At 44.9% G+C, this 72089-nt stretch overlaps 3 protein-coding genes across 3 annotated transcripts in view; 2 read left to right on the plus strand and 1 right to left on the minus strand.

Annotated features, from left to right (window-relative positions):
* LOC311139377 (cytochrome b5 reductase 4-like) overlaps positions 1 to 3818 on the plus strand; it is a 30160-nt gene extending 26342 nt beyond the window's left edge. The window contains exons 13-15 of the mRNA XM_084174246.1: positions 1 to 50; positions 1249 to 1410; positions 1651 to 3818. The exon at positions 1 to 50 is cut by the window's left edge and continues 37 nt beyond it. Coding sequence (XP_084030372.1) covers positions 1 to 50; positions 1249 to 1410; positions 1651 to 1705 — 267 coding nt within the window. The 3' untranslated portion in view covers positions 1706 to 3818. The remainder of the gene's footprint in view (positions 51 to 1248; positions 1411 to 1650) is intronic.
* A 7685-nt stretch (positions 3819 to 11503) lies between these two features.
* On the plus strand, positions 11504 to 16118 carry LOC311139378 (melanocortin-2 receptor accessory protein 2A-like; the record flags this gene model as incomplete). The annotated part of the gene is made up of 3 exons (XM_084174247.1): positions 11504 to 11627; positions 12307 to 12406; positions 15581 to 16118. 3 exons carry the CDS (start codon positions 11504 to 11506, stop codon positions 16116 to 16118), a joined length of 762 nt encoding a protein of 253 aa, XP_084030373.1.
* A 3139-nt stretch (positions 16119 to 19257) lies between these two features.
* LOC311139909 (centrosomal protein of 162 kDa-like) lies at positions 19258 to 46357 on the minus strand (the record flags this gene model as incomplete). Its single annotated transcript, XM_084174906.1, has 29 exons — positions 19258 to 19799; positions 19959 to 20093; positions 20257 to 20355; positions 20460 to 20601; positions 26059 to 26567; positions 26706 to 26912; positions 29183 to 29422; positions 29533 to 29631; positions 29794 to 29957; positions 30175 to 30301; positions 30431 to 30530; positions 32080 to 32192; positions 32824 to 32973; positions 33790 to 33972; positions 34370 to 34557; positions 35300 to 35546; positions 35934 to 36156; positions 36269 to 36353; positions 36575 to 36790; positions 37004 to 37126; positions 40068 to 40098; positions 40486 to 40538; positions 40885 to 40961; positions 41281 to 41476; positions 41687 to 41845; positions 43055 to 43357; positions 45331 to 45441; positions 45915 to 46077; positions 46298 to 46357. The coding sequence occupies 29 exons, from the start codon at positions 46355 to 46357 to the stop codon at positions 19587 to 19589; spliced, it is 4716 nt and encodes a 1571-aa protein (XP_084031032.1). The 3' UTR covers positions 19258 to 19586.
* Positions 46358 to 72089: the final 25732 nt, after the last annotated feature.

A 72089-nucleotide genomic window follows, 5' to 3' on the forward strand; every position in this document is an offset into this window, starting at 1 on the left:
GACATCCTGTGGCACTCTGAACTTGACAGCCTCGCTGCTAAAGATGAGAGGTGTGTGTGTGTGCGGTTGCACTGTGTGTTCGTATTGAGGGTGGTCATTATGAGGCTGGCTGCGTTAGATGTCAGTAAGACTGACCCTCTGTGGTGAATCTGATCATTAGCGCGTGTGTGTGTGTGTGTGTGTGTGTGTGTGTTCTTGCCCGCTCCAGATGTCTATGATTGCATGTCTTCATGGTGTGTGAATACTCCCCAACATAACCTTTGATCACATCATTACCATATTGACTACATTACCTGTGAAGCAGCATTAACACATGCATGGACTGTACATCTAGTCTTGCCGCTAGGCAGAGAATGTTCTCTCTCTTGATCTCTATGGTTACTCAGAGTGTACAGTATGTTCTGATGACCCATCTGTCAATTCGTAAGGCAGAAGATGCATTTTCGTTTCTTACATTCTATGGTTCCAGGTGGAGGAGGTTCTGTCAGAGCCGTGTGATAGGTTCTATTCTGCTCTATTCTATGGTTCCAGGTTCCAGGTGGAGTATGTTCTGTCAGAACCATGCGATAGGTTCTATTCTGCTCTATTCTATGGTTCCGGGTTTCAGGTGGAGTATGTTCTGTCAGAACTGTGTGATAGGTTCTTTTTTGCTCTATTCTATGGTTCCAGATGGAGTATGTTCTGTCAGAACTGTGTGATAGGTTCTATTCTGCTCTATTCTATGGTTCCAGGTGGAGGATGTTCTGTCAGAACTGTGTGATAGGTTCTATTCTGCTCTATTCTATGGTTCCAGGTTTCAGGTGGAGTATGTTCTGTCAGAACCATGCGATAGGTTCTTTTCTGCTCTATTCTATGGTTCCAGGTGGAGTATGTTCTGTCAGAACTGTGTGATAGGTTCTTTTCTGCTCTATTCTATGGTTCCAGGTGGAGTATGTTCTGTCAGAGCCGTGTGATAGGTTCTATTCTGCTCTATTCTATGGTTCCAGGTGGAGGATGTTCTGTCAGAACTGTGTGATCGGTTCTATTCTGCTCTATTCTATGGTTCCAGGTTTCAGGTGGAGTATGTTCTGTCAGAACCATGCGATAGGTTCTTTTCTGCTCTATTCTATGGTTCCAGGTGGAGTATGTTCTGTCAGAACTGTGTGATAGGTTCTATTCTGCTTTATTCTATGGTTCCAGGTTCCAGGTGTAGTATGTTCTGTCAGAGCCGTGTGATAGGTTCTATTGTGCTCTATTCTATGGTTCCAGGTTCCAGGTGGAGTATGTTCTGTCAGAGCCATGTGATGGGTGGACAGGCAGGAAGGGGCGAGTTGAGGCCTCCATGCTGACTGACTTCCTGGTTAGGCCTGAGGGCTCAAAGGTCTTTGTGTGTGTGTGTGGCCCCTCAGCCTTCACCGAGCTGACTGTGGGGTGAGTGACACTCCACACCCCTATACACACTCCAGTTAGGCATTTACATTTCTAAATGTAGAACCCATGCAGTATGTTTTTATGTTAATGTTGATGTAGTAGATTCAAACCATTTCAGGTTATGCAGTGCAAGGAAGTTAACTTGTATAACATTGGTTAACTTTGGATTACTTTTCCCACCTTTAGGCTTTGTCTGAGTCCCCCTCTCACCTCTCTCAATCTCCCTCCTCTCTTTCTCAGGTTGATGAGACAGTATTGTTTCAGTGACGAGGAGATTCATGCGTTCCAGGGCTGATTATGGAGTGTCAGACCTGACATATCTCAACCTCACAGCCTGAGGTGTCAACGGGACATTGTGTGAAAGCGACGTGTGTGTGTGAGAGAGAGAAGACACAGGGTGTGAGAGAGTGTGTGAGAGAAAATAGATGTTGTTAGGCCACCGGCCAATGTGTTTTTTGGAACAATGTCTTTCTATGCACTGTAGACTGAACTGATGGACCTGACTCCTGTGGTTAGCAGCGATGCCAGAGACCCACAGAGGCTCTTTGAGGCTGGAAGGAAAGCAGCTCTGTCTCTCTCTCTGTCTCTGTCTCTCGCTCTCTGTGTGTGTGTCTGCCTCACTCTCTCTGTCTCTCTCTCTGGTGCTTTGAAACACAGATGGACAGTCATTCTCTCTGGTCGCTAAGGACGTGACCGCTGGGCTCTCTGAGCTGGTGAATGACACACAAAGGATGAATGGCCAATTACCCAGCAGCACTGAAACCTCAGGTCAACATCTTCAGCTCACTGTCTGTCTCTCTCTGTACCAGAGTTCTTTGAACAGTCCGGTCCTTGTACACTCCTCTGCTCTGACCACAGAGAGAGAGGTCTGGGGTTGTTTATGAGACGTCACTACCATGTCTTACAACATCTCAATCTATCTCCCAGTCCACTCACACCCGCTACATTGTGATGTTATCTTTGCTGTCGGTCCTCCCAAAAAGCAGGACTTTGTGAGCGTTTCATTAGCTCTGATCATTACATCTTCCTTTTGTTTAAGAAGTAATGAGAATTTCCAACCTGCTGTTGGCATATTAGACATCTTCCTACAGAGAGTTATTATTCTTCAGCTAGTTGCTATGGCTGTGCTGCTGCTGTTGCCTCTGGTCTGTTCTGGTCTGTTCTGCAGCCTGTGGTTCTGTTTGAGAGAGACTGATGGTTAAGCAGACCAGTCTTCAGAATCAGTACATTTACTCTCTCTTTCTTTCTCTCTCTCACAGGTTGATGTTGTAGTACTCACAGTAGGTGATGCATACCAATGGGAATACATTACGCAATACATTACACACCTACGTAAATGTATTTAATTAATTAAATTATATTTGTATTAAATGTATTTATTTAATTAATTCATGAATACCTAAAGCCCACAGTGATCTGATTTAAGTGCTTGGCGTTTGATGCAGTTAAATTATTCTAAAATGCGTCAGAGAACCCTTTATTCTCTCTCACTCTTGTGAAATACATGAGGTTGGTAAGACACCAACTAGATGTGCTGCTAAGTAATGCAGCTCACAATCATCCAGTTTTTTCCTTGTGGAACATCAAACTGCCAGACAGAACTATGTCAATCCTGCAGAGTTTGTCTAAGCTATGAGTGCTCACTCTGGTAAGATGTAGCTCATCTATTAACCTAATGAGAGAGGCTCTTATCTGGATGTTTCCAGCTGCAGTCAGTCCATCTGCCTCTTTACATGTATCCTTTCAGACATCATTACTGAATCAATCTGGGTGAAAATGGAACGAAATGTCCATGAAATTCAAGTTGTGTTTTCATGAAGTCTAGGACATGTCGTTTGGAGGAAGAGTATTTTATATTGGACATTGGTATATAGAAAGGATGTCCATGCGATCTTCGCCTTTTTACAATTATGTCTCTAATTTGTACTCTGTAGGAAGGTGGAAGGTACCATTTATAAACCTTACCCTGCGTGGTATTTACTTTTTAATAACATGAAAGTACATCATGTCATGGTACATTTGTTCCTTTTTCACACAAAATGAATTGCAGCATTTCTTACCACTGAACATAAGTATTTCAAAGATCACACCTGTCAACGTAACACACATGGCCATGCTACGTGCAATACTATAACAGTTACACTTCTATGGATGAAGACTACTTGATGAAAGTACCAGTTTATTTTTGACAGGCGAAACAATGACTGAAATGTCTTGGGTTCTGGTTATAAAGAAATACAGGAGCTGATTATTTAGATTGAGCTTCACTTGGTTTTGTAGCTCATCTAATCTTGATCTAACCAGATATATTTTAATGCATATCCAGCTTTGTACATCATGCACATTATAACTTAACATGTCAATCATATGAGCTGTCCTGAAGCAAATTAAAAGATGCACTAAACGTTTTTGTTGTGTTAAGATTTGGAGACCTGGTTGTATTGTGTTCAGTTGTTTCTGGCTGAAATGTACTACAGTAAATTCATTAATTAAATCCTTCACCTTAGGGAAGAGGCAATTCAAATGTGCAGGGGAATGATTTCACAACCACACCAGGAAGTAGAGGATTTTAAAGACTTACACTGAAAGACACATATGCAAAGCTTTAATTATCCAATACACCCTGCGGTCTCTCTCATTCACTCACTGTGTCTCTGTTTGTCTCTGTCCCCCCATCTGCCCTCAGGACCCTCTACACACACACACACACACACAGTTATCTTAGTAAATCTCATCATGTTGGTGGCCAGCCCTTCCCTATAGGTATAGGTTCCCACTAGGCAATACGATGAAATTGCATGTCTTGGCAGATGAAAATCAAAGGTCACCATAGATGAAAAACACTGTGATTCTCAATGAGCTTTACGGTGTCTACCTTCAGGAGGGGGTGTAGAGCGCGAGTCTGACAATGGGAGTGTAAAGCTTTCGCATTGGGAATTCTCTTTAGATAAACGAGTCAGAATATAAGTGGACTGACTAGTTAGCATCATTGCAGGGGAAACTGGCTTCGTAGGGTGAGGGCATGTTCAACGTTGTAAATAGGGTACTTTCAAGGGAAATAATGGAGAGGTGAGGTCACATTGATATCTAAATCTGTTGTTATCATGGCATTACAGATGCTTTTCAGTGAATTTGATTTGACTGATATGACACATGTAGTGCAAACAGCATGTTGTTCCAGACAGGCGAGAAAGCCCCTATCCAGTCTAGCAGCAGCAGCTCTATGATTGACTGTGAAAGCTGAGGGGAGTTGTGTAGGAGGTGAGGAGAGTACCAGTACCTGACACACTGAGAGTGGTGCTTGAGACTGGAGTGGCACTCACTATCTGTCACCTGCTGCATAGCTTGATCTGGCTTGGGCATTACAAGCCTCCATTCACTGTACAGTCGTGGTCAAAGGTTTTGAGAATGACACAAATACTAATTTTCACAAAGTCTGCTGCCTCAGTTTTGATGATGGCAATTTGCATATACTCCAGGATGTCATGAAGAGTGATCAGATGAATTGCAATTAATTGCAAAGTCCCTCTTTGCCATGAAAATGAACTTAATCCCCCAAAAAACATTTCCACTGCATTTCAGCCCCGCCACAAAAGGACCAGCTGACATCATGTCAGTGATTCTCTCGTTAACACAGGTGAGAGTGTTGACGAGGACAAGGCTGGAGATCACTCTGTCATGCTGATTGAGTTAGAATAACGGACTGGAAGCTTTAAAAGGAGGGAGGTGCTTGAAATCATTGTTCTTCCTGTGTTAACCGTGGTTACCTGCAAGGAAACACGTGCCGTCATCATTACTTTGCACAAAAAGGGCTTCACAGGCAAGGATATTGCTGCTAGTAAGATTGCACCTAAATCAACCATTTTTCAGATCATCAAGAACTTCAAGGAGAGAGGTTCAATTGTTGTGAAGAAGGCGTCAGGGCGCCCAAGAAAGTCCAGCAAGCGCCAGGACCATCTCCTAAAGTTGATTCAGCTGCGGGATCGGTGGTGGCAGCAGGCAGGTGTGAGTGCATCTGCACGCACAGTGAGGCGAAGACTTTTGGAGGATGGCCTGGTGTCAAGAAGGGCAGCAAAGAAGCCACTTCTCTCCAGGAAAAACATCAGGGACAGACTGATATTCTGCAAAAGGTACAGGGATTGGACTGCTGAGGACTGGGGTAAAGTCATTTTCTCTGATGAATCCCCTTTCCGATTGTTTGGGGCATCCGGAAAACACCATCAGTCCTGTGTCATGCCAACAGTAAAGCATCCTAAGACCATTCATGTGTGGGGTTGCTTCACAGCCAAGGGAGTGGGCTCACTCACAATTTTGCCTAAGAACACAGCCATGAATAAAGAATGGTACCAACACATCCTCAGAGAGCAACTTCTCCCAACCATCCAATAACAGTTTGGTGACGACCAATGCCTTTTCCAGCATGATGGAGCACCTTGCCATAAGGCAAAAGTGATAACTAAGTGGCTCGGGGAACAAACAATCGAAATGTTGGGTCCATGGCCAGGAAACTCCCCAGACCTTAATCCCATTGAGAAACAAAAACCCACAAATTCTGACAAACTCCAAGCATTGATTATGCAAGAATGGGCTGCCATCAATCAGGATGTGGCCCAGAAGTTAATTGACAGCATGCCAGGGCGGATTGCAGAGGTCTTGAAAAATAAGGGTCAACACTGCAAATATTGACTCTTTGCATAAAGTTAATGTAATTGTCAATAAAAGCCTTTGACACTTATGGAATGCTTGTAATTATACTTCAGTATACCATAATAACATCTGACAAAAATATCTCATAACACTGAAGCAGCGAACTTTGTGAAGACCAATACTTGTGTCTCTTCTCAAAACGTTTGACCACGACTGTAGTGTAGGTGATAAAAAAGACAAATGAGTGTGTTGATTCATATCCTATATATCCTATATATCCTATATTTTTGTTGTTCTATGTGCTTCACATCCTTTTTATTTAATTTGACTAATTCATATTTTTTTAGAACTAATTTACATTTCATTCGTTTTCATCACTGCTTCAGGCGACAACCTTGTAGGCTAATTCTCGGCTGCTGCAATGTGTAAAGCAAATAATATGTAAATATAGATTATGGTGTACTTCAATGTTGAATTATATCTAATGTTTTTCTGAGTTAGAGAGAAGTTTGTTGTTGAGCAAATCAATCAATCAATACTGGCCAATCAATCAATACTGGCCCCTTAACATTCAGCGTAGTGCTCCCCAGATCCGTCCACTCCAACGTACAGCGTGACAGTGGAGAAGACAAGAGTATCTTTAGAGAGAATCCATTAGAACAGATGCATGTTTTATTGAGCTGGTTCCGTTAATGACATGTCTGATCCACTTTGGATGAATTCATGTGAACTATTACACACAGAATGATTCATTTTAAAGTGCACGACCACCACTCCCCAGTAATGTGGAGCTTGATCCTGCTTAATTTTTCATCTAATTGCTATCCCCTCTCTGTATGAGTTCAACACAACAGCAGCCTAGCCCCAGTACACATCCTCATCTTCAAAAGAAACTGCTTTTATCAGATAGAGGAGACGAGGGGTTTACTCCTCCTGAGGCCGCCTACCACTGAGTAAGTTCTTTGATAACATGACTCCCCCTCTGGCTTAGTGCAGTTGTGACCAGAGGTAGAGGGAGAGAGGCTTTGCTGAAACACTTAAAAAGATGGGTCTAAAGCTAAAGAAGGTTTTCCTGTTGTTCTTTCTGTAGCAGAGAAACAAAGGAACCCAGAGGAACAAAATGAATCTAATTTCAACACATTATTGAATGTATTGTGTTGCAAAGAATTATTCACTTTAACTGACAGTAATTATGTTTAACTATGCTGAGTGCTTGAACATTTTTACTAAATTAAATGTTTTACTTTTGATTAATAAACCTGGTGATAAGGAAAGGTGACAGAAAGACAGGTTCACCATGATGATCCAGAAAGAAGAAATTCCATCAATCGTCAATAACCCCGTAAAGTGCCTGGAAAATGCTATGACAAGACCCTAATGACGAGACCCTAAAGGACAGCCAAAACATCAAGCGCCTACAGGTCCAGCTGAAAGAAGATCCACAAGACAGGGCTCCCCAGGAAATTCTAATCCTGGATGAACCAGCACGGTGTCCTCCCCCGAATAACCTGGCCGCTAACCCTGTACGACAGGGTTCTTCAATTCCAGTCCTGGAGGGCCGAAACACTTCTGTTTTTTAGTTCACCTGGTAGTTAATTGCACCCACCTGGTGTCCCAGGTCTGAATTAGCCCCTGATTAGAAGGAGAGGATGAAAAACAGAGGTGTTTCGGCCCTCCAGGACCGGAATTGAAGAACCCTGCTGTACGAGGTCACCCAATCAACAACAGAGGCACTAGAGAGAATTGCGAACCGAGACCTACGCAGATGGCTTGGCGTTCCCCCCAGCTTCTCATGTGTGGGCCTGTACAGTAGAATAGAAAAGCTACAACTACCAATCTCATCACTGGTAGAAGAATTCAAAGTGGCAAAGGCCAGGCTGGTGATGACCCTCAGGGACTCCAAAGACCTGAAGATACAAGGTGCCATGATTGAGGTCAGGACACAAAGAAAGTGGTCTGCCACCAAAGCCGTCAACCAGGCTGAAGCACAGTGACATTTTTGTAGTCTTTTTTTTTCTTACCCTTATTTTACCAGGTATGTTGACTGAGCACACATTCTCATTTACAGCAACGACCTGGGGAATAGTTACAGGGGGAGGGGGATGAATTAGCCAATTGGAAGCTGGGGATGATTAGGTGGCCATGACGGTATGAGGGCCAGATTGGGAATTTAGCCAGGACACAGGGGTTAACACCCATTCCTTACGATAAGTGCCATGGGATCTTTAGTGACCACAGAAAGTCAGGACACCCGTTTAACGTCCAATCCGAAAGACGGCACCCTACACAGGGCAATGTCCCCAATCACTGCCCTGGGGCATTGGGATATTATTTTAGACAAGAGGAAAGAGTGCCTCCTACTGGCCCTCCAACACCACTTCCAGTAGAATTTGGTCTTCCATCCAGGAAGCAGCCAGGACCAACCCTGCTTAGCTTCAGAAGCAAGCCAGCAGTGGGATGCAGGGTGATATGATGCTGGCGAAAAGTGGGGAACATCTGCTAATAAAGACAGGGCCTTGAAACAACACAAACCTCATGCTAGGCCAAAGCCAACACCACTGAAAGGAGGCACCTGGTGCAGCAGGAAGTAAGGCAAATGGAGGAACAGAGTAGGGCCAAAGCAGTGAGGTTGAGAGCCCAGGGAGCCTGGACAAGGTGGGAAACCGAGAGGATTCTCTCTTGGGGTGAGCTGTGGAGGATGGAGCCTACCAGAATCATGTTCCTGTTAAGATCTATCTATGACGTGCTCCCATCCCTTACTAACTTACACAGGTGGGGTCTCACTGAAAACCCAAACTTCCCTCTCTGCAACAAACCTGGCACCATGGAGAATGTTTTAACATACTGCACCGTTGCCCTCTCCCTAGGCAAATTCAATGGAGGCACGACCAAGTTTTGAGGGAACTGGCCATGATCCTCGAGAATCAACAGAGGAAAAAGAGGACTCCCACCAACAAAGGCCACCACTTCAACTTAGTCAGGCCACGAGAAGCAGAAGCAGCCAGACCCAGGACAGCATCCTGGAACAAGCCAGAATGTGGTAGATGCCAGATCGTGGTAGATGCGTGCTGACCTAGACCAACAGCTGAGCTTCCCCCCTGACATGGTTGTCAGCACTCTCTGTCCAGATATCATCATATGGGCGGAGAAGGAGAAAAAGCTGGTGACTGTGGAACTCACAGTGCCCTCAGAGAGGTGCATGGAAGCATACCAGCGCAAGAAGGGAAAGTATGAAATCCTGGCAGATAAGATGCGAGGGCAGGGACCACTACTGTCTGGGTTTACCCAGTTAAAGTCAGCTGGCATGGCTTCCCTGCAAAATCAACATGGAGACTGCTTTCCACTCTGGGCATCAAAGGAAAGGACAGAAGATCTGCGGTATAGCGCCTAGCAAGTGCTGCTGAAAAGGCATCCTGCTGGTTATGGTCGAAAAGATCTGCACCAAACTGGAAGCCATCCACAGGCGGGCAGTGATTTGGCCAATTTCTGTCGACTCACCATCTTGAGGGCGTTCCTGGATAGGAGTTGAAAAGTCCAGTGAGAGGTGGACCGGGCTGATGACGCCTGTGGATCAGCAATCAAACACTGATTGTATCAGGTACTACAAAACCCTGAATCATATCATGAGAGGGAGAGGTCAGAATGCACTGTAGGCGGCATAGTAACCAATCATCGGCACTGAAAACCATGATCCACATGTGTTCTCCTGAAGGTCATATTTAACAAGCATGGTTAACAGAGTACTCTATAACTGGTTATATAACACAAGAGATAACAGGATAATGCTGAATTCATTCTTTTTTTGTGAATCTAATTAAATTTTCAGCTCAGGGTGTACCAACCAGATCCATATCCCAGGTGCGCTGTACAATTATATGGTACTGTTGTCCTGCGGTCCAATTAGCTGTAGCAGAGACGTTGTGTGTGTGTGTGTGTGTGTGTGTGTGTGTGTGTGTTTGTTGTGGTCCCTGAGCTCTGGTTAACAAGACCTAAACACTGACCTTCAGGTCTGGAAGGATGACTCAATAGAATAGCACACCTGACCTGCTATTCACACAGCAGATCGCACAGGGTTACACGCCTACAGTAAAGCCAGATATAGTCTATAATCTGCTGGCATATTTTAACTGTAAAAGGGAACCAGTGCATTTACTAATTGTATCTTTCATGTTGCCTACAGTAACTGTGTGTTTTTTATACGTGCCTGCTTTGATTAATGTTCCCTTATTATCTTTGAGAGGTTGCTTAGGTAGGCTATTGATCATTTCAGACATAGAGCTTTCTCTTTAGTCTTGACCCTCTAGGTGATCAATTAGAGGCATGGACAAGATGCCTCAGGGTTAAGAATGTGTACTATAATGACCAGGCCAAGGCCATTATGGTTCAGCATTCAAAGTGAAAATTGCTATCTTACTGTAACTGCAATGTGAGTTCACCCACATCTTTTATGTGCACTACAATGATAGGCCTACACCAATTTTAAAGTGATTGTTCCATTTTCACCTCAAAATTAATATCTTCAAAAGCCCTTGCTTGTATAGTGTATTGTGCATCAGTTCAGTTAATCTTCACTGCCTGGGGAATATTTAATCCCTAAATATCATTTTAAACAAGATAATTGATTTCCATTTCAGCTCTGAGAAAGAAAGACAATGATGAACAAAGAGTGATGAATTAAATGTATCTTCTGAAAGTCATCACTTTCCAAACATCCACTGATTAATTAACTGTTGAACCATAGATGAAGAATAGCCTGGATTCTGCTGCTGTAATTTCACTCTCCGACTTCGTGACAATAAAACAGAGTACACTTGACCTTTGAACATGATGGACTATTGACAGTATTCCAAAACACAGGTCCAGAACATCTTTAAAGCCACTAGTGCCTTTGCATAAATATTTTCATTGATGGATAGTGTTAAGATCACTCCACATCGCAGCCCCTCTCTTCTAAAATTGTAGTCTACATATCCTACTTACCGCTCTCCATTTTACCGTCCTCCAACTCATTATTGCTCTGCGCATCCTAGCCAAGCGCGCGAGTCCGAAAGCAATCCAAGATGATGTCAATGGAGAGGCACACCTTCGTTCCGAATCCAGAGAGGGAGAGCGCGCGGTGTAAGAACACGACGGAAGCACATAGCTGCGTGTGGTGAAGTTTAGTATACCTCATATAATAACTATGTTATGCTTTTATTAAACGGAGAGTCAATTTCAGAAATCCTCGCCTACTTCGCTATATATATATTTAATTTTTTTAGATGTGAGGGAATAAACCTGTCTCACTGCGCACGCACCGCACCAACATTGTCCGGTGTCGAATGACTGAAGCTTGCGAATCTACTGATGACCACTACTCGAAATTGTTTGGCACATTACGGTGTGGCATTTAACGTTAGCCTTTTTGGTTGTTTTTCATCTCCTGCGCTCTTGGATCTTTTTGGAGATGTCCGAGTTTAACCAATCAAATATATCAGGCGGAAACGCTCCGGACCCGGACTACAAGTGGACATATGAATATTACGACGATGAGGAGCCTGTTTCGTTCGAGGGACTCAAAGCGCACCGATGTAAGTACGGGATCTCTGTTTAAAGTACTGTGCTGCCCCTCCATCCCTTTCACCCATCTACTTTCCGTTACGCATGCATTACTTTATTGTAGAAAGGAATTGTGATCAAATCATGTGTGCATGTATTTATACCTGAGAATTGCCATTGCTCATTGCATCACATTCATATTTCTGGCTAGAAGTTAAAGTTAAGTATAGTGGCAATTTAGAATGTCAGTAGAGCGGATATTCTACATAGTGACAAAGAGGTAGAGGGTGTGTGTGTGTGGTTTATGAAAGAGAGCAGGAGGGGTGGGGGGTCCGTTTTGTGTTGTCAGGGACAGCCGTAGAGTGGAAACCATGCAGAGAAATATAAGCATATCAATGCTGAGAGTGTCTGAGTAAGGGGGTTCCTTGTTTAGGCCTGTATGTGTCAGCCTTTTAACATTAGACACACACACACACAATCAATACATTTATTTTCCCTCTAGGATGACATGCACAAATCAATGTCAACTCAGTCTAGACACATAGACCATAATACATTTTCATATCTTTATCTCTCTCTCTCTCTCTCTACTCTCCATCTCATTGTGCTTAAAATAATGTTGTTTTTGTCATGCTATAGATATAATAGCCTACTATACATTGGAACTAAAACATGTATTTGACCTGTCAATCAAATCTTGTTATGTTGCAGACTCTATTGTGATAGGCTTCTGGGTGGGCCTGGCTGTCTTTGTCATCTTCATGTTCTTTGTCCTGACGCTGCTCACCAAGACAGGAGCTCCACATCCCGAGTGAGTCTCCTTATCAACCAGCCATCACGTAAATCAAGTGAATTACTTAGCAGTCCACCAACCCCCAGTGCCTCTTAACATGTACACAATTATTTTCCACTGTAGGTAAATGGCATAGACAGTGTGACTGGTCCATGTTCCAAGTTTCATGGTGCTTTTCAGCACCATGGACAGCACCATGCTTATTAGTGGTGGTTCAGCACCACGGACAGGTTCTTAGCATGCGCAATCATTTTTCACACCAGGTAAATACCATTGTCAGTGTGGCTGTTTCATATCCCAAGTTTTGTGGTACTTTGTTTTCAGCACCATGGATAGCACCAGGCGTGTTAGTGGCAGAGCCTTACACAGGCTGTGGTTAGTTCTGCTTCAGCACCACAGAGAGCACCTAGTTCAGATCATCGTTTGGAGAGCTTCAGCATTATGCTAGAGTGTCTCTTGGTTTTCCTCTCTGTAAGTGAGACAATTCTCCCTCCCAGTCTCAGTGCACTCTGATGTTTGATGACATCTTAGTAAAGTATTCTAATTATCAGCAGCCCTCTTCCCTTTTATCCATGTTTGTAGTCTCCATGGTTGTAGTCTCATTTGCACACTGTGCTCTCTCTCTCTCTCTCTCTCTCTCTCTCTCTCTCTCTCTCTCTCTCTCTCTCTCTCTCTCTCTCTCTCTCTCTCTCTCTCTCTCTCTGTCAGCGCCCTCATTTTTCTTACTATAAGCTCTGCCTCAATCCTTCTTTCTCTCTCCTTTTCAGTCAGAGATCTCTCCCTTGGTGGTCCCTCCCTCTCTTACCCCTCCATCAATGCACTGTCTCTCTCCCACTCTCTGCATCTCTCTTTATCCTTTCTCTCTCCTTTTCAGTCAGAGATCTCTTCCTTGGTGGTCCCTCTCTTCTGCCTCCCTCTGTGCCCTGTCTCTCTCCCACTCCCCTCATCTCTCTCTCTAGCCACGTGCAAACAAACTGCGGTAAACTGTATGCGTTCCGGTGGAAGTCCATTCATTTCAATGGGAGGCAAGCCGCACCGCTGCGACTCATCTGCCGGACTAGGCTGCGGTCGGTGTGTGCAGTGTGTTGCATACTTTGGAATTTTCCAACTTGTGCATTGCTTTGCCGTGCGATCTCAGAAACGGAAGCAGATTAACCACAGAAGACTGCAAATCTGTAGCTTTTTTGTGTGTTTATGGGATAGCAACAAGACATTTTTGACAGGTCAATACATTTAAAGTACAAGATCAAAGTTTATGATGTTTATAATTGTATGCAATTATGTGGTAACACTTTAGTTGACACCCAGTGTCACAACACGTTATGACACGGTCATAGCCCTGTCATAATATGTCATAACAGCTGACATAACTTGTCATAACCTGTCATAATATGGTCATACCACTGTCATGACCCATATATGTACACCTGTTGTGACATACATGGTGTTATTTTATATTATGGCTGGTTATGACACCTTCATAAGAGTGTGAAAGCCTACATTTATTCAAATTAGTTTTTTTCCCTGCCAAGAAGTTTCCTTTCATTTGAAAGTATGTCTCTTAAATCCTTTGTTTTTGTTGTAATGAATTCTTTACAGTCATGTTTTTTCATCATATTTTAAATACACTTTATGACACTGTCATGAAGCATTATGACCATCCTGTGTCACTTTACTTAGACTAAAAAAAATACACTTTATGACACTGCCAAGTAGCAATATGACCATCATAATCATATAAGCCAGAAACGCCTATCACTTACATGCCCTTACATCAGTCATCAGTCCAAAAGAGGGTGTCTTATCCTGCTCCTGAAATCTGCTCCTGCATTCATCCCAGTCATCATTAACAGGACATTGGGGTGGGTGCATGTCTGACATCAATGTGTGCGCAATTACAATGATAATTTAACATGGTCAATAAAAAATTAAATATCAATTATATAACATAAACATACTGTTGACAAGTAGGCTATAGTGAAATGGAATGTTTTGCCTTGTGTGGTAGGTTTTGTGGGTTTTGACACTCTTATGTAGGTGTCATAACCAGCCATAAAATAACACAATATACGTCACAACAGGTCTAAATAAATGTGTCATGACAGTGTTATGACCATATTATAACCGGTTATGTCAGCTGTTATCACATATTATGACATGGTTATCCCTGTGTCATAACGTGTTATGATGCTGGGTGTCAAGTAAAGTGTTACCAATTATGTTTTATGTAATATAGGCCTTTGCCATTGCTATTGCTGCTTTTATTCATAATAAAGTGTAGCCTGTTGTTACACACACACGGCATGTGGCTGAAAGATAATGATTCAAACGTCCATGTTGCGTGATGCTGATTGTGGTGATGCGGTGCATAGACTGCAACAATTGCATAGCAATTATCGTACGGCAATGTGATGATGCAGTCTGTTTGCATGCAGTGTCTGAATTCTCTTTCTCTTGGCGCTCCATCCCCTCTCTCTCTCTGCCAGTCTCCCTTTCTCAACTCTCTCTAAGCTGACTCTTTCTTTAAGCTCAATTCTCCCCTGTGAACGTTTTCTTTCACTCTATGAACCACCCTTATCCCTGTGACTGTGTGTGTGGCGGGTGCCACGGCTCTCTCATTAGCTGTCAGAGAGCTGAGCCAGTGAGTCTGTATGTATCTGATCCTCTGGAGTGGATCTCTGCCAGGCTCAGCTCTGGGATCCCTTACAGACAAACCTCAGGGCCAAGCCTGTTAACCTCCCAGGTCTGCTGATCACAGCACTCCACTGCTCCAGTCCAGCACCATGACATCCATTTACTCAGCTTTCTCTCTCCCTCCCTCTCACTTCCTCTCTATACTGAGCTGAGCTAAAGACAAAAAACAAAGACACCCGCTAAGAGGATAGAAATATGGTGTTGAGCCAATATACACAGACTTAGCGCACGGATGTGCAACACAGCTCTTTCCAAACATGCATCGATTATACAATCCAAAGATTTTTGCACCAAAATGAGAGCATGAATGAAGAGTCATACGCCCCAAAAGGGAATACATGATACCCTCTCTTACCTAACATCCATGTCTCTTTCTTCCCTCTCCCTGTCCTCCCTGATTCTGATTAAGGCAATTGATGTTTTTAACTTTTAATTGTGAGGTAGTCACACCTATTTTTCTTCTGATACACTCCTGGTCCTCAACTGTCCCCTGTCCAGAGGAGCTGAGCCCCGTAACAAGCGTGTTCATCTGACCAGCTGTGTGGAGGACCTCTGCCCCCCTGCAGACCCTGTCAACCGGCCCTGCCTCCATCGCCCCCTACTGGACTCCTCTCTCAGCCGCTCCCTCTTCCACTGCTACATCAATGAGGAACAGGCCCAGGCCCAGGGGGGGTCTAGGCCTAGAGCTGGGGCAGGAGCTGTGGGAGCACCCAGAGGAGGGCTGGTCCAGGGGCCGGGGCAAGGCAGGTCAGGCAGCCCAGAGGAGGAGGAGGGGGTGGTGGTGGGGATAGGAGTAGGGGTAGGTGTCAGCCTTGCCCTGCAAGGGGCTGCCATGCTGGGGGGGAACCGGACTGACCACAGAGAGGCAATGTTCCTGTCCCACTTCAACATCCCTAACGTTGTGAACTCCGAGCACAGCTCCGCCCTGGGGGAGAACGATCTGCTGCTGGGGGAGCCGCCAATCATCATGGAGGGGGAGTGTCGTTCCCATGGGGCCCATCACACGATTGACTGGGGGAACCGCCAATCATCCTAGAGGGGGAGTGTCACCGGCCACGCAGCGCCCTTCACAAGATGGACTGTCCTGCCCATCACACAATAGACTATGGTCCAGTTTACTTCTCACACCACCTCCGTTAGGACATTATGGATAATTATGAGGGCATCACAGGACTCACCAGCCTTATATAGAGAGAGTTGTGTCAACCACATTTATGGAGGTTCAAATAGGTTCTAATCTAACATTCTGTGTTGTGCCGGTCATGTACAGTGCAAGCTCTCCAAATTAGGCTGTGGTTCCAGCTTCTCACACCACCTCTGTTAGGACATTATGGATTATTATGGATCCTCTTACTGTAACTGTACATCCTGCCCTTTTCATTCTGTTCAGATTTGGTTCAGGCTAAAATAGTCAAAATATAATCATTTAAGTGTACATATGTGAGATGAGCTACTTTTCTAATCTTTATGTCAACGAAGTTGCCTACGCAGAGCCAGAACTTGTGACGTCACATCAACGCTAAACTGGAAGTCCAGCTTCAAGTTGATTAGAATGTATAGTGGTGGAGGCCTTGTGGGATGGAGAAAGAAGAGGTAAGGACAATTTGATGCAATAACCAAAATGCACCAGAAAGGCAAGACTCTTCTATTGGGTTTTCAATTCAACAGCAGTCTGAATGTTGTCCTTGTTCAGTACTAATCGTAGCACACCTGTTCATCACTCTAAACTGTTATATACAGTTGAAGTCGGAAGTTTACATACACCATAGCCAAATACATTAAACTCAGTTTTTCACAATTTCTGACATTTAATCCTAGTACAAATTCCCTGTCTTAGGTCAGTTAGGATCACCACTTTATTTTAAGAATGTGAAATGTCCGAATAATAGTAGAGAAAATGATTTATTTCAGCTTTTATTTCTTTCATCACATTCCCAGTGGGTCAGAAGTTTACATACACTCAATTAGTATTTGGTAGCATTGCCTTTAATAATACAATAAGTTGGGTGAATTTTGGCCCATTCCTCCTGACAGAGCTGGTGTAACTTAATCAGGTTTGTAAACCTCTTTGCTCGCACACGCTTTTCAGTTCTGCCCACAAATGTTCTATAGGATTGAGGTCAGGGCTTTGTGATGGCCACTCCAATACCTTTACTTTGTTGTCTTTAAGCCATTTTGCCACAACTTTAGAAGTATGCTTGGGACCAAGCTTTAACTTCCTGACTGATGTCTTGAGATGTTGCTTCAATATGTCCACATCATTTTCCTTCCTCATGATGCCATCTATTTTGTGAAGTGCACCAGTCCCTCCTGTGCTTCACGGTTGGGATGGTATTCTTCGGCTTGCAAGCTACCCCCTTTTTCCTCCAAACATAACGATGGTCATTATGGCCAAACAGTTCTATTTTTGTTTCATCAGACCAGAGGACATTTCTCCAAAAAGTACGATCTTTGTCCCCATGTGCAGTTGCAAACCGTAGTCTGGCTTTTTTATGGTGGTTATGGAGCAGTGGCTTCTTCCTTGCTGAGCAGACTTTCAGGTTATGTCGATATAGGACTCGTTTTACTGTGGATATAGATACTTTTGTACCTGTTTCCTCCAGCATCTTCACAAGGTCCTTTGCTGTTGTTCTGGGATTGATTTGCACTTTTCGCACCAAACTATGTTCATCTCTAGGAGACAACGTGTCTCTTTCCTGAGTGGTATGACGGCTGCGTGGTCCCATGGTGTTTATACTTGTGTACTATTGTTTGTACAGATGAACGTGGTACCTTCAGGCGTTTGGAAATTGCTCCCAAGGATGAACCAGACTTGTGGAGGTCTACAATGTTTTTTCTGAGGTCTTGGCTGATTTATTTTGATTTTCCCATGATGTCAAGCAAAGAGGCAATGAGTTTGAAGGTAGGCCTTGAAATACATCCACAGGTACACCTCCAATTGACTCAAATGATGTCAATTAGCCTATCAGAAGCTTCTAAATCCATGACATCATTTTCTGGAATTTTCCAAGCTGTTTAAAGGCACAGTTAACTTAGTGTATGTAAACTTCTGACCCACTGGAATTGTGATACAGTGAATTATAAATGAAATAATCTCTGTAAACAATTGTTGGAAAGATTACTTGTGTCATGCACAAAGCAGATGTCCTAACCGACTTGCCAAAACAATAGTTTGTTAACAAGACATTTGTGGAGTGGTTGAAAAACAAGTTTTAATGACTCCAACCTAAGTGTATGTAAACTTCCGACTTCAACTATAACTTTTTATATACCGTGTTGCTCCTGTCAATGCTTTGCCTACATGTCATATCAATGTCTCATCTGCCAAGTCTATAGAAGGTTGTGACTGAATAAAATTATTTAAAACACCAGCTGATTGTGAACATTATATAACCATTTCAAAGTAACTTGGAACCATGAATCAGAAAGTTCTCTAATTCTGAAGATAAAAACAAGTGGTGAATTGTTTCACTATTGTTTTTTTTTCATTTTTACAGGATTTAACTTTCCCTTTTGAAAAGTGATATCCCAAGTATAAATACAGTAAAGTACACACTAAAATACATCAGTGTTTTTTAGACAACTGCAAACTTCAAGGAGTAGGGCATTCAGGGAGTTGGTCTGATGTGATGTCATCGGCCTCCCCACTTGCTTGAGAACAAAAGAGGAAAGGCCCGCCCCCCCACTTGTGCTATGTCATGAGTTACCTGGACCACCTATTGAGATGTGCCTTTTGCTAAGTAAATGAGGTGAAAAGGAGACTAGAGTAGAACTTTAAAATCCCTGCTGTGTTTGATGCAGAGTTTCATTTACAATCCTCTAATTCTAAGGATTAGACCAGGGGAGAATAAACCTAACATTATTGTGTTGGGTTTACAAGAGAGCGAAAAGCCCTGCTGTGCACCTGCAGAACAAAACATTTCGCTATCATAAATAACTACAGCCACTTTCTTCTTGTCAGATGTTATGCTAATACATGTAAAGGAGCTTTGATGATATGCTAATGAGTAGCAACAACCCACAACTGGAGTCAACAGCAACAATCATCTTGGGGATAACAATAGACCAATTTCAAAATGTCTGAATTTCAATCATTTGTTAGTCACCTTTGAGATGTTTCAACTTTGTGCTTTACTGAACACTTGTTACAAATTCAAACACACAGGAAAAAAATTATACAAAAGGTCCTTTATTTTTCTAACACGCATTGAATAACTTAAAATAAATTCCAATGATCAAGTATAAAAATACAAATCTACAAAAATAAATTACCTGATTGTTCAGTACAATGATGGGTTCTCCTAAAGGGTGTGTGAGTTGGCTCTCAATTGCTTACAAATCCGCCCTCTCCTCCCCTTCATCTGCACTGAACAAAAAATACTTAACAGGTGTAAACAATAGTGGAAGCTCATCATTAGGCTGGCTTTCACCTGGTCAATTCTTTCAGATCAGACAAGGTGAGGACAGATTTGTAAGTAATTAGAAAGAGCCTATGTCCCATGGTTCAGGTCCTCCAGGTGAAGGGTACAGCAGAATCCCGGTCTGGAGCAGGGATGACCACTCCCTGTCTCTGTAGTTCTCTCAGGACGTCCAGGATAGAGTCCAGTTCCAGACGGAACACCTCCAGCTCCCGGGTCTTCCCCTGAGCCAGCCTCCTCCAACGCTCCACCTCAGACTGCTGCTCAGCCTCCACCACCAGCCGAGTCTGACCCATCACCTGCAGGATGGCACCGTGGACATATGTGTTAATGTTCAGTGTTTGGTCAGTGTGTGTTATTCAGTGTTCTTTCTGTGGGTGGTGTGTGTATTTACCTGCAGCAGCTCTTTCTTCCTCTGTGTGTGTGTGTGTGTGGGTGGATAGTGTGTGTGTGTTCACCTGCTGGAGCTCTTTCTCCCTCTGAGTGTGTCGTAGCTCCATGCTGTGGATCTTTCTCTCCAGGCTAGTGAAGTGTCTGAGCTCTGGGCTGTGGCACTCCTTGGCCTGCTTCAGCTCCTCCAACAGCTTCGTCAGCTAAAGAAAGCGTTAAAGAGATGAAACAACCATTAATGTTGAGCTATCCCCAGGAAATACTCACCTTGTGTTGTTTCCTTGCTATGACACTTCAAGTACTGTGATAACACTAGTGTGTTGATGAAGTTGAGAAGACGATAAATGTTATCTGAATCATAAGTACCTGGTTCTGTAGGGTGTCCTCCCTCAGCTTGGACACAGCCAGAGCATCCTTGGTCCCCTGCAGTTCCTTCACCTGGTCACGCAAGTGCTGCACCCTGATCTGAAGGTTCATAAAGACACACAAACCTGTTTATCCGTTATACCTGGAAGAACAACACCAATAACTATTAGTTGACATGTGATTGGTCCATTGTGAGCCTTTACCTCCTGCGTGGTCACCTGATTGGTCAGTTCGGCCACTTTAGAGGAGGAGTGGGCGAGGGCGTGGCTGGTAAGCAGGCGCTCCAGCTCCCTTTGATGGTCAGCCCTGAGAGAGGACACCTGGTCTGCTGAATGCTCCTGTACCCTGCAGGACAGGTAGATGCACCATCACATATCATCTAGCATCCTCTAACCCTAAACCTCTGGTGGTCAGTGCTCCAGAGGGGTATACTACAACGCTAGCTAGATTTACTCAGGGTTTTCTAAAGCTAGCCAGCTTTACATTCCTGCACAGGCTTCATCCGTATTACAACGGTGGATATTGCTCAGCCGCCTGCCGCTAACTATCAGTCGTGTAACTGCGCATGCAGTTTAGTAGTTCAAAGAAACTACTACTAAAGGACACCAATAAGAAGAGATTTGCTTGGGCCAAGAAACACGAGCAATGGACATTAGACCGGTGGAAATGTGTCCTTTGGTCTGGAGTCCAAATTGGAGATTTTTGGTTCCAACCGCCGTGTCTTTGTGATATGCGTTGTGGGTGAACGGATGATCTCTGCATGTGTATTTCCCATCGTAAAGCATGCAGGAGGAGGTGTGATGGTGCTTTGCTGGTGACACTGTCTGTGATTTATTTAGAGTTCAAGGCACATTAAACCAGCATGGCTTTCACAGCATTCTACAGCGTTACGCCATCCCGTCTGGTTTGGGCTTAGTGGGATTATCATTTGTTTTTCAACAGGACAATGACCCAACACACCTCCAGGCTGTGTAAGGGCTATTTGACCAAGAAAGAGAGTGATGGAGTGCTGAATCAGATGACCTGGCCTCCACAATCCCTTGACCACAACCCAATTGAGATGGTTTGGGATGAGTCGGACCGCAGAGTGAAGGAAAAGCAGCCAACAAGTGCTCAGCATATGTCGGAACTCCTTCAAGACTGTTGGAAAAGCATTCCAGGTGAAGCTGGTTGAGAGAATGCCAAGAGTGTGCAAAGCTGTCATCAAGGCAAAGGGTGGCCATTTGAAGAATCTCAAATATATTTTGATTTGTTTAACACTTTTTTTCTGTTTACTACATGATTGTGTTATTTCATAGTTTTTAAGTCTTCACTATTATTCTACATTGTAAAAATAAAGAAAAACCCTTCAATGAGTAGGTGTGTCCAAACTTTTGACTGGTAGTGTATGTTAAAGAAAAACACCACTGAACGATTCAGAACATGAATAATCATATGTCTTAGTAAAATGTAATTTATAACATAAGGAAGTGAAATTTCATCACAAAAGCTCTGGGCAGAGTGGGTTTGACACCCTACTACATGTTTTGGCAGAGCCACCTCTCCTCTTTCAATGAGATTACCTGTGATTAGTATGTAGATCCGTGTGCCCAGTCTGTTGACGCATACAGATGTTGGGACAAGGTTCTGCCAACACCAGATGGCCAGGGACGCTGTCTGTGTTCCAAATGGCACCCTATTCCCTTTATTGTGCACTGCTTTGAACAGAACTCTGGTCAAAAGCAGTGTACTACACAGGGAATAGGTTGCAATTTGGGACGCAGAGTAGTCTCACCGCTCTGTATGAAATAATGGAAATCCGTGTGTCACCTTCAGACAGTAACAAGGTTAGTGACTGCCGATCGATCATGTGATCAACCCAATCACCCTATTATGGATCAGATCAATATGTGAATCACTGGCTGGGAGCTACGTCCTCCTCTGCTACATAGGCTGAGATCCAAATGCCACCCAATTCCCTATATAGTGCACTACTTTTGACCAGATCCCTATGGGTAGTGCACTTTATAGGGAATAGTGTGGCATTTGGGACACATGCATAAAGTAGGTCATCATGGAGGATAGTCCTCCCATCATCACCCTTCACACAGCCCATCAGTCATCCTTCATCCCAGCCATAATCAGACCGTTTATTAGACAGGTAGTAGTATGGCGAGAGAGATTTCCTCCCTCTCTGGGGTGGGGACAGATGTGGTTCAGTACCAGCCCAACCACCCCTGACCTTTACCAGCACCTGGCGGGGGAGACAGGGGGAGGTGGGGGGGAGACAGTTTGTGGTTCTTTTAGGTATTTTGGGGTTGTTTTGGGTACCTGTTTGTGGTTGTGTTGGGTTCTTTAGTGTAGGGCTGGCACAATTACCATATTACCGGCTGGGCATTCGTGCGGTTGAGCCCATTTCTGCACTTATAACAACGTGAGGAAACTTTGTTGCGCCTTGCTGAAACAAGGAAGGTGTTGTAGCAAACGAGTACATATACAAAAGGTGCAGGCAAGATGCAGCAGAGGCACACAGAAATATAATCTATGGCAGCACATGCAGTCAGGAGCAGAGACATTTTTTTATAATTGCATACAGAAAAAGGTATATATATTTTTTTTGCTATTCCAACGGTTATTACGGACACTGCGGTCATTTGGCTGGCCAATTAATGCCCTACTTTTGGGTACCGGTTTGTGGTTGTTTTGGGTACTTTTGGGGTGATTAGTAGGACCCTTTTAGAAGGGGCGTCTTTATTTTATTACTTATTGTTAATGCCGTCTTTGGTGTGTTTATCAATGCACAAGCACCTTTTTTCCCCACTCCTATTGATAAAATAATTGTATTACCAATGTTTTACTGTGCATGAAGTTTCAAATGCATTCTGTTATTAATAAATGTGTAATGTGATAGGCATTTTAAACACAAAAAACAATAATTAAATATGTTATCCTCAAATGAAGGGATGATGACGTAATCTTTGCGAGAGGGAGAGAATCTGAATTCATTGGTCCTCAACTCGTGGCTCAGACACTTCATTCAGGATAAATGGAGTCGGCCATGAGTTAGCCTGCCCTGGAGCAGGGTAGTTGTGAAGGATTCGTTGCCAAAGAAATGTACCTGGCTAAAAGGTGAGACACTTTCATACTACAGGTTATCCTGAGTTGAATTCAGAGTTCACCAAAGTTAACTCGCTAACTCCTCAAACCAGGTACGTAGTATATGGCTCTGGACCCTGTAGGACAGGTAGACACATGATACACCATCACATATCATCTAACCCTAATCCTCTGGTGGTCATCACACCAGAGGACTTATTTACAACATTACGTATGTACAGCATATACCACAAAACATAAAGCATATACCACAAAACATACTCCACACAAAAGTTGGCATTTACAAAAACTAAACTTGACGTGAGAAACTGCTTACCTCCTCGCAAACTTTAGACCATGCGTACGCACAATTTCTAGTGGTTGAAGTAATGCATTGCAATGAGGCGAGTAGTATTTTATGCAAATAAGGGATATAATGACACGCTATTTCATTAAAAAAAAACTTTTTAAAAACTGGAAAGTATAATAACAACATGCAAAAACATTTCATCACATTTGCCAATGCAATTTCTTTTAGAAACCGCTTTGGGCTAATTCCAACAGTTCCAAATTATATGGAAAATAAGGGTGTTATTGTCACCATAATAGGTGAATGACTGGCGTTTTCCAGGTGGAGTTATAATGCTCGTTCACAATGCGTTCAGTTTTAGGATGGGTCTGATTTATAACGGGAAGCATGCGTATGTATGACGTATGCCAAGTTTATGAATCTCAATATTTGCATATGTATGCATTCTTTTCAGAAATGGCTTACGCAGATATTTAATGCGAAATTAACGCAACGTTTATAAATGAGGCCCCTGGACCTCGGAGGTAGTAAAGACCACCACATGGTTGCATATTACATTACATACCAGTGGAGGCTGGTGTGACTTTAAAAATCGGAGGACATGTTCAATGTAATGGCTGGATGAATGGGACGGCATCAAATGCATGTCTAGGGTGTAGGGATTAGAGGTCTATTTGGTATTGAGAACCATGTTGACATCTCTCTGAGTGCCTGAGTGTGTCGCAATTATCTTTATAAATTACCACCAGCCTCGGATTAGAGAGCCATTTCTGGGAGTTTATTTTTTGTGCATTAGCGTGGGCTGCAGTTTGCAGCAGGGCTGCCAGAGAAAAACAGCTAACCAGGTGCAGGGCTTGACATTAACTTTTTACTTGTCCAAAAGCTTAGGTCACTTGTCCCCCACAACAACAAAACAATCTGTAACACCATTTCTTACTTCATTATATGATGCAAGGAACCACTATCTTTTTTACCATAGAGAATCAGACAAAAATGTAGGCTACACTCTGCCTATTGGCTTCTTTGCATATTCAAGCCCGTCTCAAAATACAACACTGCCCCTTTAAGGCTCTCCTGGAGGACAGTTGGCCACTCTTGTTAGCCTATGAAATATTGCAACATCACAATTACAACCAAATTATTTTTATGTCTTCATAAAATAATTCCAGCCAGTGCTCGAAATTAAGGGCGTCCCATCGTCCCTGGGACGATAAAAAAGGTATTCAAAACAGACTCTGGGACAGCTCTGGGAAGATAGATCCAAAATTCATACAACCGCTGCACATACAATTTTAAAAAGCAATGAGGCTGATGAAACAGATCAGACTGTTTAGTTTAAAATGTTGATAACGTTTTTTTTCTTCATATTATAAGCTCAACAACGCGCACATGGCTGTAAACTACACAGGAATATTCCAAAATGTAATTTAGATGGAAAACAGTTCTCAAAAGTTCACTGCATGCGTGAGCGGTTTCAGGTGACTAGGATTATGCCTTTGGCTGCTGGACAATAAAAAAACATTTATATGAAAAACAAAGGAACATGAGAAAAATGCTGGTTTGAAATGGCATATTAAGTGTTTATAAAATAATACCCTCAACATTTCTATGTATTTTGGCTAGGCTAGGCTACTTTGAAACAAGGTAAAACATGCTTCATAAAACGTCCAGGTTTTAAACAATTAAGTTTATGGTTAAATAGTTTCAAAAGGCTGACCGCCTCCACTCAGATTCAAGGTGGGTGATGAGTGGTGCACAACAGACACTGTCCTTCACTATATGCTCGTGACCATTTGATCTGAACGAACTGTGGCTTGAGTATGTCGACAGAATCAAGCCTTTAGACGCTAATGTTAATCATCCTTCATTATATTTGTCAAACAAGACTGCCGTTTAGCCTATATTTATGTAATGAAATGTCTCATTAAAGTTTGGCTACATTTAATGGTACCTCCCTCATGTCAGCATTGGTTTGGACATGAGGCTGTAGCCAATATGCATATCACCTACACTTTGGCTTTTTTATTTATGTACATGAAAAATAGATTGGAATAATATTCTAATGTTGGCCTCTCTGATCCAATTCTGTTCGGAGAAATTGTTTGACATTGTGATGTGTGATTTCTTACTTACTCAAATCTATTTTCTTATTTTCCGACATAAAACATTAAATAAAAAAACTTGGCCCGGACAAGAGGAAGAGTATTAATGTTGAGCCCTGAGGTGGAATATGAATTCAGGCTGCTGTTATGGGCAGTAAGTTTCCTCCATACAGACAGTGTTTGTACACATCATTGTGAAAAAGCCTTACAGAAGTTCTATCAATGAACAATGTTCAGGCACCTGCATAACCACTGAACTATTGGAGTCCTTTGTACTGAAATAAAGCATTCAAAATGAGTGTGTGTCTTACATACCTGCGTAGCTGGGCCTGGGCCTGTGTGGCTGCAGCCTGCAGTACCACCCTCTCCTTGTCCCTCTGCAGCTCCAGCTGCTCTAGACGCAGCCTTAACACCTCGCTCTCCTGCAGCACCTCTGAGATATGGCTCCCAGAGAACGCTGTGGGCTGGTAGTCCTTCTCATCCTGAGTGGGAGGGAAGGTTGCGGTCTCTACCCCTCGTCCCACCGTGCCTCCCCTCTCCCTTGGGGTAGCCACCACCACCACCATGGGTCCTTTGGATCCGGTCGCCTGCCGTCTGGCCTCGCCAGGCCCAACACGGCCCTCCGATCTGGGGCCAGGGCCACACAGCATGGTCTTCCTCTCCCTCTGGAGTCTCTCCACGGTGCGGCTCAGCTCCTGGACGCTGCGGGTCTTGGCTGACAGCTCCTGGTTGAGTCTCTCTATCCGGACCCCCAGGGCCGTCTCTGTTTGGCGCTGGTGGCGGGACGGGCTGCGCTGGGGGGCTCTCTCTGGCTCGTTGGTAGACTGATCAATTTATTTGATTAAAATACACATACACCTGCTCCAGGTAACATGACATACATTTAAAACAATTATCCAGGATGAATTATTAAGGCTTATTTCCAAAGTGGTGCTCTTAGGTGGGCTAACAAGAAGGCCTACCTGTGCCTGTTGTGTGAGCTGCTCCTGTAGGGAGTGGACCTCAGCCTGTAGGGTTTTCTCTCTACTCTGATGGTTCTCCTTCAGGTGCTCCAGTTCCTGCTGCAGGGAGCAGACCTGGGCCTGCCAGACCCCAGGAGACCCGGTCTGGTCCTGGTGTTTCTGGGATAACCGCTGCTCCAGACTACTGATCTGCTGCTCATACTGGAGCTACACACACACACACACACACACACACACACACACACACACACACACACACACACACAATGTAAGTGAGTCTACTTCTATATTTAAGGGAATTATTTCCATTCATACAATTTATTCATCTCACAACACATTTTCTGAAAAATAAAAAGCTTTTTCCAGTGCAGTGTTGGTCTTATGAACCATTACATTAAGACTAATGACATCATACATTTGGAAATGATAACACATTTTACATTTACATTTTAGTCATTTAGCAGACGCTCTTATCCAGAGCGACTTACAGTTAGTGAGTGCATACATAATTTTTTATACTGGCCCCCCATGGGAATCAAACCCACATCCCTGGCGTTGCAAACGCCATGCTCTACCAACTGAGCTACATCCCTGCCGGTCATTCCCTCCCCTACCCTGGACGACGATGAGCCAATTGTGCGCCGCCCCATGGGTCTCCCGGTCGCGGCCGGCTACGACAGAGCCTGGATTCGAACCAGGATCTCTAGTGGCACAGCTAGCACTGCGATGCAGTGCCTTAGACCACTGCGCCACTCGCACACATATTATACAGAGGAGGAGGGAGTGAATCATTGACATCCTCAAGGTCTCCATCGTGAGCTTCTAACAGAACTTTCAATTCAAGTGTTGTGTTGTACAAGGCTGTTGGAACTTGCCCTCTCTAACCCCTCTCTAAAAAGACATGTGAAGAGTAATGAGTCATCACCATGTTCTCATATTTCCTTTTTGTGAGAGAGGACTTTCAGTGAGTGTTTTGTGTTGAGGATGAACATCTTCAAGTAGTTCTAAGAGGCAATTTGAGTCATCTGTTGTGTGTGAGGCCATTTTGTGTGTGTGTGGACACCGTTACGTGTATGAGACCGTTGTGGCAATGTGTGGAAGCTGTTGTGTTTACAGCAAGGCCATGTACACTACCAGGTCATCTGATGCAGCACTCCATCACTCTCTTTCTTGGTCAAATAGCCCTTACACAGCCTGGAGGTGTGTTGGGTCATTGTCCTGTTGAAAAACAAATGATAGTCCCACTAAGCCCAAACCAGACGGGATGGCGTATTGCTGTAGAATGCTGTGGTAGCCATGCTGGTTAAGTGTGCCTTGAATTCTAAATAAATCACAGACAATGTCACCAGCAAAGCACCCCCACACCATCACACCTCCTCCTCCATGCTTTACGGTGGGAAATACACATGCAGAGATCATCCGTTCACCCACACCGCATCTCACAAAGACACGGCAGTTGGAACCAAAAATCTCCAATTTGGACTCCAGACCAAAGAACACATTTCCACCGGTCTAATGTCCATTGCTCGTGTTTCTTGGCCCAAGCAGGTCTCTTCTTCTTATTGGTGTCCTTTAGTAGTGGTTTCTTTGCAGCAATTCGACCATGAAGGCCTGATTCACACAGTCCCCTCTGAACAGTTGATGTTGAGATGTGTCTGTTACTTGAACTCTGTGAATAATTTATTTGGGCTGCAATTTCTGAGGCTGGTAACTCTAATGAACGTATCCTCTGCAGCAGAGGTAACTCTGGGTCTTCCATTCCTGTGGCGATCCTCATGAGAGCCAGTTTCATCATAGCGCTTGATGGTTTTTGAAACTGCACTTGAAGAAACTTTCAAAGTTCTTGACATTTTCTGGATTGACTGACCTTCATGTCTTAAAGTAATGATGGACTGTCGTTTCTCCTTGCTTATTTGAGCTGTTCTTGCCATAATATGGACTTTGTCTTTTACCAAATAGGGCTATCTTCTGTATACCACCCCTACCTTGTCACAACACAACTGATTGGCTCAAACGCATTAAGAAGGAAAGAAATTCCACAAATTAACTTTTAACAAGGCACACCTGTTAACTGAAATGCATTCCAGGTGACTACCTCATGAAGCTGGTTGAGAGAATGCCAAGAGTGTGCAAAGCTGTCATTAGGCAAAGGGTGGCTATTTGAAGAATCTCAAATATAAAATATATTTTGATCTGTTTAACACTTTTGTTTACTACATGATTCCATATGTGTTATTTCATAGTTTTGTTGTCTTTACTATTATTCTACAATGTAGAAAATAGTAAAAAGAAAAGAAAAACCCTGGAATGAGTAGGTGTGTCCAAACTTTTGACTGGTACTGTATGTCAGAGTAAGTCATCATAAGCATGTGTAGAGAGTTAATTGGTACAGGACTGTGAGGCCTAGTGACAGGGAATGGGAACACAGGGTTGTATGAGTACATAACAGTGCCACACAGCTGAGAGTATGAACAGACCTTAATCCGCTGGTACTGCTGTTCCATGGCTCGGAGGCTGCGTTTGGCCTCGTCGTCACGGCTCTCTAGCTCCGCCTCCAGCCTCTGGATGCGCCGCTCCAATAGGGCCCTGGTCTGAGTGGGCGGGGAGCTCTTGGCCCCTCCATCCTCATCCACTGCAGGTGCGTTGACTGCAGCGTAGATGAGCGCTGTGAGGGAGTTCGGGTTCCTATGTCTGAGAATCTTCTCCATCTCCTTCACCTGGGAGAGAGGGGGAGGATAAATATTAGTCATGAGAGAAAGGAGAGGTATGCCGTTAATCAGGGATAGGTGCACGCACGCACACAGGAAATATTTCTCAACTGATTCACCTGTCGTTCTAGGTCCTGTATCCTCTTAGCGTCTCCAGCTCTCTCTTTAGACTTATTCTGATTGGCTCTCTTCCCCACCTCCATCTTCAGCTTTTCCACCTGATTGGAGGAACAAACTTTTCATTCAAAATACTGACCTACAGGAAATGACAGTAATACAATACACACTCTCAAATAAGGTCAAGTAAGTCTAACCTACTGTGCGAGTTGGTCTTACCTGGTCTGTGAGTTGGTCCTACCTGGTCTGTGAGTTGGTCCTACCTGCTCTGCGAGTTGGTGTGTTTCTGCGGTGGCAGCCCTCAGTCTGGCAGAGTCTCTGTCCAGCAGCTCCTGGTTCTCAGCGTACCACTGGAGCCTCTTCTTCAGAACACACACCTCCTCCTTATGCCTGTCCTCTGCCACCCGCAGCTCAAAGCTCTTATCCTCTGTCAGAGACAAGGACAATACAGACCACAGCATGTCACAGAGCTCCACTTGACTGTCAACCACAACATTTACATTTTAGTCATTTAAAACAACAATGGGATGTTTTAATGGAGGTTTAAACCACGTCTGTAAACAGGGAATATTTCATTGTCTTTTGGGAGTAGAAACAAGAGATTTGACTGCACACTCAAGCCTCCATGTCTCACACACACTAACCTGAGGTGTAGACCACCTGTGCTTTGACCAGGTCTCTCTCTTTCCTCATCATTTGAAGGTCCACCTCCAGGGCCTGTTTCTCCTGCTTCAGCCTGTGGGTCTCCTCCACCAGTCTCTGTTCAGTCCTCTACACATACACACGGTCAAAGGTGAGACTGGTCCTTCCCTTTTAAGATGAGTTGATTGATTAATCTCCAAAGCATCATCTAGGCCTTCCTTTTAGAGGTGGTTGTGTGACGTGACTCTGAACACTCACCTGTGCTGCCTGCATCTGGCCCAACAGCTGTGCGATGCGCTGAATATGGTCCACACAGCCTACATTTCCTACAGTCCTTGACGAGTTGCTCATCTGCTCCCTGGGCATAAATAAGTGTCAGTGTTAACATTCAATGACGTGGATAGGTACGTGTGTGTGTGCGTACGTACAGTTGAAGTCGGAGGTTTACATACACCTTAGCCAAATACATTTAAACTCAGTTTTTCACAATTCCTGACATTTAATCCTAGTAAAAATTCCCTGTCTTAGGTCAGTTAGGATCACCACTTTATTTTAAGAATGTGAAATGTCAGAATAATAGTAGAGAGAATGATTTATTTCAGCTTTTATCACATTCCCAGTGGGTCAGAAGTTCACATACACTCAATTAGTATTTGGTAGCATTGCCTTTAAATTGTTTAACTTGGGTCAAAGATTTCAGGTAGCCTTCCACAAGCTTCCCACAATAAGTTGGGTGAATTTTGGCCCATTCCTCCTGACAGAGCTGGTGTAACTGAGTCAGGTTTGTACGCCTCCTTGCTCGCACACATCTTTTCAGTTCTGCCCACAAATATTCTATAGGATTGAGGTCAGGTCTTTGTGATGGCCACTCCAATACCTTGACTTTGTTGTCCTTAAGCCATTTTGCCACAACTTTGGAAGTATGCTTGTCCATTTGGAAGACCCATTTGCGACCAAGCTTTAACTTCCTGACTGATGTCTTGAGATGTTGCTTCAATATATCCACATAATTTTCCTTCCTCATGATGCCATCTATTTTGTGAAGAGCACCAGTCCCTCCTGCAGCAAAGCACCCCCACAGCATGATGCTGCCACCCCGTGCTTCACGGTTAGGATGGTGTTCTTCGGCTTGCAAGGCACCCCCTTTTTCCTCCAAACATAACGATGGTCATTATGGCCAAACAGTTCTATTTTTGTTTCATCAGACCAGAGGACATTTCTCCAAAAAGTAAGATCTTTGTCCCCATGTGCAGTTGCAAACCGTAGTCTGGCTTTTTTATGGCGTTTTTGGAGCAGTGGCTTCTTCCTTGCTGAGCGGCCTTTCAAGTTATGTCGATATAGGACTCGTTTTACTGTGGATATAGATACTTTTGTACCCGTTTCCTCCAGCATCTTCACAAGGTCCTTTGCTGTTGTTCTGGGATTGATTCGCACTTTTCGCACCAAACTACGTTCATCTCTAGGAGACAGAACGTGTCTCCTTCCTGAGCGGTATGACGTCTGTGTGGTCCCATGGTGTTTATACTTGCGTACCAGAGTTTGAAGGTAGGCCTTGAAATAGATCCACAGGGACACCTCCAATTGACTCAAATGATGTCAATTAGCCTATCAGAAGCTTCTAAAGCCATGACATCATTTTCTGGAATTTTCCAAGCTGTTTAAAAGGCACAGTCAACTTAGTGTATGTAAACTTCTGACCCACTGGAATTGTGATACAGTGAAATAATCTGTCTGTAAACAATTGTTGGAAAAATTACTTGTGTCATGCACAAAGTAGATGTCCTAACCGACTTGCCAAAACTATAGTTTGTTAACAAGACATTTGTGGAGTTGTTGAAAAACGAGTTTTAATGACTCCAACCTAAGTGTATGTAGACTTCCGACTTCAACTGTATGTGTCAACTCACTTGGTAAAGGCCAGTTCGTTTAGCAGCCTCTGGTTCTCTGTGAACATGGCCTCTTCATTGAGTTTACCCTGAGCCTGAAGAGCCTTCATCTGCAGGTATAACTTCTCATTCTCCTGTTACACACACACGCCGCAAGCAAGGAGAGAGAGAATCACATTAAGTGCCTCAACTATGGGCCCATCTGGGTAAATTGTTTGATCAGAAATACCTGTTCTACGCATTTAGGCGACATAAAATAAAACTAGAAAGGAATATGATTAGAAGCTGTGAAATGAGGAAATGCATTCACCATGCCTAATTAAGAACTGCTACAGTTCCACCTTGGTGGTGTGTATGTAGCCACTGATTCTAGGAGCTCAGCTGTAGGCACTGTGATTATGAGAGGTTATCAGACAGTGTTTATGTCATATCTCTAAGCTGCTCACAATCTGGAGGAAAAAAGGCTAACTGTGCTGCCTAACACAAACCCACACACCCTCCAGGAATTAAGTCAGTGAACAGAGGAATTCCATTCATTACCCTGAACAGTGGCCTGTCTATAACCTCCAGTCTCAGAGACTCTGGGTAATTGGGATGGATTCAAAGGCAATGAGTCACCCACAGCCTGGCGCTGAACAAATGCAGTACAATTAAGTCTTCTTTCCTTAAAACACAGACTGGAAGAGAAAAGACCCAGAGAGACGGCCAAACAATCACAGACAAATAGAGCTGAGTAGACAGAGACAAACAGACATGTGTACAGACCTGCTGGTATCCCTGGATGATGGTCTCCTGTTCCTTCACCTCTTTCTCAATCAGTCTGAGTTTGTCCTCAGTGAGGGGGTCCGAGGGCTCGTCCAGACCCAGACCCCACCGGCCCTTCTTCCTGCTGTTGGCTTCCTCTGCACTGTGCAGCTGAAACACAGGGGACAAGATGCACATTACATTTACATTACATTTTAGTCATTTAGCAGACGCTCTTATCCAGAGCGACTTACAGTTAGTGAATACATTATTATTATTATTTTTTTTTTTATACTGGCCCCCGGTGGGAAACGAACCCACAACCCTGGCGTTGCAAACGCCATGCTCTATCAACTGAGCTACATCCCTGCCGGCCATTCCCTCCCCTACCCTGGACGACGCTGGGCCAATTGTGCGCCGCCCATGAGTCTCCCGGTCACGGCCGGCTGCGACAGAGCCTGGATCCGAACCAGGATCTCTAGTGGCACAGTTAGCACTGCGATGCAGTGCCTTAGACCACTGCGCCACTCAGGAGTCACAAATAACACATCACAAATAACACATGAGTGATGTCTGCATCTACTACAGTTGGAGCTCATTTAACTGGCCTTCAGTGGATGGCAGAGATGTCTTAGATAACATGCTATTGTTTAATGGGATGCTTTATTTTTCTCCTGTATCAGCTGGGTCCTTCACAACTGCTTTATTCAATGGCTTGAATAACAGTATTACAAAATTCACACACAAAGCAGCTAAATAAAATGAGCATTGCTAGTGCCATAGCAACAAGAGTGCTGACGTAGGGGTTTTAAACTGTTCCGACAGTCAATGAGAACATATTATTTTCTGTTACAACAGAAAGATGTAGGAAGCCACAGGTGACCAAACAGATGGAACTATGCTACTATGCTCTTTACAGACATTACTGTCCATGTGAATGTAATTGTGTGTGTGTGTGTGTGTGCCTGTGTGTGTGACTCAGTCTACCTTGCTCTGCAGGAGGTAGTTCTCCTGTCTCAGTGAGCTGAGCTCTGTGTCATGCTGCAGCAGTAGTTCTTCCTCTCTGGTGTGGAGCTCTCTCTCCCTCTGGGCTAGCTGTAGTCTCAGCCTTGACACTAGGGGGCTCTCCTCCACCTCCCCAGCCCTGCCCTCCTCCTCCCTGGGCTCACTCTGACAGACAGAGGGGTAACATGGTTAGTCTTTATACTGGATACTTGCTAGCGCTTGAATGTGTTTTGAAGGCCATAATATTGGCTTGATCCTTAATTGCAAAAATAGAAACATAGAATACAAAGAAATGTGACTGCTATAGTCATCCAGGTATGGACACACACTACATAAGATCTGAACTGAAATGAGTCAGACTTATAACAGAGCAAGAAGCAATCAGCTAAGTTGGACGACCCATAAAAGTATAAGTCACACCCCTATCGTATGACCAGGTGAATGGAGAAACACTGCATACTTATCTGAAAAGAAATTCCAGCACACTGATGTACAAACTTGATGCGCCACAGACTGAAAAACTACTCCAGTATGTTGACTTACTTCCTCTTCCAGTACTTACCTTCCTCTCTGATGGACGCTCAGTCTCCTGAGTCTGGCTGGCTTCCTGCTGACCTTTGGTTTCCCAAGAGACAGTGTGACTGGTATCCTGGCGACCTCTCGTCTCCATCTGATGTTGCTGCTGGAGGAAGGCAGCGAAGGACTGGACCCCCGCCACCATTTCACTGCTCACCCTCAGACCACCAAAGTCTGGACCTAAAGAACAACCACACATCAACATTTAGCTAACATTAAGGCAGCGAAGGACTGGACACCCACCACCAGCTCACCATCAGACCACCACAGTCTGGACCTGGTAGTAGTACAACCACACAGCAACATCAGTCTGGATCAGGAGTACAACCACACAGCAACATTAGTCTGGATCAGGAGTACAACCACACAGCAACATTCGTCTGGATCAGGAGTACAACCACACAGCAACATTAGTCTGGATCAGGAGTACAACCACACAGCAACATTAGTCTGGATCAGGAGTACAACCACACAGCAACATTAGTCTGGATCAGGAGTACAACCACACAGCAACATTAGTCTGGATCAGGAGTACAACCACACAGCAACATTAGTCTGGATCAGGAGTACAACCACACAGCAACATTAGTCTGGATCAGGAGTACAACCATACAGCAACATTAGTCTGGATCAGGAGTACAACCATACAGCAACATTAGTCTGGATCAGGAGTACAACCATACAGCAACATTAGTCTGGATCAGGAGTACAACCACACAGCAACATGTGGCAAATGTTAGTGTTATGTATTATACTAGACTACTGTTATGTGCTATACTACTTAGATATAGTTCTAGCTCTGATACAACAGATCTTTAGTTGTGTGTCTGCCAAACACACAAGTGTGTCACTGTAAGCACGCTTACACTACACATACTAGCTTTGGTCAGTGTGTGAGGAGTTCCTTTTCTCCTACCTTTATCTCTCTCTGAGAGGATGGGGCTGAGGCGCTGGTATGTTGCCTGGCTGAGAGGCTTCCTCTGGGTTAGAGGAGAGGGGGGCTTGGCTGCAGCCCCAGGTCTGGTAGGACCAGATTGACTAGCTCCAGAGGTCCTGGTGGCCACGGCTGTTGGTTTACTCTCCCCTCTACCTCTACCAGGGGCAACATAAGGCTTCCTCAACGAGGATGTGAAGGGACCAGCTACCGTAGAGCGTCCAGGAACCTATGCAAAATATGTTATTGTCAATGTCAATATACAAATCATTGCCATGTCACCGTCTACATTGTACATGATAATCACCTTTGATGCAAATTAAATCACATTTTATTGATCACATACACATATTTAGCAGATGTTATTGCGGGTGTAGCGAAATGCTTGTGTTCCTAGCTCCAACAGTGCAGTAGTATCTAACAATTCACAACAATACACAAATCTAAAAGTAGAAGAATGGAATTAAGAAATATATAAATATTTGGACGAGATTGTCGGAGCAATGGCTACGTAATGTGGAAACACAGTTCTGGCAGGTGTGAAAGCCTGAATCAGTGTGGTCATGTATGGTAGGGTTTAGTGCTTATTAACAAGGGCTCCGTTTCCGTCCCTCACCTGCTGGCGTCTTTTGGCTTTGCTGGGTTGAGTGGAGGTCAGGTCAAGGGAGGAGCTGTCCTGATCCTGCATCATCAGCCTCTGTACCTCCTCTCTGATGCTTCTGGGACGGGGGCCTGGGGAGGCCAGAGGAGTGTCTGGCTCTGCTGAGCATCTTGGGCTTGACTCATGGAATCTTTGGCTTAAGGACTGGCCAGTCTTCTCTGGGCTGAGCTGGGTCCCACTGTGAACATACAGCTCATGTTAACGTCTTTCCACTCCATTCTGTACCTTCCAGCCAGTGTCTGTTGTCCTTCCCTCCTAAAGCCCTGTGTGACAGACAGCTGTAGACTCACCTGGCAGGCTGCAGAGTGAAGCCTCTGGTGTCGTCCATACTGTCTGGTCGGATGGGACGCATCAGCTCCTCTGCAGTGGGCAGCTCTGAGAAAACATATCGAAGTCAATCAATCAATCAGACATTCAAGTCCATTTGTAACACCTCAACAATATATCAACACTATCTAACAACTTAAAATATACCATCTTGTCAGATATGAATATGCATGGACATGTGTGGATCTGCAGTTAGAATATGCTCTTCAATCAAAACTATGTACTTGACAGGTTCACCACAGACATATCAGTGTTTGAGACTGACCAACCTGACTCTGTGGTGGAGACTGGTGGTAGTAGTGTTCCTCTGGAGAGCTCAGGTACAGAGGGAGAGACAGGAACAGGACTGCTCCTCCTTCTCCTCTCCCTCCTGACTGGTGATGAAGGGTGGTGATGGTCTGAGTCCTCCAGAGAGCCACTGATCTGTCTGTAGGCCTCCTGTAGAGCCTCCATCTCACTGGCCCCACTCTGTCCATACGACTGGGCTACACAGACCAGACAGGAACACCACCAAGTTCACGATCATCCGCCATCACCAAACTGACACAGATGGACCCTATTGCTTGTCAACCTAACCAATACATTCAAATCCACATAAGTGGCTAGGGGTTATTTCTGGAAAGGGCCAAAGTCATCTCTGTTCCCACCATGTTTAGATAGTTACATCTAATAGGACCTGAATGATAGCCTGGTCTCACCTGGTAGTGCCGTCTCTATGGACTCCTCTGCTCCCTGGTTCCTCCCTGGTTCCTCGTTGGTGTCACTGTCCGCTCCAGGGGGCAGGAGTCCACCGGTCGAGTCCAGTGAATCATGGAGGGACACTTACACCAGGAAATGATGTGATCAGGACAAATAGAATATTGATTTTAAGGGTAGGTCAGTTTCAATACTGTATGAATAGAGGATGGTGTCATAAAAGCAGGAAACTATTCATCAGGAAATATCACATCACTGTGAAACAGGGGTACTGTTAGAGGAACCAGAGACACTGTATAGACATACTGTGTACACAACACACACTAGTGTTGTCATGATACCATGTTTAGTATCACGATACTCTATACCATCACGATACTCAATACCAAAACGATTCCACAGCAAAAGAAGAAGGCGTATTAGCCAAAGTCACAGAAAACTAAATTTGGTAAAATCAAGATGAAGTAATAAGAGTGTGTGCATGTATTGAGTTATTGAGCTTGTTTTAGCTGATTTCATGGGGCTACAGATGAAAAACTATCTGTTTCCCTTCCATTTGGGACTTATTTTATTGTACTGATCAACAACATTCACATAGAAGAAGCAATCTCTTCTTTTATAAAAGTGTGGGCTGTCTCTTTTAAGACCCATGATGTCATTCACACAAACATTCAGTTTGAGGCTCTATGGAAAGGCATTTGGGTCTGTGTGTCAAAAAAATTGACGTGTATCTTTTTTGACATGCAAAGACCCAAACGGTGTTCCATAAGGCTCGAGCAAAGATGATCTTGACTGGGAGAGACGTGAGGCGTGAATTAATCAAGTTTTGGGGGAGAATCAGCAATATTTTCATATCACAAACAAGGTACTAGGGTAGTGAATTGATAATAGCTTCAGCTGTAAGCTAGCAAGGCATGTTAGCCTACAAAGCTGAAAGCTACTGGTATCTTCTTGCATTGTAAAGTGTTGTAGCCTGTAATGGACATTATTTTTGTAACAGTAATGAACAGTTTCAACATTGACATGCCGTGTTGCATTATTTAAGTGTTAACTTCTGTGCAGCATAAGTGCAGTGATTCCTTAGGACAGGCTAGCAATGAGTAAGAGGAGCAGGCACAGTGCTCTCGCGCTACAAGGGAACATCGGCTATGCTGATAGACACAGACTTGATCCCCTTTCAAATCAGTAGACGACGTGAGTACCAAAAGTAACAATAATTCTAGTACCGAACCGCTTTTCCATGTTCTAGTATCAAAAAAGTACAGAAGTTTCGTATACCGTGCAACACTAACACACACACTAAAGACTTGCCCCCCAATTCCCCTTTCCCCAGAACACATGTTAATATTGGACTATATTCTTCCTTCCTATACAATTATGCTAAAATGAACTCAGCAAAAAAAGAAATGTCCCCTTTTCAGGACCCTGTCTTTCAAAGATAATTAGTAAAAATCCAAATAACTTCACAGATCTTCATTGTAAAGGGTTTAAACACTGTTTCCCATGCTTGTTCAATGAACCATAAACAATTAATGAACATGCACCTGTGGAACGGTCGTTAAGGCACTAACAGCTTACAGACGGTAGGCAATTAAGGTCACAGTTATGAAAACTTAGGACACTAAAGAGGCCTTTCTACTGAACACCAAAAGAAAGATGCCCAGGGTCCCTGCTCATCTGCGTGAACGTGCCTTAGGCATGCTGCAAGGAGGCATGAGGACTGCAGATGTGGCCAGGGCAATAAATTGCAATGTCCGTACTGTGAGACGCCTAAGACAGCGCTACAGGGAAACAGGACGGACAGCTGATCGTCCTCGCAGTGGCAGACCACGTGTAACAACACCTGCACAGGATCGGTACATTCGAACATCACACCTGCGGGACAGGTACAGGATGGCAACAACTGCCCGAGTTACACCAGGAACGCACAATCCCTCCATCAGTGTTCAGACTGTACGCAATAGGCTGAGAGGCTGGACTGAGGGCTTGTAGGCCTGTTGTAAGGCAGGTCCACACCAGACATCACGGGCAACAACGTTGCCTATGGGCACAAACCCACCGTCGCTGGACCAGAAAGGACTGGCAAAAAGTGCTCTTCACTGACTAGTCGCGGTTTTGACTCACCAGGGGTGATGGTCGGATTCGCGTTTATCGTTGAAGGAATGAGCGTTACACCAAAGCCTGTACTCGGGAGCGGGTTCGATTTGGAGGTGGAGGGTCCGTCATGGTCTGGGGCGGTGTGTCACAGCATCATCGGACTGAGCTTGTTGTCATTGCAGGCAATCTCAACGCTGTGCGTTACAGGGAAGACATCCTCCTCCCTCATGTGGTACACTTCCTGCAGGCTCATCCTGACATGACCCTCCAGCATGACAATGCCACCAACCATACTGCTCGTTCTGTGCGTGATTTCCTGCAAGACAGGAATGTCAGTGTTCTGCCATGGCCAGCGAAGAGCCCGGATCTCAATCCCATTGAGCACGTCTGGGACCTGTTGGATCGGAGGGTGAGGGCTACGGCCATTCCCCCCAGAAATGTCCAGGAACTTGCAGGTGCCTTAGTGGAATAGTGGGGTAACATCTCACAGCAAGAACTGGCAAATCTGGTGCAGTCCATGAGGAGGAGATGCACTGCAGTACTTCATTCAGCTGGTAACCACACCAGATACTGACTGTTACTTTTGATTTTGACCCGTCCTTTGTTCAGGGACACATTATTCCATTTCTGTTAGTCACATGTCTGTGGAATTTGTTCAGTTTATGTCTCAGTTGTTGAATCTTGTTATGTTCATACAAATATTTACACGTTTGCTGAAAATAAACACAGTTGACAGTGAGAGGACGTTTCTTTATTCTATTCTACTGAGCCATTTACTTTATGTTTGTATTCTTCTATTTTATTATTGCTGTTGCATTGTCGAGAAGGAAACTGCAAGTAAACATTTCTTTGGACGGTATACCATGTGTATGCCGTACATACGGCTAATAAAACTTGAAACACATACTTGTGCTGACTTAAAAACCCACTCTGACCCAGAAAAGAAAAATGGATGTTTGTTTATAATACCTTTGGTGAGCATGGCAGCCATTTTAGGCTTCTAAAAGAAAGAGAGAGAAGAAACAAGATGAGCAAAACAGAAGAGCCATGCAGTCAGTCGCCCACCACATACACAGCCAATCACAGCACACTCCCCATTAAAAGACCCCTTCTTCTCACTCTACCTCTTGAGAGAGAGCTGGGATAACTGCTGAATGCCTTGCCTTTATTCACTGTGGCTTTTGTAACCCAGAGTGATTAGCATGTGAGCAGCACAAACAACTCCTGCTTACAACTTATCATGGGGCAATTCTACATGCCGCAATTACAATCAACTTTCGGTTTAAACCTCTAGTTCAAAGCACGCCCTTACAAAGAGTTATTAGAACTAAACGACTGCATTTTCAAACCAGACTTGCAAAAAACCCAGTCTCACCCAATTTCTCACCTCCTCAATGACCTCATCTTCAAAGTCCTCATCCTCGCTGTAGCGGGGGGAGGCTGCAGCAGGCACAGACAGAATGACAGATTCACTGATGAGCTCGAGTCATGCAGATGAGGTATGTGCAAATACTTGTCTGACAGAGTGCCACTGTAAATGACAACAGACCTGGGTTCAAATAGGATTTGTTTCCTTTCAAATCCTTTAACAGCAATTGATTGAGCTTGCCTGTTGCAACTGAACCAACGGAATCATCCCAAAAGCGCAAACCCCCTCCCAACTTCAAAGTATTTGAAAGAAAACAAAACCTATTGAACCAAGCAAGGTTTGGAGTAGTGTGAGCATAGAGATCCTATTAAATTACTATTATAATTCCTAATTCTATGTGTGCATCATCTCTCCTACCTGGGGAGAGTCTGTCAGACTCCATAGCTCTCTCCTCCTCTCTCTGATAGACCCCCGCCACAGCCACCTCTGCTTTCCTGGAGAAACAGCAGAACAAGTGTCATTCACAGATCACACACTGGGAGTGACAGTAATTATCTTACCCAGCCACTGTCTGCAACACTGAGGGTCTCCTTGGGACAACCCCAGCAGTGGCTTCAAAAGGCAGCTACAGCTAGGCCTGGGGCGACTCGGAGTGTCATGCTCCTGAGTGAAGGCGCCCCTAGGTACAGATCTAGGATCAGCTTGTCTTCACCAAGTCCTAACCTTAACCATTCGAAGGGGAAATGCAAAACCAACCTGAGACCAGTGTGTAGAGACCACATCCCCTTTAGCTCCATTGAGTGTCATATATACCTGAGGGTGGTAGCAGTGTTGGAGGCGGTGGTGGAATCCAGGTCTTTGTTGAGTCTGGAGTAGTCTATGGTGGAGGACGCACCTCCCTCCAGGTGGGCAAAGAAGCGGGCCTTCTCCTCTTCCTCCTCCAGGGTGTCCATGCCCAGACCTAGACCCACCGCAGCGTTCTGACCTGGTCCGGACGCCATCACAGAGTCTGGGTAGACACAATCACGGGCAGACACAGACATACACATTTCAACCCTTGCTATTTTCACACAGAGGTTTTCAAAGAGCTTAAAGCAAAATAGTTTTTAGCTGGCACGTACAGCTGCTTTCATGTCACTACCCTGTCAGGTTAGCATTGGATTGAGATACTCTCTATGATCACCAGATCTATCTATCCATCTCTCCAGAGCAGACTAACCCTCAGGCTCCAGACTGTCTCTGCTGAAGATGACAGGCTCTGCCCCCTCCTCCTCCTCCGAACCCTTCTCTCCTCCCTGAGGCTGCAGCTCCTCTTCCTCCTCCTGGATGGGCTGGGATCTCCTCAGAGACTTACAGAACTTCTCAGATCCCAGCAATCCTGGAAAAACAGAAAAATATTGGAGCGTTCAATTCAGGTAATTCCAGGAAACAGAAATTGCTCTTGCTTTAGGCTACTTCCTGAATTTAAAAAAAAAAGAGCTCAAAAAGGAGTTCATCCATCCGGACACCAAGCTGTCAGTATTCCAGATAGTATTTGAAACCCAGCTATGGAAATTAAGCTCATTAGCTCTGTGTTTTATCATTCACAGGACATTGACTTCCTGGGGTATACAGGCCTGCAGAGCCCCTCAAAGGCCATGCGGTCCATTTAAGTGGAGAACAGTACACACAGAAAAGAGAAGACAGAACAGTAGAGCTAACTTTGATATCAGCTCCACAACCACTTGCTGTCAGTCTACTGAAGGGAGGTTACTGTAGAAAAGTCCCATATCCTCATAAATACTAAAATGGTCTTGCAGTAAAAATAGCTGTCAAGATAAAAAGGTAGAAAAAAACTTTTCCTAAGTTAGTCTCACCATGGCAAAACAGGCCTAACTTTTCAATTTCAGCACTGAATGATCATCATGACATTTACAGAAGTGAAAATAAGCACTGGTTACAGTAAAAAAACAAGAGCTAATCTATCAGGCTCTCCAGAGTTAGACTAGTAAAAGCAGTTGGGAGTAATTTTACTAGTGGGAAAATATGCCCAAATGAACCACTAACACTAATGGTAAAATAGTCTGCTAGAAGCACAGAATCAAAGCTCGCCTCGACACACTGAATTGTCTGACGGTGAAAGAACATGACCGGATTTAGCACCAGTAACCATAACAACTGCCCTTGAGGTCCAGAAAGTTCTTTATTTTTTCCAATGCTATGCTTTTATGGTCACTGTTTATTTACACCACTCCATTACCAGAGGAAAACAAAAGAACTAAATGTGAAAAGAAGTGAAAAGGAGACAAAGACAGTAAACAGTATGTTTTAAATCCAGGTTTCACTCTAAAATCATGGTTCATCATGGTTTCAGTCATTCAAACATTGATTTCCACCTTTCTAATGTGGATACGGGTCTGGGAAGTGTGGCAACACGAGACTACAGTCATACTGATGTTGAATATTCACCTCTAGCCTCTACTTTCTAGTCTACCAGGGTAGCAGGTTTGGAGCTGTCTCTAGCTACTATCATTATACTATACTAGTCTAACTACTAGTCTACCAGGGTTTTGGGGATTTGTCTCTAGTCTAGCTACTACCACTTTACCATCTTCACGGCCCTGTGAGTCACTATCACTGCTGTGACTGTCCACTGGTGTGTCACAGAGGGAGGTACTCCCCTCAGGACTCCTCTCTCCTGATGCATTATGGGAGCTCTCATTCGTGGGGGGGCTCCCCTGGCTGGCAGAGTGGGAGGAGTCGTGTTCTGGGCTGTTATTTTCCGGCCCCGCGGCAACGTGAGAAGAAGCATCCTGATTGGCTCTTTGGATCTTGTCCAGCTGACTGAGCCTATCCAGAGCTTTGCTGCGAGGCTTGGGGGTGGGCCTAGTGGGGGCTTCCACTGTGACAGCTAACCAATAAGCAGCATGAAGTAGGAAGATAAGAGGGTAGATAAAGATGAGAAAGGAATCATGTTCTGTACACACAAATAAAAGGAACTCAGGGAAAGGGACACCCTCAAAGAGTACATGCATGGTTAGGTGGGCAAAAGGACAGAACTACTAAATGTGAGCTAGAAATATTTAAGGGTTAGCTTGGAGGAAGAGAAGATCTAAGGTTAAAAAATTTACAGTGGGGAAAAAAGGTATTTAGTCAGCCACCAATTGTGCAAGTTCTCCCACTTAAAAAGATGAGAGAGGCCTGTAATTTTCATCATAGGTACACGTCAACTATGACAGACAAATTGAGAATTTTTTTCTCCAGAAAATCACATTGTAGGATTTTTAATGAATTTATTTGCAAATTATGGTGGAAAATAAGTATTTGGTCACCTACAAACAAGCAAGATTTCTGGCTCTCACAGACCTGTAACTTCTTCTTTAAGAGGCTCCTCTGTCCTCCACTCGTTACCTGTATTAATGGCACCTGTTTGAACTTGTTATCAGTATAAAAGACACCTGTCCACAACCTCAAACAGTCACACTCCAAACTCCACTATGGCCAAGACCAAAGAGCTGTCAAAGGACACAAGAAACAAAATTGTAGACCTGCACCAGGCTGGGAAGACTGAATCTGCAATAGGTAAGCAGCTTGGTTTGAAGAAATCAATTGTGGGAGCAATTATTAGGAAATGGAAGACATACAAGACCACTGATAATCTCCCTTGATCTGGGGCTCCATGCAAGATCTCACCCCGTGGGGTCAAAATGATCACAAGAACAGTGAGCAAAAATCCCAGAACCACACGGGGGGACCTAGTGAATGACCTGCAGAGAGCTGGGACCAAAGTAACAAAGCCTACCATCAGTAACACACTACGCCGCCAGGGACTCAAATCCTGCAGTGCCAGACGTGTCCCCCTGCTTAAGCCAGTACATGTCCAGGCCCGTCTGAAGTTTGCTAGAGTGCATTTGGATGATCCAGAAGAGGATAGGGAGAATCTCATATGAAACCAAAATATAACTTTTTGGTAAAAACTCAACTCGTCGTGTTTGGAGGACAAATAATGCTGAGTTGCATCCAAAGAACACCATACCTACTGTGAAGCATGGGGGTGGAAACATCATGCTTTGGGGCTGTTTTTCTGCAAAGGGACCAGGACGACTGATCCGTGTAAAGGAAAGAATGAATGGGGCCATGTATCGTGAGATTTTGAGTGAAAACCTCCTTCCATCAGCAAGGGCATTGAAGATGAAACGTGGCTGGGTCTTTCAGCATGACATTGATCCCAAACACACCGCCCGGGCAACGAAGGAGTGGCTTCGTAAGAAGCATTTCAAGGTCCTGGAGTGGCCTAGCCAGTCTCCAGATCTCAACCCCATAGAAAATCATTGGAGGGAGTTGAAAGTCCGTGTTGCCCAGCGACAGCCCCAAAACATCACTGCTCTAGAGGAGATCTGCATGGAGGAATGGGCCAAAATACCAGCAACAGTGTGTGAAAACCTTGTGAAGACTTACAGAAAACGTTTGACCTGTGCCATTGCCAACAAAGGGTATATAACAAAGTATTGAGAAACTTTTGTTATTGACCAAATACTTATTTTCCACCATAATTTGCAAATAAATTCATTAAAAATCCTACAATGTGATTTTTTGGATTTTTTCTTCTCATTTTGTCTGTCAGAGTTGATGTGTACCTATGATGAAAATTACAGGCCTCTCATCTTTTTAAGTGGGAGAACTTGCACAACTGGTGGCTGACTAAATACTTTTTTTCCCCACTGTACATATATATAGCTAAGGAGAGAGTAGAGGGCAGGACTAAAGATAATGAGAGAAAGTGAAGGTTGGAAGCATGTCACCGCACTAACACCAATGATGAGGAGACAATGTGCTATTGAGTGGCCCTAAGGAACTAGGGGGTTACAGTAGTGATTCCTATACCCTGAGGGGGGCTTCTCATTGGGCTGCTCTCACTCTCGTCCTCCTGAGTTTTCACCACAGCCTGGTGCTGGGGCTTTTTGGGTTTAGTGAACCTGTGTTTTGCAGCCTCTGCTGGGGACAGGTGGAAGGAAAGAGGAGATGAAAGAGAAAGGAGAGAAGGTGGGAGACAGACAGCTAGAGAACAGGACTGATATACAAATGAGTCATGAAGAGTCGACTGATGTAAACCAATCGAAGATGAACTCATGAAAGGAGTCAAACCATCATTATCAGGGGAGTAGCAGCAGGGAACAGGTTATGATGGACATGTTATGATGGTGAAATTAAATGCAACAGATGTTCCAGGAATAACAGAGCAGATGATGAGAAATCAGCACAGAGTCACAGTGTCCCTCTAAATATATTTTAACCTGACAGCAGGTCATGAAACACACAACCACAAAGACACACACACACACACACACACACACACAGAGAAAGAACCAAAATGACAAGCAAAAACACACACAGAATCCTAACTGAACTGAAGCCTATCAAAGCATTGTGGGTAGCACATCAACCTACACATCCCTGGCTTTGCTTACCTCTGCCAGGTGTCTCTTCGCTGTCCTCCTCCTCCTGCCACCATGGCACAGGGGCAGCTGATGTCTTCTTTGGTGGTAGTTTCTGAGAGGCTCTGCCCAGGCTGTCCAGAACACTGGAGCGCTTAGCAGTGCCACCCAAATCCACTGAGTCATCTGAGACAGACTGAACACAAGTCAATGGTGACTAGGTTAAAGTAGCCATCTAGCTAGTTGGTTGAGTGAATACATAGTAGTATGGACACAGATGAAAGGGCTGATTATCAGTATCTTTGGTGTGGATATAAAGAAGGGCAGTCATTAGTGAGTAACTTTAGCTATAGATATGAAAACCAAGAATAGCAGACACAGTGCTGCTATCGTGTCTGCAGTAACGTTAAACTTACCTCTTTCAAAAACTGCTCGAACTGTTCATCAAGCTCATCTTTCGTCAGTCGATGTGCCATGATTCCAGTCAAAGATGATAGGTAACTAGCTAGCTAGCCACCTGTACGTAGCTAGGCTAGCTACCTGTATCTTGCCGAAACAAAATACAGTGGTCGGATAACAGAGTGAAGTTTGCGAGCCAACAAGACTCAAGCGCCCCTTCAACTTCCTAACTAGCTAGTTACCTAGGCAACCAACGTGGATGTAGCTTTTCACAATGTTGTCGAGCTTGCTTGTTTAGCCAGTGTCGTTCGCTAGCTGGCTAGATATCTAGTCTTGACAGTTATACAAACATTTGGTTGTAGCTAGCTAGCATGGTAACAAGCTAGCTAAACAGATTAGGTAACTGTTAGCTAGCTGGCTTTAGTTAGCGTTAGCCACCTAGCTAGCTATAGCTGGCAACAGTGTCTTCTAGCTAGCTATCTTATTTGCAAACATATTTGAACTCCACCAAAATATTCAATCGGTGTGATACATGTATAATTAGCTACACATGTCTGGCTGGTGGTTTGCAAACGTTAGCTACAGTAGCAGCTAACAAGTGTTTTGTGTTCATAGCTCCATAAAGTTCCCGCGACAACAACAGTATGAGACCTCTAAGCCCATTGGTTGGCTATTCAGAGACGCGATAACGGAATGACCAACCACCGTTATACTTCCGCTTCTGATCGCTTGTATCTCTATCTCCTGTTAAATTGCGTAATTCGAATCTGGTATCAGAACAGAATTTAACACTAAGTCACTGAATATATTCTCAGCTTTTTTATTAATATAATTAGTCAAGCGAATAAATGGTAAATGTGTAACAGGTCAAAGAATTACAGATTTTTGCAACCGTTCATTTTCTATTTTTTATTTTATTTTGTGAGTTGATTTCATCAAAATATTGTATTGTTCAGCATTTCGTGTAGTTTACAGATATTGGGAGAGTGCGCCCTCTAGAGTGTTGGTTTGGTTATATGCGGAGTTGTCTCATGCTTTTCTCAGTCTGCATTCTACTCGACTGAGAGAGGTATGTGTTCACTTCGGCGTGACATAAACTTGATATACCTGTTAAAACTAAAACGTTTCAGTGCACATAGTAACTTGTATGTATATTATATGATGAGTGTACATACATTTAATCAAGCTGTGTCGTGAATTTAGCTATTTTTGAGAGTTTGAGAAATTGCTAACTTAGCTAACCTCGTGTTTTGTTTAGCTGTAAGTTAGCGATCTTCATTCTATCCTCTTGTGTTGAAGCCCACGTTTCAGTAATTTTTTTTATGTTAGGCGGATTCTGGTCGAGGGTAGAGTTTTGAACAGTTTCTCTCCTTGATGTTGAACAGGTATGTATTCCCTATATCAGGTTAAAAATATGTGTTCATTTAAAATGTTTTCATGTATTGATTAGTGTTTAATGGCATTGAAAAGCTCAAATGTGAAGGATTACATGTTGCTTCGTGCATATTACTGTATGTATTAACTATTTGAAAGATGGTTTATGTCATGTTGCACAGTATTAATGTAAAGGCTAAAAGCTCAGAGTTTTTGGCAGAGATAACATGCAATATGACACATACATAAGATATACACCAGATGCGATGTTTATTTTCCAATTATGTTGTATTTTATTCCTTGGATTTTTGAATGTGATTATACTGAGTCTGCATTCTACTCGACTGAGAGAGGCGGATTCTGGTCGAGGGTAGAGTTTTGAACATTTTCTCTCCTTGATGTTGAACAGATTGAGAGAGTTGTACACAATAAAGTGCCTTCAAGTACGCCAGTGTCTTGTCTTCAGTGCACCGGAACACAACGCAGTAGTCGGCAACGAGCAGACCGCGCCGGCTACAAATGCAATTTTCGTATATACGGGTTCACTGTAACACCTCACAGGGCAAAACAGAGAACTAACTGTCCCAACCCAAAGTTCTTCTTTTGATACTCTGACAGAGATAGTTCCTGCTCCAGGCAGGCCTATCAGAGTAGAGGCTGAGCGTGGTTTAGACTTACTCAACCTATCGTTGGCGCTCAGGCTGGTCCCAGCCTCTTGGCGCTTCACTGTTGCCGGGCATTAGTTGTTTTTTGCAACTTGTCTCGAGGAGTCAGCAACTCTCAAACATACAGTGGGGAAAAAAAGTATTTAGTCAGCCACCAATTGTGCAAGTTCTCCCACTTAAAAAGATGAGGGAGGCCTGTAATTTTCATCATAGGTACACGTCAACTACGATAGACAAAATGAGAAAAAATATTCCAGAAAATCACATTGTAGGATTTTTAATGAATTTATTTGCAAATTATGGTGGAAAATAAGTATTTGGTCAATATCAAAAGTTTCTCAATACTTTGTTATATACCCTTTGTTGGCAATGACACAGGTCAAACGTTTTCTGTAAGTCTTCACAAGGTTTTCACACACTGTTGCTGGTATTTTGGCCCATTCCTCCATGCAGATCTCCTCTAGAGCAGTGATGTTTTGGGGCTGTCGCTGGGCAACACGGACTTTCAACTCCCTCCAAATATTTTCTATGGGGTTGAGATCTGGAGACTCCAGGACCTTGAAATGCTTCTTACGAAGCCACTCCTTCGTTGCCCGGGTGGTGTGTTTGGGATCATTGTCATGCTGAAAGACCCAGCCACGTTTCATCTTCAATGCCCTTGCTGATGGAAGGAGGTTTTCACTCAAAATCTCACGATACATGGCCCCATTCATTTTTCCTTTACACGGATCAGTCGTCCTGGTCCCTTTGCAGAAAAACAGCCCCAAAGTATGATGTTTTCACTCCCATGCTTCACAGTAGATATGGTGTTCTTTGGATGCAACTCAGCATTCTTTGTCCTCCAAACACGACAAGTTGAGTTTTTACCAAAAAGTTCTATTTTGGTTTCATCTGACCATATGACTTTCTCCCAATCCTCTTCTGGATGCACTCTAGCAAACTTCAGACGGGCCTGGACATGTACTGGCTTAAGCAGGGGGACACGTCTAGCACTGCAGGATTTGAGTCCCTGGCGGCGTAGTGTGTTACTGATGGTAGGCTTTGTTACTTTGGTCCCAGCTCTCTGCAGGTCATTCACTAGGTCCCCCCGTGTGGTTCTGGGATTTTTGCTCACCGTTCTTGTGATCATTTTGACCCCACGGGGTGAGATCTTGCGTGGAGCCCCAGATCGAGGGAGATTATCAGTGGTCTTGTATGTCTTCCATTTCCTAATAATTGCTCCCACAGTTGATTTCTTCAAACCAAGCTGCTTACCTATTGCAGATTCAGTCTTCCCAGCCTGGTGCAGGTCTACAATTTTGTTTCTGGTGTCCTTTGACAGCTCTTTGGTCTTGGCCATAGTGGAGTTTGGAGTGTGACTGTTTGAGGTTGTGGACAGGTGTCTTTTATACTGATAACAAGTTCAAACAGGTGCCATTAATACAGGTAACGAGTGGAGGACAGAGGAGCCTCTTAAAGAAGAAGTTACTGGTCTGTGAGAGCCAGAAATCTTGCTTGTTTGTAGGTGACCAAATACTTATTTTCCACCATAATTTGCAAATAAATTCATTAAAAATCCTACAATGTGATTTTCTGGATTTTTTTTTCTCATTTTGTCTGTCATATTTGACGTGTACCTATGTTGAAAATTACAGGCCTCTCTCATCTTTTTAAGTGGGAGAACTTGCACAATTGGTGGCTGACTAAATACTTTTTTTCCCCACTGTAGTTCCTCTTCTTCCTTGTTGCAGTACACATGTCCTTGAGCGGTTTAACAAAGAGGCAGTGTGTGTGTGTCACAAGTCTATCTCAGCCTCCCCCCTAACGGTTCCTCACATTAGTCACAGCTTGTTATGTTAAACAATCTATATCAGTACAGCACAAACCTATTATGTTTGATCATTAATGTATTATTTTTAAGCTAGGCATCACATCTAATTATAAGAAAATAGATCCCAACAATCCCCCTTTTCACACTGCTGGGTGTGAACCCAATATAAGAAATTTCAGGGAAATTTAGGATTCCCCCTTTTGACACCCACTAGGGTGTCACTCATTAAAATACAATACAAACAAAAAGAATCACACTTTTATTAATAGGAAATAATGATAATAAAAAATCCTTCAGTCCTTCCATCTACACCTAACTTGTACTACAGTGGGGAGAACAAGTATTTGATACACTGCTGATTTTGCAGGTTTTCCTACTTACAAAGCATGTAGAGGTCTGTAATTTGTATTATAGGTACACTTCAACTGTGAGAGACGGAATCTAAAACAAAAATCCAGAAAATCACATTGTATGATTTTTAAGTAATTAATTTGCATTTTATTGCATGACATAAGTATTTGATACATCAGAAAAGCAGAACTTAATATTTGGTACAGAAACCTTTGTTTGCAATTACAGAGATCATACGTTTCCTGTAGGTCTTGACCAGGTTTGCACACACTGCAGCAGGGATTTTGGCCCACTCCTCCATACAGACCTTCTCCAGAACCTTCAGGTTTCGGGGCTGTCGCTGGGCAATACGGACTTTCAGCTCCCTCCAAAGATTTTCTGTTGGGTTCAGGTCTGGAGACTGGCTAGGCCACTCCAGGACCTTGAGATGCTTCTTACGGAGCCACTCCTTAGTTGCCCTGGCTGTGTGTTTCGGGTCGTTGTCATGCTGGAAGACCCAGCCACGACCCATCTTCAATACTCTTACTGAGGGAAGGAGGTTGTTGGCCAAACACGGCGAGTGGAGTTTAGACCAAAAAGCTCTATTTTTCTCTCATCAGACCACAGGACCTTCTCCCATTCCTCCTCTGGATCATCCAGATGGTCATTGGCAAACTTCAGACGGGCCTGGACATGCTCTGGCTTGAGCAGGGGGACCTTGCATGCGCTGCAGGATTTTAGTCCATGACGGCGTAGTGTGTTACTAATGGTTTTCTTTGAGACTGTGGTCCCAGCTCTCTTCAGGTCATTGACCAGGTCCTGCTGTGTAGTTCTGGGCTGATCCCTCACCTTCCTTAATGATCATTGATGCCCCACGAGGTGAGATCTTGCATGGAGCCCCAGACCGAGGGTGATTGACTGTCATCTTGAACTTCTTCCATTTTCTAATAATTGCGCCAACAGTTGTTGCCTTCTCACCAAGCTGCTTGCCTATTGTCCTGTAGCCCATCCCAGCCTTGTGCAGGTCTACAATTTTATCCCTGATGTCCTTACACAGCTCTCTGGTCTTGGCCATTGTGGAGAGGTTGGAGTCTGTTTGATTGAGTGTGTGGACAGGTGTCTTTTATGCAGGTAATGAGTTCAAACAGGTGCAGTTAATACAGGTAATGAGTGGAGAACAGGAGGGCTTCTTAAAGAAAAACTAACAGGTCTGTGAGAGCCGGAATCCTTACTGGTTGGTAGGTGATCAAATACTTATGTCATGCAATAAAATGCAAATTAATTACTTAAAAATCATACAATGTGATTTTCTGGATTTTTGTTTTAGATTCAGTCTCTCACAGTTGAAGTGTACCTATAATAAAAATTACAGACCTCTACATGTTTTGTAAGTAGGAAAAACCTGCAAAATCGGCAGTGTATCAAATACTTGTTCTCCCCACTGTAGGTTGGCTACCAGCCACCCAGGAACTTCAAACCTTCACATAAGGAAAGACAAACATTCACAATAGTTAAAATGGATTTATAAAACATAAAAACACAAACAGGGAATTTTGATTCCCCCTTTAGACACCCACTAGGGTGTCACTCCACCACCTCACCAATAGCAAACCAAGGGTAATCTTTTGTCAACCCCAGTTTCCTCCGAAAGTTAGACTCAGTGTCTGCATCTCCTTCTTGTGCCTCCAGCAAAGGCATCATACCAGCAGCGTGCACGACATCTGTAACAGACTTTCTTAGACAAGGGATAATACAGGCAGCACAGCACATCAAAATTAAAAACATAACGATTAGGGTCAGAAATCCAGTAACCACCAGTGCAGCATACTTACCAAACCACTCCCCCAACCAGGAGAACAGTCCGTTTCCCTCCATTCCAGCCATGCTCTTCATTTCAGCTGATAGTTTATCTAAACCAACTAGGGCTTTAGAGATACTCCCGTCAGGACTGGTATTGTTAGGGATAAATGTGCAACAATGGCTTACCATTCTATAGACACCGCCCCTTTCTGCCTGATCTAGAGCCAACCTCTTTTACTAAGTCATGAGTGAGATGGCGGATAATTGTTCAGAGATCCCTTTTGCTGCATCCCTAGTCTAGCCAATAAATCGTTGTTGGTCGTAATAGATATAATTAATCCAATCCACAATTTTGTTTGTCACCCACCAAAAGAACGTGGTAGTAAACCCTTCCCCTAATTGTTTCATAGCTCGATATCCATCCGATACCCCCCTTGGTATCCCAATCGCATCCATCTAAATAGGGCTATTCTCCTTCTTGTTAAAACTCCTCCTACATCTGTTTAATCCTTGGTTCCTGGTGACTAATTCTAACTAGCTGAACCAGTAGAACCAGGGCGCACGTATCTAGCCACCCTTTTGGAATTCTCTGCCTTATACTGCCTTTACTGGCACACGCCCACCACATATCGGTTACAGGGGCTGTAAAGTTTAGAATTCTCTCCTGTGCTTCCGAACTTAAGTCCGTCACATTACTACTATCTCCAATTGATAATTGGTGATGTCTTTGTTTCTCTTTACCCCCCATCTAGATGTTCAGTCCCGCCTGGTCTCATATCCCCGTCCCCAAGTGTGTTTAAACACTTGAGTCTAGGAACAATCCGCCGTGGGGGCCGAACACGAATATAATGGGATTTTATAATCCCAATTTGCTTATTGACATGTACCCCACCCGTTGGCTACGTCCCTAACCCTTATTTTGAATCCGACAGTCTGCCCTTCTCTGACTCCCATTTTGTAGGCCACTCGTCCTTGACGGTCAGTATGTCGGGTCGCTTCTCTTCTCTTTTACTTCTTAACAATGGTAAGGGCATAGCATAATTGGTGGTGGATCTTGACATCTCAAGACCATTGCTGAGACTATGATTCAGCTCAAGTCACCCATATTCCCAAAAACCACCAACCCTCTCCTGTCCTCAGTCTTTCTGCTTGGTACTACCCCATACTCACACCCTGAGAACACACTACAGTGATGATAGGTCGGGGTAGGAGATCTTCGTTAACAGAGGTGATCCCCAGACCCTATTGGTCCAGTTCTTCTCTCTAACTCTGCGTGTATTCAGTGGTGCTTGCATGTGTTCTTACCTTTTTGCAGTGGGTAACGTGGACCCAGGTTGCTCTTTCTGCTATTCTAATGGCAAAAACAGTGACCAATATAACCTGATAGGGCCCTTCCCAACATGCCTGCTTCCAGTTTTTCTTCTTTAGGGACTGGATCCTCACCAGTCACCTGGTTAGATAGAGTGGGTCACCTACTCCTTTAGTTCACCTGTGGGGCACAAAACCACTGACATTCGGGTGTGGTTAATAAACTACCTTCACACGTGTTCAGCTCTCAATTTCTATTTCTGACTGCTCCGGTCCTCCTAACTCGGGTATTCTGTATGGTCTCCCCTTCCCCACAGACCACCATATTGTCTCTGACTATGTGTACATCACGTCCTAGTAAATTTACCGGACACAGCTTAGATATCAGGATGGGTATGGTTGCCTCTCCTCCTGATTGGTCATGTTTTAGGGTTATTGGGGCTGATAACCTTTCAATAAATTGATGACCAGAGGCAGATCGCACTATGATTTTCTCCCCATCAATCCTGACTCCATCTGGCTTGTCTGTTGCACAGATTGCTGTCCTGCAGGCTCCCGTATCACAAAGGAATTTAATTTTCTTACCCATTACTGTCAATGTCAAATAAGGTTTCTGTTCCTGTTGAAGTGCTAAGTCAATAGTAGCCAATTCAAACACCTCACAATTTGGATCAAAGGGTTCCTTAGTCTTCCCCTCACTAGAGTCTACTCTTTCTTGGCTCTGTCCTGTCTGTTATTCTGCTCATGATGGATTGCATGTCTCTCTGAGGCCATTACACAATTCAGTTATTTTCCCAACATACTCTCCGTGATCGGCCCATGGCAAAAGTCTCCTCTGGGCATCCCCTGAAACCCATTGCCCTCTAACGGCAGCCCAAACCTAACTATTCCTGTTTTGGGGTGGGTCATTCCTTCTACCGCTCTGGCCACATCCTCTGTGTTCATGGCCTGTCTGCTAAATGGCATATTATTATTATTATTATTACTGTATACATCTAAGGTTGCTGGGGCCTCTTTCATTCCCCGCCAATAGATTAGGTAAGGCTATCAGTGGGTACTGGCCCCCTCCTAATCTCTCTCTCTCACTGCTTCTTTCTCATTTACACACCTTATGTATCTGTTTAAGCATGGATTCGAGTTTATCTGTGTCCAGACGTCCCTCAAAACCATACCTCTCCCTCTACCTGGTTACATAATGGAGATTTCTTCCATCCCTGGATTCCATTTTAATTACATCAAGTATTTCTCGTCACCAGTAAATTCTGGGACCTCTAGTGAGGATTTGCCCCCCATGGTTGGTACTGTTAAAAATCCCTTAGCCACCTCTTCTATGTAACAAGTCAATATAACAGGTAATTCAAAACAGCTTCACACCACAACACCTGGAATCACCCCTCCCTGTATAGGTATTCTTGACTAGTACCCCAGAATTATCTCCTACTCTACGGAGGAGTTTATCCCCACAATGTAATCTTGACAATTCCTGACAGTCTCATACAACAGGAATGGGTTCTCCCTCCTCTATACAACCAGAAGAGGTTTTGTCTGTTTTTCGTTTTAACGTATCCAATATTCTGCCGGGCTCCCCGTCAACCGGGAGTCCATCGGGTGAATTAATACTACCGTCTTTTATCCATTTCTTATATAATTTCTCCCCCCTTCTCTTCCACTCCTTACCGTCTTTACCCCCATTAATTTATAGTGCTGACTTCAATGCTTTCAGCACCCTCTCGGTCTCCTGGTTGGTCATATTTAATTGTAATCTACCGTGATCTAACTATCCAAGTTTATTTATTACTCCTAGTGATCCATTTCCTTAGCGCTGAATTGAATGATATAACTCAGGTCCCCGACCTTTTATTTACCCGTAGGTCAACCAAACCTGTTACTAAGTGCGCCGACTTAGTATCTAATGTACTACATGCAATCAGTAAACCATTCTCAGTATAACACAGGTCCCTGCCTGTACCATTATCCGTAGATCATTCAACCCGATATTAGTGCGCCGACTAATATCTAATGTACTTCATTCACACTATTGGGTTGGCCTCCCAAACTTCACTCAGTCTCGTTAATAATAGTCCCAGACTTATTAACCACAATCAAACTTGATACCCGGTATCTAGTACTGTCACGTTCGTTTATAGACTGGACGGACCAAGGTGCAGTGTGATAAGCATACATGTTTATTTAACGAATGAACACGCGACAAAACAACAAACGAAACGTGAAGTCCAAGGTAGACAAATAACATACCTCACACGGAACAAGATCCCACAACTAACAGGTGCCAAAAGGCTGCCTAAGTATGGTCCCCAATCAGAGACAACGAGCTACAGCTGCCTCTGATTGGGAACCAACCCGGCCAACATAGATCTACACATTCTAGATCTAAAACATAGAAAAACAACCTAGCAGACACAACACAGAAAATACACACCCTGACTCAACAAATACAAGTCCTCAGAGTCAGGACGTGACAGTACCCACCCCCCCCCCCCCCAAAGGTGCGGACTCCGACCGCGCCACATAAACATAACAGGGTAGGGGCCAGGTGGGCATTCCGCCTCGGAGGCGGATCCAGCTCCGGGCGTGACCACCACTTACTTTCCACCTCCCTGTTGCGCCCCTGGTCTGGTCTGGACCTCGGCGCGCTGCTTCCCCTCTCCTTCCTCCCACAACGTACCAAGCCCTGTCTGGACCCTGGTGTGGGAGACCCCGGACCTGGAGAAGGGCTGACGTCTGGGTCTGGACTGGAACCGCTGACTGGAGCAGAACCCGACGACGGTGGATCGAACTGCTCTGGCTCCGGAGTGAAGCCGCTGACTGGAGCTGGATCAGGCACCGGTGGAGCGGACTGCTCTGGCTCCGGAATGGATCCGCTGACCGGAGTAGGACTGGACCACGGTGGAGCGAATTGCTCTGGCTCCGGAGTGGAGCAGCTGACCGGTGCCGGACCAGGCACCGGTGGAACAGGCACGGGCCGTGCCGGACTGGACACGCACCACTGGCTTGGTGCGGCGAGCAGGAACGGGCCGGACCGGGCTGACGACGCGCACCACTGGCTTGGTGCGGGTAGCAGGAACGGGCCGGACCGGGCTGACGACGCGCACCACTGGCTTGGTGCGGGTAGCAGGAACGGGTCGGGCCGGGCTGGCGACGCGCACCACTGGCTTGGTGCGAGGGGCAGGAACAGGCCGGGCCGGGCTGGCGACGCGCACCACTGGCTTGGTGCGAGGGACAGGAACAGGCCGGACCGGGCTGGCGACGCGCACCACTGGCTTGGTGCGAGGGGCAGGAACAGGCCGGACCGGGCTGGCGACGCACACCACTGGCTTGGTGCGAGGGACAGGAACAGGCCGGACCGGGCTGGCTACGTGCACCACTGGCTTGGTGCGAGGGGCAGGAACAGGCTGGGCCGGGCTGGCAACGCGCACCACAGGTTTGGTGCGAGGGACAGGAACAGGCCGGGCCGGGCTGGCGACTTGCACCACAGGTTTGGTGCGAGGGGCAGGAACAGGCCGGGCCGGGCTGGCGACGCGCACCACTGGCTTGATGCGAGGAGCAGGAACAGGCCGGACCGGACTGGCGACGCGCACCACTGGCTTGTTGCGAGGAGCAGGAACGGGCCGGACCATACTGGGAACACAGACCACTGGCTTTGTGCGGGGAGCAGGTATGGGTCGGGCCATACTGGGAACACGCACCACTGCCTTAGTGCAGGGATCAGGAACGGGCCGGACCGGACTGGCGACACGCATCACTTGCTTGGTGCGAGGAGCGGGACTGGGTTCCTTTATAAACCCCCGCTCCTTCTGCTGCCTAACCAGCTCCTCTCGCCGTGCCTCTACACTCTCCTTCTCCCTTATAGCCTCCTGTAGCTCCTCCCTCTGACCAAATAACTCCTGCTCCCTCTGAACCAATAGCCCCCTTAACCTGGTGGCCTCCTCTCCTAACCTGCAGATCCGCCCTGTCGCTGCCTCCTGCTGCCTCGTCGTCCACACCGTGTGCCCCCCCACATTTTTTTATTGGGGTTGCCTCTCGGGTCTCCGTCGTCGGCACTGTTGGCGCCGTTTCTCCTCTCCTACCTGGGCATCCTCATTCATCGCCCTCCGGTAATGGACGGCCTCCTCCTCCGTGATTCTCCTCCAACCGAGGAGGACATCTACTAACGTAACCTCCTGTTTAATTCCCGGTGTTTGCTCCTGAACACGCTGCTTGGTCCTATTTTGGTGGGATCTTCTGTCACGATCGTTTACGAACGAGAAGGACCAAGGCGCAGCGTGATATGCATTCATATTTATTTACGCACTGAACACACGACAAAACAACAAACGAAACGTGAAGTCCAAGGTAGACAAATAACATACCTCACACGGAACAAGATCCCACTACTAACTAGTGCCAAATGCTGCCTCTGATTGGGAACCACACCGGCCAACATAGAAATAGCCATACTAGATATTCACCATAGAAATAAACACAACACGAAATATACACACCCTGACTCAACAAATAAACGTCCCCTGAGTCAGGGCGTGACACGTACATTACATTCGTTGTTATACCTACGTTTACCCACACACATTCCGGTTAAGTACGCCGACTAACCACATACACAACTGGTAATTATTACCTAGTACATTTCATTCACTCGTTATATCATCAACGATCGATCGGTTTTAAAATTGCATTCACCACAATACACGCTTCATACATTCAACTAATAATTGTTAATTACGTTTTCAACTTTATGAATTATACAATTTGGTAGCTTACATCAAACAGGTGTCTCACAAAATAAATTTGGATAATGCCAATATGCAGAACTTTAGTTATTCACAATAGGTGTCTGCTTACCTTTTTGTCTGACCGGTCAGGATTTGAGAGACACACCATCCGACGACAGCAATGGCCAATCGGCCGGACAAGTTCCAGCGAAGTCCTTCTACCAGATCACGTCGGGGTGACCAATTGTTAAGTTGCGTAATTCGAATCTGGTATCAGAACAGAATTTAACACTAAGTCACTGAATATATTCTCAGCTTTTTTATTAATATACAGTGGGGAAAAAAAGTATTTAGTCAGCCACCAATTGTGCAAGTTCTCCCACTTAAAAAGATGAGAGAGGCCTGTAATTTTCATCATAGGTACACGTCAACTATGACAGACAAAATGAGATTTTTTTTCTCCAGAAAATCACATTGTAGGATTTTTTATGAATTTATTTGCAAATTATGGTGGAAAATAAGTATTTGGTCAATAACAAAAGTTTCTCAATACTTTGTTATATACCCTTTGTTGGCAATGACACAGGTCAAACGTTTTCTGTAAGTCTTCACAAGGTTTTCACACACTGTTGCTGGTATTTTGGCCCATTCCTCCATGCAGATCACCTCTAGAGCAGTGATGTTTTGGGGCTGTCGCTGGGCAACACAGACTTTCAACTCCCTCCAAAGATTTTCTATGGGGTTGAGATCTGGAGACTGGCTAGGCCACTCCAGGACCTTGAAATGCTTCTTACGAAGCCACTCCTTCGTTGCCCGGGCGGTGTGTTTGGGATCATTGTCATGCTGAAAGACCCAGCCACGTTTCATCTTCAATGCCCTTGCTGATGGAAGGAGGTTTTCACTCAAAATCTCACGATACATGGCCCCATTCATTCTTTCCTTTACACGGATCAGTCGTCCTGGTCCCTTTGCAGAAAAACAGCCCCAAAGCATGATGTTTCCACCCCCATGCTTCACAGTAGGTATGGTGTTCTTTGGATGCAACTCAGCATTCTTTGTCCTCCAAACACGACGAGTTGAGTTTTTACCAAAAAGTTATATTTTGGTTTCATCTGACCATATGACATTCTCCCAATCCTCTTCTGGATCATCCAAATGAACTCTAGCAAACTTCAGACGGGCCCGGACATGTACTGGCTTAAGCAGGAGGACATGTCTGGCACTGCAGGATTTGAGTCCCTGGCGGCGTAGTGTGTTACTGATGGTAGGCTTTGTTACTTTGGTCCCAGCTCTCTGCAGGTCATTCACTAGGTCCCTCCGTGTGGTTCTGGGATTTTTGCTCACTGTTCTTGTGATCATTTTGACCCCACGGGGTGAGATCTTGCGTGGAGCCCCAGATCGAGGGAGATTATCAGTGGTCTTGTATGTCTTCCATTTCCTAATAATTGCTCCCACAGTTGATTTCTTCAAACCAAGCTGCGTACCTATTGCAGATTCAGTCTTCCCAGCCTGGTGCAGGTCTACAATTTTATTTCTGGTGTCCTTTGACAGCTCTTTGGTCTTGGCCATAGTGGAGTTTGGAGTGTGACTGTTTGAGGTTGTGGACAGGTGTCTTTTATACTGATAACAAGTTCAAACAGGTGCCATTAATACAGGTAACGAGTGGAGGACAGAGGAGCCTCTTAAAGAAGAAGTTACAGGTCTGTGAGAGCCAGAAATATTGCTTGTTTGTAGGTGACCAAATACTTATTTTCCACCATAATTTGCAAATAAATTCATTAAAAATCCTACAATGTGATTTTCTGGATTTTTTTTTCTCAATTTGTCTGTCATAGTTGACGTGTACCTATGATGAAAATTACAGGCCTCTCTCATCTTTTTAAGTGAGAGAACTTGCACAATTGGTGGCTGACTAAATACTTTTTTTCCCCACTGTAATTAGTCAAGCGAATAAATGGTAATTGCAATTTTCGTATACATGGGTTCACTGTAACACCTTGCAGGGTAAAACAGAGAACTAACTGTCCCAACCCAAAGTTCTTCTTTTGATACTCTGACAGAGATAGTTCCTGCTCCAGGCAGGCCTATCAGAGTAGAGGCTGAGTGTGGTTTAGACTTACTCAACCTATCGTTGGCGCTCAGGCTGGTCCCAGCCTCTTGGCGCTTCACTGTTGCCGGGCATTATTTGTTTTTTGCAACTTGTCTCGAGAGTCAGCAACCCTCAGACATAGTTTGCTCTTCTTCATTGTTGCAGTACACATGTCCTTGAGCGGTTTAACAAAGAGGCAGTGTGTGTGTGTCGCAAGTCTATCTCAGCCTCCCCCCTAACGGTTACTCACATTAGTCACAGCTTGTTATGTTAAACAATCTATATCAGTACAGCACAAACCTATTATGTTTGATCATTAATATATTCTTTTTAAGCTAGGCATCACATCTAATTATAAGAAAATAGATCCCAACACTCCCTTTTAAAATCCGTCCATTCGTAATTAATTCACGTATCAGAAAAGTTGTTATTATTATTATTTAGCGTGGGAAGGGTATGTCATATTTCCTGTCGGTGTCAATCTCTGAGTGGTTTCCTCCTGAAGGATAGATGAGCAACACATTCAACGCAGACATTGAAGTTTCAACCAATAACGTATTAAAAACCCTGGATTGCTGATTCTATGTATTGGCCATTGAGAGGCTTTGAAGCCACCGGTCGGCCATATTGGCACACCCTCCAGCGGGGTTTCCCAAACTCGGTCAATTAAACGTTTAAAGGACTAAATTAAATGTATTTAAGTATTTTTTGTTGTAGTGGGGACAGTAACATTATTACTCTCTAAAAAAAAAAAAAACTTTAAAGAAAATATTTATATATATTATTTGTTATTTTATTTAGGTTTAGCTCACATTTTATAATTTAAAAGTAGGCATTAAGGTGTCTGTAATAGAATAAACATGTCAAAAACGATTGTAAACATTAATGAATGCATTTCTATAGTCACCTTATTTAAGAACTCGGAAACAAAACAATGTCCCAACGTTCTGTTTTGTGGAGGACTTCTGTTGTGGCGTTCTTGCCGTTTTGCGAACATTAGCTAGCTAGATAAAAATGTCGTGGGATCATACCAAGAACATTTTCAAAGTCGAAAGGCAAGTCTGTGCCACATCCGCGGATTATTCTAAGCATAACGCTTGGTGTTTTTTTTGTCTTGCAGTTCTCTTCATATGCACATTTACCTGAATATATTGGCATATTTTTTTTTCTTTATATCTTTCCTTGTACAGCTCTCTTCATACATGTTTATCTAATGCCTATGGCTAACTCATTATGATTCATGAATATTTTTATTGTACCTTGTATAGCTCTTTCTTTTCATCTGGTACTTAATTAATTTATCAAAGCATACCGTAATTCATCTTGCACTTGGCAAATTATGGTGTTAATAAAAACACTATGAAATTCAACTTTGTTGACATTTTCTTTGATACTTAACATTTTGAAATGAAGGACGAGGAGGCATGTCTAAGGGTTTCAAATGTGTTTTCAGTTTGATTCTGGGTTTGGTTTTCAAGAACACAAATTAAGAAAACAGTGTGGCACTTCATAAACAGTTGTCTTCCCTCTTGGTCTGTTAAAGACATTTTGGTGTTGAAATGTTTTTTATTTTAAATAGATTGAAGAAGGCATGATAACAGCACCTATTGGATGCCTGTAATTATCAGGAACCGGCAAAGTTACAGTACATTTACATTTACGTCATTTAGCAGACGCTCTTATCCAGAGCGACTTACAAATTGGTGCTTTCACCTTATAGCCAGTGGGATAACCACTTTACAATGTTTTTTTTTTTTTTTTGGGGGGGGGGGGGGGGGGGGGGTAGAAGGATTACTTGATCCTATCCCAGGCATTCCTTAAAGAGGTGGGGTTTCAAATGTCTCCGGAAGGTGGTGAGTGACTCCGCTGTCCTGGCGTCGTGAAGGAGCTTGTTCCACCATTGGGGTGCCAGAGCAGCGAACAGTTTTGACTAGGCTGAGCGGGAACTGTGGTTCCGCAGAGGTAGGGGAGCCAGCAGGCCAGAGGTGGATGAACGCAATGCCCTCGTTTGGGTGTAGGGACTGATCAGAGCCTGAAGGTACGGAGGTGCCGTTCCCCTCACAGCTCCGTAGGCAAGCACCATGGTCTTGTAGCAGATGCGAGCTTCAACTTGAAGCCAGTGGAGTGTGCGGAGGAGCGGGGTGACGTGAGAGAACTTGGGAAGGTTGAACACCAGAACACCAGACGGGCTGCGGAATTCTGGATGAGTTGTAGGGGTTTAATGGCACAGGCAGGGAGCCCAGCCAACAGCGAGTTGCAGTAATCCAGACGGGAGATGACCAGTGCCTGGATTAGGACCTGTGCCGCTTCCTGTGTAAGGCAGGGTCGTACTCTCTGAATGTTGTAGAGCATGAACCTACAGGATCGGGTCACCGCCTTGATGTTAGCGGAGAACGACAGGGTGTTGTCCAGGGTCACGCCAAGGCTCTTCGCACTCTGGGAGGAGGACACAATGGAGTTGTCAACCGTGATGGCGAGATCATGGAACGGGCAGTCCTTCCCCGGGAGGAAGAGCAGCTCCATCTTGCCAAGGTTCAGCTTGAGGTGGTGATCCGTCATCCATACTGATATGTCTGCCAGACATGCAGAGATGCGATTCGCCACCTGGTTATCAGAAGGGGGAAAGGAGAAGATTAGTTGTGTATCGTCAGCGTAGCAATGATAGGAGAGGCCATGTGAGGATATGACAGAGCCAAGTGACTTGGTGTATAGGGAGAAAAGGAGAGGGCCTAGAACTGAGCCCTGGGGGACACCAGTGGTGAGAGCACGTGGTGCGGAGACAGCTTCTCGCCACGCCACTTGGTAGGAGCGACCGGTCAGGTAGGACGCAATCCAGGAGTGAGCCGCGCCGGAGATGCCCAGCTCGGAGAGGGTGGAGAGGAGGATCTGATGGTTCACAGTATCAAAGGCAGCAGACAGGTCTAGAAGGACAAGAGCAGAGGAGAGAGAGTTAGCTTTAGCAGTGCGGAGAGCCTCCGTGACACAGAGAAGAGCAGTCTCAGTTGAATGACCAGTCCTGAAACCTGACTGGTTTGGATCAAGAAGGTCATTCTGAGAGAGATAGCAAGAGAGTTGGCTAAAGACGGCACGCTCAATAGTTTTGGAAAGAAAAGAAAGAAGGGATTCTGGTCTGTAGTTGTTGACATCAGTGGGATCGAGTGTTGGTTTTTTGAGAAGGGGTGCAACTCTCGCTCTCTTGAAGACGGAAGGGACATAGCCAGCGGTCAAGGATGAGTTGATCAGCGAGGTGAGGTAGGGGAGAAGGTCACCAGAGATGGTCTGGAGAAGAGAGGAGGGGATGGGGTCAAGCGGGCAGGTTGTTGGGCGGCCTGCAGTCACAAGTCGCAAGATTTTATCTGGAGAGAGAGGGGAGAAAGAAGTCAAAGCATAGGGTAGGGCAGTGTGAGCAGGACCAGCAGTGTCATTAGACTTAACAAACGAGGATCGGATGTCGTCAACCTTCTTTTCAAAGTGGTTGACGAAGTCATCCACAGAGAGGGAGGAGGGGGGGGGGGGGGGAGGATTCAGCAGGGAGGAGAATGTGGCAAAGAGCTTCCTATGGTTAGAGGCAGATGCTTGGAATTTAGAGTGGTAGAAAGTGGCCTTAGCAGCAGAAACAGATGAAGAAAATGTAGAGAGGAGGGAGTGAAAAGATGCCAGGTCGGCAGGGAGTTTAGTTTTCTTTAGAAATTAGAATTGTTGTAAACTACAGCGGTTCAATGATTCAAGGAATAGACTCAACTTACTTTATTCAGCTAACTAACTATGACGCCATAGCTAACTAGCATGCTAGCATCCAATAACACACAGTTTAGCACCAATACTTGGTTACAACAAACTACCAATAGTGTGTTAACACACTAAACAGATAATTTGTGTCCGTGTCTAGTTCTTTCATAACGCAGCAATAATTAAACGTTGGCTAGCTAGCACAAATATATTGTATTTAGCTACTACAGTACAGCTAGCTGGTAGTGTTGGCTAGCTAGCAATGGCTGCTGTGTTGACTTTGTTTGAAAAACGGCGTCGGTGCGAACGAATGTGGCTGGCTAAAAGGATATTGTATTTAGTTGCTACCGTTGCTAATCAGCTGGTCCAGGAGGTGAGTTAGCTAGCTAGCTTCGTGTTACACCCGGCACCGCCGAATACAAAAGTAACCTACAATAACTACATACAACAACTACCCACAACAACCCACGATGCCTAGCTACAATACCCAACTACAATCTAAATACATAGTTTAAGCCTTACTCGACAAAGCCCAAGCTATGCATAAAGCCAAACTTACCCGACGACAGCTGTCTGTGTGGTTTTCTGCAATCAGTAGCTGTAATTAAGTACACTAGCTACTAACTACCTAACGTTAGTGCTTCAGATAATGAGGTTAGAAAAACAGCTGAATGGTAGGTAGCTAGCTGGCTTAATTACAGGTACTCTTAAGCGTGAAATAACATTGGAAACAACTATCCACCGTTGCTAAAAGTTACCAGTAGCTACCCGCTAACTAGCTAGCTCTATCGGTTAATGCTTCAGATAATGAGGTTAGAAAAACAGCTGAATGGTAGGTAGCTAGCTGGCTTAATTACAGGTACTCTTAAGCGTGAAATAACATTGGAAACAACTATCCACCGTTGCTAAAAGTTACCAGTAGCTACCCGCTAGGTTAGCTAGCCTCGTGCTTCGCCGGGCTCACTCGAATACAATACTTACCTACAATAATTACCTATAATTACCTACAATAACTACCTAAATAAACTACCTACAATATCTAACTACAATACCTACCTACCTACCTACCTTGTTGACTAGTTCTCTTGACACGTAGCTGTGATCAGTCAGTGCTGGAACCTCACATTGAGTATCAGCGTCTTTATGCTGCAGTGGCATTGGCACACTCAGATTCTGCATCACCACAGTTGTCTTCATCTGTCAAACAAACATAAGAGAAACCACAAGTTTAACACAATAAAATACACAGACAGCCTACTGGTCATGGTTAGGAACAAAAAAAAACACTTGAACGTTTATTAATGTAGCTAGTTAGACATTTTATGAGCATCACCAGTGGCATGCTAGCAATGATGGGGATAATCATGGCATGGGGGAGACATTGTCAGACAGAAGTTGTTAGACAGCTAACAATGTAGGGACTAACTAGCTAGGCTAGTTAGCTAGCAACACTATCAGATGGGCTGCCCTCAAGCTAGCCAGCTAAGTGAGTAAGTTAGGCAACAGTTAGCTAGCTACAGTATGTTAGGACTTAGGAGTGGCTACCAACTAATAACATAATTAGCTAAGCTAGCTAACTTCTGCCTGATTCAGGACACCCATCTGTGACGATAGCTAGCGAGAAGCAGCTAGCTAACAGCTACCTGTATGTGTTGATGTCCTGATGAGATGTCGCCTTCTGGTCTGTACTGGAACATCATAGCCCAGCCACTTCTCAGGGAAAGGATGCTCTTCAGTTGGCCTCTTGTCCACGAAGCGATAGGAACACACATAGGATCGGTTTGGTGGTTTCTTCAAGTTCAAGACTCCTCGTCCTTAGGAGGTGGGTGCAAATCAAAAGGCGCCTCACAACTGCACTCGCCCCTCAAAAAAATTAGGTGTACAAAACACTCCTGCTCCATGAACAGCTTCCGTTTCTGCCAGTTATTGTGGCATCCCCTTACCGAACATAAAATGCCTGTTTTGCGTGAATCCATGCTTGGAAAGTTGTGAGACGCGATACTGAGTTAGTTAGCTAGCTGCAAACTATTGGCCGAAAGTGCTTAACCGGAAGTCCCCCACAAAAAAACCTAAACAGACCCCACCCATATTTCCGTTGAAAATAAGGTGAATAGATTCCCAAATATTTTTTTTCTTTTTTACAATTGAGGAGGAGTGCCAAGATGGCTGCCCGGTGGCTTCAATACAGTAATCCGGGGTTTATACACATCATTGGTTACAACCCACATTGTTGTTGTTTATTTGGTAGGCTAGTCTTTGTATGCATGGATATTTTACAGTCTCTGGGATATGCACTGACATTTTTTACATATTTTAATTCCGGTATGGCTGCCGCAAATTTTGGGAGAGTTTGTTTGGTCGCTGCCAATTCTTCCGCCTGGTTAAACTCCCAAAACATTGTAGCGGATTTGGGGGCTAGCCCAGAACAGAGTTGTGTTCGAATACCCATACGAACATACTGTATACTACATACTTAATGAGAATATACTACATACTATAAGTTCATTTTAGTATACTGTAAACGAACGGTATCGTTTCAATTGAGCGTACTAGAGCTTCGCCTGTCTACCGGAAGTTGATGCTAGTATTACAAATAACTAGCTAAACATTTAACGATTTAGGGTGTGTTCGTAAATTCAATCTGGACTGGAGTGCTAGAGTGCGCTCTGGGCGTTCGTAAATCCAGAGCGTTGTCAGATTGTCCGTTCGTAAATTCAGAGTGTTTCGCTCTGAACGTACACTGGACGCTCTGGCTGAGGAGTAGGGTTGATCCGACCGTTCAACACCGGCAGCTAACCCAAGCTAACTTTGGCTAGCTCCTTCCAGATACAAATGAGAGAACACCTCACTCTCACCATTTTACTCACCCTACATTTACATTTACATTTACGTCATTTAGCAGACGCTCTTATCCAGAGCGACTTACAAATAGGTGCATTCACCCTATAGCCAGTGGGATAACCACTTTACAATATTTATTTATTTATTTTATTTTTTTAGGGGGGGGGGGGGGGGGGGGGGGTAGAAGGATTACTTTATCCTATCCCAGGTATTCCTTAAAGAGGTGGGGTTTCAAATGTCTCCGGAAGGTGGTGAGTGACTCCGCTGTCCTGGCGTCGTGAGGGAGCTTGTTCCACCATTGGGGTGCCAGAGCAGCGAACAGTTTTGACTGGGTTGAGCGGGAACTATGCTTCCGCAGAGGAAGGGGAGCCAGCAGGCCAGAGGTGGATGAACGCAATGCCCTCGTTTGGATGTAGGGACTGATCAGAGCCTGAAGGTACAGAGGTGCCGATCCCCTCACAGCTCCATAGGCAAGCACCATGGTCTTGTAACAGATGCGAGCTTCAACTGGAAGCCAGTGGAGTGTGCGGAGGAGCGGGGTGACGTGAGAGAACTTGGGAAGGTTGAACACCAGACGGGCTGCGCCATTCTGGATGAGTTGTAGGGGTTTAATGGCACAGGCAGGGAGCCCAGCCAACAGCGAGTTGCAGTAATCCAGATGGGAGATGACAAGTGCCTGGATTAGGACCTGTGCCGCTTCCTGTGTAAGGCAGGGTCGTACTCTCCGAATGTTGTAGAGCATGAACCTGCAGGATCGGGTCACCGCCTTGATGTTAGCGGAGAACGACAGGGTGTTGTCCAGGGTCACGCCAAGGCTCTTCGCACTCTGGGAGGAGGACACAATGGAGTTGTCAACCGTGATGGCGAGATCATGGAACGGGCAGTCCTTCCCCGGGAGGAAGAGCAGCTCCGTCTTGCCAAGGTTCAGCTTGAGGTGGTGATCCGTCATCCATACTGATATGTCTGCCAGACATGCAGAGATGCGATTCGCCACCTGGTTATCAGAAGGGGGAAAGGAGAAGATTAGTTGTGTATCGTCAGCGTAGCAATGATAGGAGAGGCCATGTGAGGATATGACAGAGCCAAGTGACTTGGTGTATAGGGAGAATAGGAGAGGGCCTAGAACTGAGCCCTGGGGGACACCAGTGGTGAGAGCACGTGGTGCGGAGACAGCTTCTCGCCACGCCACTTGGTAGGAGCGACCGGTCAGGTAGGACGCGATCCAGGAGTGAGCCGCGCCGGAGATGCCCAGCTCGGAGAGGGTGGAGAGGAGGATCTGATGGTTCACAGTATCAAAGGCAGCAGACAGGTCTAGAAGGACAAGAGCAGAGGAGAGAGAGTTAGCTTTAGCAGTGCGGAGAGCCTCCGTGACACAGAGAAGAGCAGTCTCAGTTGAATGACCAGTCCTGAAACCTGACTGGTTTGGATCAAGAAGGTCATTCTGAGAGAGATAGCAAGAGAGTTGGCTAAAGACGGCACGCTCAATAGTTTTGGAAAGAAAAGAAAGAAGGGATACTGGTCTGTAGTTGTTGACATCAGTGGGATCGAGAGTTGGTTTTTTGAGAAGGGGTGCAACTCTCGCTCTCTTGAAGACGGAAGGGACATAGCCAGCGGTCAAGTATGAGTTGATCAGCGAGGTGAGGTAGGGGAGAAGGTCACCGGAGATGGTCTGGAGAAGAGAGGAGGGGATGGGGTCAAGCGGGCAGGTTGTTGGGCGGCCTGCAGTCACAAGTCGCAAGATTTTATCTGGAGAGAGAGGGGAGAAAGAAGTCAAAGCATAGGGTAGGGCAGTGTGAGCAAGACCAGCAGTGTCATTAGACTTAACAAACGAGGATCGGATGTCGTCAACCTTCTTTTCAAAGTGGTTGACGAAGTCATCCACAGAGAGAGAGGAGGGGGGGGGGGGGGGGGGATGATTCAGCAGGGAGGAGAATGTGGCAAAGAGCTTCCTAGGGTTAGAGGCAGATGCTTGGAATTTAGAGTGGTAGAAAGTGGCCTTAGCAGCAGAAACAGATGAAGAAAATGTAGAGAGGAGGGAGTGAAAAGATGCCAGGTCGGCAGGGAGTTTAGTTTTCTTCCATTTCCGCTCCGCTGCCCGGAGCTCTGTTCTGTGAGCTCGCAATGAGTCATCAAGCCACGGAGCTGGAGGGGAGGACCGAGCCGGCCGGGAGGATAGGGGACACAGAGAGTCAAAGGATGCAGAAAGGGAGGAGAGGAGGGTTGAGGAGGCAGAATCAGGAGATTGGAGGGAGAAGGATTGAGCAGAGGGAAGAGATGATAGGATGGAAGAGGAGAGAGTAGTGGGAGAGAGAGAGCGAAGGTTGCGGCGGCGCATTACCATCTGTGTAGGGGCAGAGTGAGTAGTGTTGGAGGAGAGCGAGAGAGAAAAGGATACAAAGTAGTGGTCGGAGACATGGAGGGGAGTTGCAGTGAGATTAGTAGAAGAGCAGCATCTAGTAAAGATGAGGTCAAGCGTATTGCCTGCCTTGTGAGTAGGGGGGGACGGTGAGAGGGTGAGGTCAAAAGAGGAGAGGAGTGGAAAGAAGGAGGCAGAGAGAAATGAGTCAAATGTAGACGTAGGGAGGTTGAAATCCCCCAAAACTGTGAGGGGTGAGCCATCCTCAGGAAAGGAACTTATCAAGGCGTCAAGCTCATTGATGAACTCTCCAAGGGAACCTGGAGGGCGATAGATGACAAGGATATTAAGCTTAAATGGCCTAGTGACTGTGACAGCGTGGAATTCAAATGAGGAGATAGACAGATGGGTTAGGGGAAAAATTGAGAATGACCACTTGGGAGAGATGAGGATTCCTGTGCCACCACCCCTCTGACCAGATGCTCTCGGGGTATGCGAGAACACATGGTCAGACGAGGAGAGAGCAGTAGGAGTAGCAGTGTTTTCAGTGGTAATCCATGTTTCCGTCAGCGCCAGGAAGTCGAGGGACTGGAGGGTAGCATAGGCTGGGATGAAGTCAGCCTTGTTGGCAGCAGAACGGCAGTTCCAGAGGCTGCCTGAGACCTGGAACTCCAGGTGTGGGGTGCGTGCAGGGACCACCAGGTTAGAGAGGCAGCAGCCACGCGGTGTGAGGCGTTTGTGTAGCCTGTGCGGAGAGGAGAGAACAGGGATAGGCAGAGGCATAGTTGACAGGCTGTAGGAAATGGCTACAATAATGCAGAGGAGATCGGAATGAAATGAACTACACATCTGGGAAAGGAGAGAGTAAAACCAAAACTCCCAAATATAACTCTCCCAACTTCACCTCAGAAACTATAATTGTTTCACTGAACCACCCGAATAAAACTCTCCCAACTTCCACTTTAGAAATTAGAATTGTTGTGAACTACAGCGGTTCAATGTTTCAAGGAATAGACTCAACTTACTTTATTCAGCTTAACCTAGCAGAGCTGGTTAAGCTGTTTTCATGTTATCCAGAGCGCTGATGACTGTAACTGTGCTGCTGGCAACAATTTCATTATGTTTTTTTTTTTTGCCGATGTTTACTGACACCCGCCATAATCAACCGGTGTTGAGCGTTCCTAAATTCTTCAGTTATTCTTCGCAAGTGCTCTGAAATCGGAGATAGCCAGAGATAGCTAGACAATCTGGACCCTTTCTTTCTAAAACTAGCCGCCGAAATTGTCGCAACCCCTATTACTAGTCTGTTCAACCTCTCTTTCATAACGTCTGAGATCCCCAGAGATTGGAAAGCTGCCGCGGTCATCCCCCTCTTCAAAGGGGGTGACACTCTAGATCCAAACTGCTACAGACCTATATCCATCCTGCCCTGCCTTTCGAAAGTATTTGAAAGCCAAGTTAACAAACAGATCACCGACCATTTCGTTAACAAACAGATCACCGACCACCACCGTACCTTCTCCGCTATGCAATCCGGTTTCCGAGCTGGTCATGGGTGCACTTCAGCCACACTCAAGGTCCTAAACGATATTATAACCGCGATTGATAATAGACAGTACTGTGCAGCCGTCTTCATCGACCTGGCCAAGGCTTTCGACTCTGTCAACCACCGCATTCTTATTGGCAGACTAAATAGCCTTGGTTTCTCAAATGACTGCCTCGCCTGGTTCACCAACTACTTCTCAGATAGAGTTCAGTGTGTCAAATCGGAGGGCCTGTTGTCTGGACCTATGGCAGTCTCTATGGGGGTGCCACAGGGTTCAATTCTCGGGCCGACACTTTTCTCCGTGTATATCAATGATGTCGCTCTTGCTGCTGGTGACTCTCAGATCCACCTCTACGCAGACGACACCATTTTGTATACATCTGGCCCTTCATTGGACACTGTGTTAACAAACCTCCAAACGAGCTTCAATTCCAAACAACACTCCTTCAGTAGCCTCCAACTGCTCTTAAACACTAGTAAAACTAAATGCATGCTTTTCAATCGAACGCTGCTGGCACCCGCCCACCCGACTAGAATCACCACTCTTGACGGGTCTGACCTAGAGTATGTGGACAACTACAAATACCTAGGTGTCTGGTTAGACTGTAAACTCTCCTTCCAGACTCACATAAAGAATCTCCAATCCAAAGTTAAATCTAGAATCGGCTTCCTATTTCGCAACAAAGCCTCCTTCACTCATGCTGCCAAACATGCCCTCGTAAAACTGACTATCCTACCGATCCTTGACTTCGGCGATGTCATTTACAAAATAGCCTCCAACACTCTACTCAGCAAATTGGATGTAGTCTATCACAGTGCCATCCGTTTTGTCTCCAAAGCCCCATACGCTACCCACCACTGTGACCTGTACGCTCTTGTTGGCTGGTCCTCACTACATGTTCGTCGTCAAACCCACTGGCTCCAGGCCATCTATAAATCACTGCTAGGCAAATCCCTGCCTTATCTTAGCTCATTGGTCACCATAGCAGCACCCACCCGTAGTCTGCGCTCCAGCAGGTATATCTCACTGGTCATTCCCAAAGCCAACACCTCCTTTGGCCGCCATTCCTTCCAGTTCTCTGCTGCCAATGACTGGAACGAATTGCAAAAATCTCTGAAGCTGGAGACTCTTATCTCCCTCACTAACTTTAAGCATCAGTTGTCAGAGCACCTTACCGATCACTGCACCTGTACACAGCCCATCTGAAATTAGCCCACCCAACTACCTCAT

The sequence above is a fragment of the Coregonus lavaretus genome (genome assembly GCF_964263955.1).
Source record: "Coregonus lavaretus genome assembly, chromosome: 13".
In the NCBI taxonomy this organism is placed as follows: domain Eukaryota; kingdom Metazoa; phylum Chordata; class Actinopteri; order Salmoniformes; family Salmonidae; genus Coregonus; species Coregonus lavaretus.